Below are 72,089 nucleotides of genomic sequence, written 5' to 3' on the forward strand. Positions count from 1 at the left end.
TTCTTTTGCCAGGAGCACATTGTCACTGAGAAGTCGCCCTTTAACAAATCCACTTTGATTAGGCGCTGTTACCATTGGCATGAGCGGCGCCATTCTTGTTGCAATAAGCTTGGATATAATCTTGTTCGACACATTGCACAAGCTTATAGGTCTATATTCTGCCCATGACGTGGGATTTTTCTTCTTGGGGATCAGAGTAATCATCGTCGCAGCAATTCTTCTCGGCATTATGGTTCCTTCAAAGAAGTCATGCACTGCATCCAGCACATCCTTGCTGATAATCTTCCAACAACTTTGATAGAAAAGAGAGGAGTATCCGTCTGGTCCCGAGACACTCTCTGGGTTGATGTTAAAGACCACATCCCTAACCTCTTCTTCCAACGGCTTCCTCTCTAGCTCTTCCAATTAAGATCATTAGGCAGAGATTCCATGATATCCAGATCTGGTTCCTGTAGAGCATCTATATCAGATGTTAGCAACTTTTGAAAGAAGTTGACAACTGAGCATCTAATATCTTCATCATTTGACAAGGTTTGTTCCCCCTCTTCTATAGCGTGTATCCTTGACTTGGTTCTTTTGTGTCTCACCCAACCTTGAAAAAACTTAGTATTTCTCTCCCCTTCCACTGACCACCTTATAGCTGCCTTTTGCTTCCAATAGTCATCTTCCATTTTAAGTCTTAGAGCAAACTCTGCAGCTTTTTTGTTCATCTCAGCTCTAGTTGTTGGAGTTTGGTTCCTTTCATACCTCATAGCTGCTTCTTGAGCATCTTCTTCCGCCTGCTTTAACTTCTCAAAAATGTTACCAAACACGTTCTTATTCCATGCCCTCAGGCATTTCTTTAATCTGCTCAACTTGATTTGTAAATTCACCATTCCTCTCTCTCCTGTAGGAATCATCCAGTCTCTCTCTACCTCCTTTATGAATGATTCGTGCCTTACCCACATGTTTTGGAACCTGAAAGGTGGCCGGACTGGAGGTCCTGGACTATGGCATTGTATGAGTAAGGGGCTATGATCTGATAGCACTCTCGGTAGATTAGGGACTCTGGTTGCCGAAAATAATTCAAGCCAACCTTCACCTATTAAAGCCCTATCCAGTCTTTCAAACGTTTCCCCTCTAGCCCAGGTAAATTTTGCACCATCCGCTCCAAGATCCAGAAGCTGACAGTCATTAATTGCATCAACAAAGTCCAACATTTCCCCTGTTCTGTTCAATCTGGAGCCTTGCCTCTCCTCTTTCGAGACAAACGTATTAAAATCTCCCCCTACTAACCAAGGTAATCCCTCCATTTTGACAGAAATCTCCCTTAATTTATCCCATAAGGGGTAGTCTTCCAGCTCTAGAACATTTCCCATATACTATTGACAAATGAAAAGGTATTGGGTGCTCTGCAGTAGAAAACCTCCCATGTAGAACTTGCTCTGAGACATCCCATTCATCCACCTTTACTCCATTCTTCACAAAAAGCCATATCTGCTCATTTTCATTGCTGCCCTCGAACTGCAGCCCAAATCTCCTACTAAAAAACACAGGCTTCGGTTTTATCAGTGGCTCAATAATTGCCAAAATTGAGACTCTATGAGCTTTTATTAAATGTTTAATGATGCTCTGGGTGCCATCATTGGCCACACCTCGGGCATTCCATATCATCATATTGTAAGACATGTTAACACAAATATAAAACTTCTGAGGTTTCAAACCTCCCTTTTTTTCTGTTGTCCCTCATCTGGCTATATTTGATAGTTTTCCTCCCTTTCCTCCCTTTTTTCCAACAGAGGTCCTGAGCTTCCCTCTTCCTCATGCTCCTCATCTGGATCCCAATCATTTTCATCCTCATACTGCTCCACATCGAAATCTCCATTAGGTAGCATTTTAAACATGTTCAGCTTTGAACATGTACATTTCCCATCTTCCTTATCCTTTCATTCAACTGGGAATCAGATTTGTCACAAACCCTCTCCACATATCCTACCGAGACCTTCTCCAGTCCTCTCTGACTGAGACCTCTCCCTCCCCCTCTACCCCGCTCAAAGGAAAGAGATCTCCCTACTCCCCTTCCTCTGCTCCCTCCCTGTCGACCTTTCCTGTACCCAACCATCTGAAAACCATCCTCATCCATCCCACCAGCAGGATTACAATATAAAGGATTATAGACAGATAACTGCCTTGGGCTTACATCTCCCATCCTCTCCTCATTTTCCTTCACCCCTCCCTCATCCACCTACTTCACTACCCCTTCCCTCGGCATTACTTTTTCCCTCTCCCCCTCTATTCCCACTTTTTCCCCTTCTACTCCCACTTTTTCAAAAATAATCACCTCATTTTTCCCTATTTGTCTTGTTTGTTGCCATCTAGATTGGGGCTTATTGTAATCTCTCTTTGCCGGTTTTTCTCTCTTACCATTTGCATAACATGCCTCTGTGGAGTGACCCACGTGTCTACATTCATGGCAATATTTTGGTATTCTGTCCCATTTAACTTTTTGCCTCACTTCCCGTCCTTGGATGTCTATCACAATCTCTTCTGGTGGTGTTTTAGATATATCAATTTCAACACAGATTCTAGCAAATGACAATCTCTTTTGTGATATTGTCGCCTGATCAACCTGGATTGGGTTTCCCAAAAGGCCTCCTATGGCAAATAATGCTGACTTTTCATATAAGTGAATTGGGAGTCCCACTAGGTTGCACCATATTGCTGCAATCGGAGATTCAAAAAAGGGAGCAAAATCTGGCGTCCATTTGAAAACTCTCATTGGATGTCTGTCAATGAACCACACTGGCATTCCATTTGGTCCACTTAACATTCTCGCATAATCTGATATCACCTTGAACTGTATTAAGATGTGTTTTGCATTGATATAGCTCCAATTATACTCTCCCAGAAATCTCAACCCTTGCAAGGCCTTTTGAATATGTTGTGACGAAGGGATAGAATGTGAGAACTTTCCCACCACTGCATAACCAAGTTTCTCCGCAAGGAATGTTGTGTCAGATCCTGAGAAATAGATAGCTGGCAGTCCTGCTCTTTCTCCCACCGTCCCTATTCGTTTAATCTTGTTTGGCTAAAAAATAACCGGATCTTCTTCCCCTGCCCTCAACATTTCTGCCATTGATTGTTTCATTCCCTTGTTGCTGGTTGCTCCTCCTGCCTGAGTGGATTGGTGTTGCCTCATGAATGTAGTTCCCTGATTAGGGGTTAGAACATTTCCCTTTACTGCCTCAGCTCCATTCCTCCGACTGCTCTTGCCCTCCCCCATTTCACCCTGATATTCTACCTTACTTTTTCCCCTGCTGCTAACCCCTTCTCTCAGAGTAGGAAAATCTTTATCTGAGAATTTTCCTCCTAGAGGGAACTCAGTCTGCATTGCCTTCTTCTCTGCCCATTTCAATCCTTCAAGCTTCTTCTTAGTTTCATTTTCGTCCTTTGTTCCCCCTTCTTCCCCTTTCTTTAAGAATTCCATATTTTGAAGTGGCTGGGCTGTGTAGAGGTCCAAGGCAATATCATCTTCTTGCATCACTAATCCTACTCCATCCACCGCCATCATAGCATCCTTATCTTTTCCCACCTGCACCTGTTCTATCTCTTCCACCTCGCCTTCACCCATTCCTCCATTACTTCGCAAGCCAGACTCCATCTCCACATCCTCACCCCCCATCTCAGGCATAACAACAAACACCTTGTCTGTAGAATCCTTTGTTAGAGCCCCCTCGCATTCACTTGTAATTTCATCCTTCTCCGCCATCCTTGTTCGCCAAGTAAACCCAAATATACAAAGATAGAATCTGAAAGTAAACGTGAAGATGGAAACTCCACCTTCTCTCTAAGAGCCTTCCACCTATTGTCCCACGTTATTCCTTCTTCCGCCAACCCACCACTCGTCGGCGGCGGCCGACCTTCACCTTGCCCCACGCTAAGCACCATCACCCCCACCGGCTCCCGTCTCATCATTCCTCAACATCCGTTCTGAGCCCAAACTATCTCCCGAGCAACCTTCCGTCCTTCCGGACATGCCGGACAACCCGCCGAGTGAACCACCCCCTTGTGAGGGAGAACGAACCCCCTCGGATCATCAAATGAAGTTTACCTCGAAGGAATCAAACTCTCCGAAGGAGCCTTCTAAGAAAATGGTGTTGAAGGCTGCCAAAGCAAAAATCAAGGCTGGTAAGAGTACTCCGGCCCCGGCTACTAAAGGGAAAAGTCGGAAAAGATATGTTCTTTCTCCACTTCCCGAAGACAAGCAACTAAGGAAAAGAATCGACTTTGGGGAGGATGATGGCTCCCCGGTTGAGAGCCCTAAATGTAGAAACGCCATCTTTTCGGCGTTTGCGAGCCCCGACATGGAGGACACTTCTCAAGTGGAGGAGAATGAGCACGATGGAAAGGAAGAGGAGATTGAAATGGTAATCCCACTTGAGGTCCGAGATGGAACTTCCGACTTGGTGCCTTTCTCCAGCCAAGATTCTGTCCAAGATGCCAGAGAGGGGACGGCGGACCACGACATGAAGTCCTCTCAACCGAGCCATGAAAAAACCATTGTACTTGGTGCTGCAAAATTACAAGGAGCCTTGGGGGAGGAGAGAGTCAACTTGCCCGATATGGATATGGGAACAAAAATGCTTTTGGAAAGTAGTTTGATTCCTTGCCACAATGGAGAGTCACATGATGCACTAGCCGTTGGAGACTATTTGCAGCCGGTTTCTACCAATCTTCTCCAAGTTGCCTCCTTGGAATCGGCGGACATGCTAGACATCCTGGCGGTGCAACCACTCCTCAACGCCGGCACGGCGGAGTCCAGCCGGCCTGCGGCCGAGCCAAATTATGCACCTCAATCAGGTACGACCCGCTCCTTGCCATCTCCCTCGTCCGCCTTCAAGGCATATCAAATGGAGTTCCCACCCTTGGAGAAAGGTCGGACTCTAAAGATCTGTGATTCTTTCGAGAGCGGCTGGCCGAAAGGTGCGGGGATGGCGCCGAGTTCATGTTCGAGTCAGCACGCACTCCCTAACACCCATTTCAAGCCGGGTGCGGGAGAAGCCACCACGGCCTCGGCCAGCATGCCCGAGGTCCCGAAAAATGGGGTGAGTCCGTCGGCCCCTAAATTCGGGGTAATGGCCGACCTCTTTAAGGCCAATCCATCAGCCACAACGAATGGGCCACAACGAATGAGCCACAACGTAGTAGAGAAGTGGGAGTTAGGGCTGGGTCAAACGGTAATTTGTCGGCCAATGGTGCCGAGACTGGCTCGGAAACCACAAATCCGTGGCGTTCAATGGCGGACACGATCAAGGGGGCTCCCGACCCGAATGGACCGCAAGTGTTCGTGCCCGACAAGATCCAATCTATTGGATTTCCATCAGTCTCAAATGGAATACCATCAATCCACTTCTCGGGCCTGGAGATCCAGAAGCTTGTCGAAACCTTAGGGCACGCCATCGTAGGTAAATTCTCACACTCTATCCTGACAGCCGGACAAATTCAAAATGCTCTCAATAACATGAAATTTCAATGTGGTTTTACTTGGAAATACATTAACGCCAAACACATTCTCATTCAATGCGAGGAATTGACGGATTATGCTAGGCTCCTTAGTGGCCCGAAGGGCACGCCGGTGGGGCTCATTGATCGGCATCCAATGAAGGTTTTCAAATGGTCTCCGGAGTTCGATGCTTATTGTGAGTCCCCGATTGCAGCGATATGGTGTAACTTAGTTGGCCTCCCGATCCATTTATTTGATCACTCAGCCCTCTTCGCCATCGGCAAGCTCCTAGGGATGCCAATTCAAGTTGACCGAGCCACCGCGAACAAAACAAGACTTTCCTTTGCGCGCATTTGCGTCGAGATTGACATCACGAAACCACCCCCCGAAGAAATCATACTCGATATTTGTGGAAGAGAAACGATTCAACAAGTGCGGTGGGACAAAATCCCAGCCTATTGTCGGGAGTGTAAGCACGTCGGACACTCGAGTAATGTTTACTATGCTGTGGGGAAGACCGAAAGGCCACCAAAGAGAAATTACAACAATGTTACCCCTCAAAAAGCAAATCAAGACGGAAACGGCCCAACCGAAAAGCAAGTCAATTTTGAGGCCAAGCCAAACGACAACAATGAGTGGAGACGGCAAGGAAAAAACAAAGGAAAGGGAACACCCCCGAAAGCTAGGCCGAATGGGGAAAAAGGGGGGAACCGGTTTGGGAGGGCCCGGGCATCGTGGGGGACCTTCACGAAGATGACGGGCTTGGAAAAGGCCAACTTAGCACTAGTTCGGTTCGAGGTGAGGAAGCCGCCACTAATTTTTCAATGGGGCCGAGCCGATCCAGATCGAAAGATGAGGTATCAATGGATGTGCCATGGGAACATGGAGACACAACTCGTCGGCTGGCTTCAAGCTCCCGAGGAGGGTCCCACATCAAACCATGGAAGGAGTGGAGACGAGTGGATGGGCAATGTTATGAGCACAAACAAGTATTACTCGCTCATGGCCAATGGGGAATTTGATGTCGAAGGATGTGGCGAGATGGATGCGGTGGAAATGGATATTCAAACCGTTGGTGCACAACCCAAGGACACCCCGTTACAAATTGATGCCGGCACGCACACGAGGGAGGAAGACCATCAGATCGTCATATTCCAAGGAGGGCCTTCAAACCTTCCAGGTACGACCCTTCCTTGTTAATCATGTCTTACAACCTCATGTTTTGGAACGCTAGGGGAGTCGCTAATGCGTCGACCCAAAACGTCCTAAAAAGACTAATTAAGCGTTATAATGTCATGTTTCTTGCAATAATGGAGCCACTTACTAATCCCGACCCGGATCGGTACTCTAAGGCGCTGGGATTAAAATTCAAAGGATCAAATATATCCGGCAAGATATGGGTATTTGCCGAGGAGGGAGCCAACTTCATCATTGAGGAGGATTTGGACCAAGTCCTACATGGAAGGCTAACTTCGAACCGCATGGCGAACTATATTTTCATCTCGGCGGTATATACTAAATGCAATAGATTGGAGCGACATCCCTTGTGGGATAAAATGAGGGAGATATCAACTCGGATGGAAGGAACACCGTGGTTGATTGGAGGGGACTTTAATACGATCCTTGCACACGAAGACAGGGTTGGTAGTGAAACCAATCGCAAGCAGAGATGATTGATTTTGCCGAAGCCATTGAAGACTGTAGGCTTCTGGACCCGGGGTTTGATGGTGCGGAATTCACTTAGGCTAAAAATGGCCTGTTTGAAAGGTTGGACAGGCTGCTTATCAATGAGACATGGAAAAATGCGTTTGAGGCAACGAGGGTGACTAATCTCCCAAGGGTATCCTCGGATCATGGTCCGATACTTGCGAGGTGTACGATGCTGAGGCCGCCCTCGAGGGGTAGTGCCTTCCGGTTCCAAAATATGTGGGTCCTGCACGACGACTTTTTGCTGCTAGTTCAAGATATTTGGGCTCAACCAACAGGGGTGAGTGGGCTCTTAAATCTCCAAACTAAGCTTGCTAGGAGTAAAAAGGCCCTTAAGGCTTGGAATAAGGAGGTTTTTGGCAACATTCAAGCCAATCTCCAAGCAATGGAGGAAGGGATCGCGCAAGCTCAAGCCAATTTTGAGGCTGACCCAACGCCGCGGAACAGGACTGAGATCAATAAAAACATTGCCGAGTACATTCTCCTACTCCGGATGGAGGAGGACTTCTGGAGGCAAAAGGCGGCACTAAGGTGGCTTGCAGATGGAGATAAGAATACCACATTCTACCAAAGCTGGGTGAAACAGAAAAGAGTTAGACTCCGAATTCACTCTATCATTGTGGATGGCAGGGAGATTGCGGAAGAAACAGAGATACGACACTCGGCGGTTGAGTACTTTCAGAGCCTTCTTGCCCCGGACACCCCGGTGCTTGAGGATCCGGACCTTGACCTAATTCACCAACTCCCTCCCTCAACAGAGCTAGAGGAGTTACACTACCCACCGGACCCTGAGGAGGTGAAGAAAGCGGTTTTTGACATCTCCCGGGACAGTGCACCAGGTCCGAACGGCTTCTCAGCCGTCTTCTATCAAACATGTTGGGGGATCATTGGAACGGATGTGGTGGAAGCCATCAAACAAGTTTTTCTTGGGGCATAACTTCCTCGAAGTGTCACGGCCACAAATATTATCCTTATCCCGAAGAAGGCCTCGCCCGAGACATGGGCCGACTTTCGGCCCATAAGCTTATGCAATGTCCTTAACAAGGTTATAACAAAAGTACTAAACCGCACGCCTTGCGCCTTTTTTGCCCCAGGTTATCTCCCCTAACCAGAGTGGATTCGTGAAGGGTCGGCTCCTGCACGACAACGTCCTTCTCGCCCAAGAGATGTTTCATGAATTAGCAAGGCGTTCCCCTGCACCGAATGTGGCCATCAAGATCGACATGGCCAAGGCCTATGATAGGGTGCAATGGAGTTTTCAAATCAAAGTACTTCGGCGCATGGGCTTTCCGGCTGCTTGGATTGACCTCATTGAAAGATGCATTGGTTTTTGTTGGTTCTCGGTCCTTATTAATGGCGCCCCAGCTGGCTTTTTCAAATCTACTCGGGGGCTCAGACAGGGAGATCCCATCTCCCCCGCACTGTTTGTGATCGCCGCAGATTACCTTTCCAGGGCCCTCGACAAGCTTATTCTTGGCAAGAAAGAGATGACCTTCAAAGCGTCCAGGAGGTGCATGGAAATCAGCCATTTAGCATACACCGATGATATCATTATTTTCACTCAAGCAGCTGCAAACCCATTGCGTCGGCTTAGAGCGTGCCTTGACAGGTATGAGGGAGTCTCGGGGCACCAAATCAACCTCGCTAAAAGTAATTTCTATATTGCCGAAGCACACGAGCAATGGGCGCATACAATCCAAAGCGATGGAGGTTTTGCTCGTGGGTCGTTCCCCTTCCTATATTTGGGGGTCCCCATTTACCGTGGAGTCAAGAGGACGGAAATGTTCATGTTCATTCGAGAGAAAAATTGCTAGAAGGATCTCCGGATGGGCACATCGTCATCTATCTTTTGGAGGGAGACTAACTCTCATTAAGAGCACTCTTGAGGCGGTTCCTATCCACATCTTTCAAACCATTGAGCCCACAGCCGGTACCCTTAAGCTTCTTGACCAGCAACTGGCTCGCTTCTTTTGGGGCTCGACAACAGAAAGAAAACAGACTCATTGGATCAGCTGGGACCAAATGTGTCTTCCCACCAAGGAGGGAGGGCTCGGGATCCGAAAGTTCACTGAGGTCCTACGAGCCTTTAACATCAAACTCTGGTGGCGGTTCAGAGAACAGAACTCATTATGGGCTCGTTACATGATGAGAAAATATTGCGCCATATCCTCGCCACTTTCGTCAAGGATCATGGGAAGGAATAGTCCGACGTGGAAGAGGCTGGCCAAAGCTTGGGCCCATGCTCACCCGCACATCCGTTGGATTGTTGGACATGGTAAGATATACTTTTGGGATGATATATGGCTCGGCAATGTCCCTCTTAGGGGGCTCTGTTTCGACGAGAGAGGTAGCCCTACAACGACCGTCTCGGAATTCATCACGGATGGTGCATGGGACGTCCCCAAACTCTAAGTACTTCATGACCAGGCTGGACTCCCCCAACAGATTATTAATCAAATATGCACAACCCCGATCCTACTCGGGGAGCCGGACATACCGCGATGGACGCTATCACGGCGAGGAGATTTCTCGCTAGCCTCGACGTGGGAGACGATCCGGTCGCCTCGGCCCATCATCCAAGGTCTTGAGGAGATTTGAAACGCTGGCCTCACAACCTCCATTGCTATCTTCAATTGGAGGCTCATATCTAACCGCATCCCTGTTGACGCAAAGTTACAATGGCGCAAGATTGAACTTGCATCCAAATGTCAATGCTGCCCACATAGGCCAAGTACCGAGTCCCTCCAACACCTCTTCATACAAGGCGCAGGTGCGATTAGAGTATGGAGGGAATTCGACGGGTGGTTCGAAGGCTCAACCCCCCACTCTCGGGGCGAACGATACGATTCCAACAAGAATTGGAGTTTGGACGAGAAGATCGCAGCAGCCGGGAAGGAAGCACCTCAGCCGAGCCATGCCTTACCTTCTCTTTTGGTTCCTCTGGGCAGAGAGAAATAGAAGCCGCCACCACGATGTTCAATTCAAATCGAGCAATGTGATTTGGCAGGTCCTCACATTCGTCCGAAACAGCATGGACAATGGCAGGCTCAAGCCGAAGCATTGGAGAGGGGTGAAGCTCGGAGTTAGTATTCCAAGCCTTGCCAAACCTCAACGGCCACCACGTCTTGCTATGATGGTTAAGTGGGAACCACCGGATCAGCCCTGGATTAAACTCAACACGGACGGGTCCTTTATTGAAGCAACAGGAAAAGCCGGGGGAGGAGGTCTCATTCGAGATCACCTGGGTAAGTTGCTCGTCGCCTATGCGCTCCCCCTCGAAGCACAATCACCACTCGAAGCCGAGCTGCTCGCCATGCACCACAGTTTGAAGCTGGCCTCGGAGCTCGGGAAGCCAATATGGCTTGAATCGAACGCCGAGCAAGCACTTAATCTCATCAAAGGCCAAGCTGGGGGCCTGCTCACACTCGCCAAGTCATGGCGCACATGGCCTTACACAAGCATCTACTCACCCTTCGAACAACCTTCATCCACCGAGAAGGCAATAAGGTGGCTGACTTACTTGCGAAGATTGGCGTGGATATGAGCCGTCCACGATGGGGATTCCTAATGTCCGGGTCAAGACATACCGAGAGCCGTCCACGATGTCATTCGAATGGAACAAATGGGGATTCCTAATGTCCGGGTCCGTGCCGAGGAAGAAACATAGGAGGACACTGTAGAGTAGGCGGGTGTCGAGCTAATTTTGACACGACCCCTACTTACTCTTGTGGTGACTTCATTTTTGATAGTTTTTTATTTCTGGTTGTAATAGCTACTTGTATCCCTTAGTCTTGTGCTAGGGCAAATGTAACCGAGAACTATTTTTTTGATATATAGGGATGAGGGACCCAAGAACCCTCCACCGTGAAGGTGTTTGAGTTTAGAAACTGAATATAAATTAATTCTAAACAAGATTGTACCAATAAAACAAAATCTCTAACATCAAAACAAAACAATAAAGTGAGCATAAATAAATAGCTCCCAGTGCAACAACTGCCCAACTGGATGTAGATCTCTCCTTTAGAAGTTGCATTGTTATCTAAGCCATTGTCCTTCTATATAAGAGATCAATCCAACTTACAATGCATCTTCTCTTTGCCTTTTCACCAAATTTTTCTTGCCTTTCTTGCTTTCAGCAGGCATTGATGACAATTCAGCTCTTTCCTCTTTCCATTGCTAGTCTTATGTTCGATTAAACTAAGACATAGGAAAGATACAACCTTAATGAATACGTCAAGTATCATGTTATCTTCCTCCAATAGTAATAAAGTGAATATAATGCCAAAGGTTTCCAACTTTTCAGTAACAACCTTCATATAATCACTTCCTATTACATTTGGCGATGAACTGAGTATAGAAACTATTTGAGTAACTGAATCAGAAGATTCATCCAAACTTTCTTTCTCTTTTGGATGTTCCAATAGAATCTGGACAACGTCCTCATTGGATATTCCTTTATCATCGGTATAAACCAAGACTTGTCTCACTACTTAAAAGAAAGTAGTTTGACCTTCTTCCTCAAAGAACTTATCGAGTACATGCATAAAATGCATTCTCAAACTTTCTTTGTAGAATTTTGTCGAGGAAATGGAGAACATGAATTAGTGAGTACAAACTTTAAGTTTTCAGCAATGAGAATCTTATCCATTTAATATTTCCAGTCTACATAATTTTGGCCTTCGAGTTTGATTTCTTTAAGGTTCGCAGACATTATTAAGAATTTGGCTGAGAAGAAATAAAACTATTTATCACATACTATGCTTGATACATAATTGCAAACAACCACAAAACAATGTATGTATCTGGCAACTGTCAAAACTAAAATAAGTACGCCTCTAGGGAGGTCATACAGATTCGGATTCCAACAATTTCCTGGTCACAATACCGACGAATAGTCCAGAGACCACTAAGGTGGCATGGCCGCCAAATATTGCCTAAGCTTTAACCATAAATATTAGCATCTAGGAATTTCGTTCCTGTTTTGATACTCTTTCTAGGGAAGGTCGCACGCCACTAACAAAATTCCATAGCTATCTTATAAATATGTTTAAACACATGAACTTGCAATTTCATAGGATTATGGCTCCCACTAGGGTGGGTCGCGATAATATTAGAAACATGCTTCCAGTTTAAACAATTTATCTTTAAGAAGTCTAATCTTATGAACTTGCTATTTCGTAGGATTATTGCTCCCACTAAGGTGGGCCGCGATAATATTAGAAACTGCTTCATATATAGACCAATTTATGGAGACCTTATACAACGCACTGTTGTAATTATTGCTTAATCATTTTAAACATGGTTTTTGCATAATTATCACATAAGTAGATGAGGCAGACAATCCACTTAAAACAGATAATCACCAAATAAACAGATAAATCCATTTAATAATATGATAATTAATCTCACTGGATAATTATTGAAATTATTTAATAAATCTAGGGAGATTTAATTAAATAATTAATTCCTTATCTTATCCAAAATAGGAATTTCGGATTTGATACGATTTATTTGGATAATGACTATCCAAATTAATTTAGGATTTATCTAGATAGAATGGAATCTATCTAAATACTTTTAGGATTATTCTAGATTTCACATGGATAAAATCAAATCCTAAAATTCAAGATAAAACTGACCTTGGATTATCATTATCTAAATCTTACCAGGATATTTCAGGATAAAATTAAATTTCTCCAAATCCATAAGACAAAGATAAAATCCAATCATTCTAAGATTTAAACAATTTTAGATTATTTAGAATAAGAAACTAGAATTATCATATCTATTAGGATTCATACTAGATAAAATTAATTTTATCAAAATCCAATTAGATAAGGATCATCTTGTATTATCTTTATCCAAATTTATCTAGGATATTTTCTAAACAGAAATAAATCTATTTATATCCATAAAATTAGGATAAACTAGAATTAATATTAATTAATTCAACTAGGATTTAACTAGATAGAACTAAATCTATCTTAAATCCAAAAGATAATTACAATACTAGATTAACAATTATCTAAATTTTCTAAGATATATTCTAGATAGATATAAATCTATCAATATCTATAAGATAGAGATACATTTAATTATCTAAATCTACTAGGATATTTTCTAAATAGAATTAATTCTATAAATATCCACAAGATAAAGATAAACATGGATTTTAATTATCCAAATCTACTAAGATATATTCTAGATAGATATAGATCTATCAATATCTACAAGATATGGATAAACTTAATTAATATTTATCGTAGTCAATCAAGGATTCAACAAGATAGAATAAAATCTATCTAAATCCATATGACAGAAATAAATTTAATTATTCATTCAAATTTATCTAGGATTTCTCTAGATATAATTAAATATATCTAAATCCATAAAATAAGGATAAAATCCAATGTAATTAATTATTTATCTAGTCTAGCTAGGATTTATTCACATAGAATTAAATCTAAATAAATCCATAAGATAAAATAAAATAAGATTAATTATTATCCTAATTTATCTAGAATTTGTCTAGATAGAATTTAATATATCCAAATTCATAAAATAAAGATAAATATTCAATTAATCCATGATTTAATCAAAATTAAATTGTAGATAATCCAACTAAAGATAGATTCAAATTTTATTCAAAATTAATCTTGAATTTATCCAAAATTAGTCCTAGGGTTTAGGATAACCCTAACTAATCTTGGAAACAAGCATAACCAAGTCATGCTTGGTGACGCCGCACGAGTTCCGGAAGCCGCCGTCGGCAGACTCCCACTTGCACCATCAGCTTATCCGAACAGCAACTCGGACAGTGTCGCTGCAGCTGCCTCTCGGCAGCCACTGCTGCCCGGTACACCATCGTGAGCTGCTGCTGCGTCGTCCTTGTCACCGCTGCTGCGCTAGTTCTGCCTCCGATGCGGCGTTGTCTCCGTAGCCGCTGGGACTGTCTCTGCTCGCTGATCGCCTGCCTAGCAACATTGATTGCCGGCGTCACAGCTTGCCAGCCCTTCCACCGGCGCCGCTCCTCTTGCCGGCAGTCGCTGCTGTGGCAGCTGTTACACCCGCTGCCGTTGGAGCTGTTGCGAACAGATTCTCCGATATTGCCGTGATAGAGACGTCAATACATGCGGCGCCCAAGAATATCCCATAATGACTCCAAATTTGATTCGGTTAATTCAATTCATCAAGAATTGAATCAAATCAACATGAACAAGTAATAATTCCAACTCCAATTCACGTAACCATCAAATAATCAAAACGAGTCATGACATATTGAATAAAACTTTACACATCACATACACACAAAGGCATATGTATCCATGTAATCAATATATGGAAAAAGTGACAGCATAATTGAAAAACTATGTTCACGAAAGGCTGTACGCAAACACATCTACCGTTTTTCATTCTTCGTAATTGTGAATTCGTTGTTCGATTATTCAAATAAAGAAACAACAAATACAAACCAACAACAAATACAAACCAAACGAAGACAAAAAAATTGAATTCAAGCCATTAAATAACATGAAATTAATCCACATAATCAGAGCCAAAAATTGGCTCTGACACTAATTGCTGGGGTTTGGAGCCCCTTGCACAGCGGAAGACATGCATAAACAAATAAATAAGATCTATAGATATATTTGACCGATTATGGGATTAATTAACTACATGTTAAATACATAATTGCATCCAAGAACGCACATAATTCATGTAAAAGGAATTAAAACCTAAAACATGAATTCCTACGGTTTAGAATTACCGATCTGATTCTCCAAAGAATCGTCGATTGCTTGCGCCTTCTCCACGTGATGTTCATCGTACTCAACCACGAATCTTCTAATCTGTATCCCGAACTCAGAATCTAACCTTTGGGTGGGCAAAGCTTGTCAGAATCGAAAAGGACTTGATTAGGCAGAAGACTGAACTTCAGTTCCGTGAAACTGAAAACTTCGTCCACTCCCTGGAGAGAGGGAGCACGAATTTTATGAGTAAAATCAATTAATTTAGTCTTCTATCTAGTCTCCTTTATATAGAGTTATGATGGGCCAGATTAGGGATCCATGGAGGTTGGACTTGGGCCAAACCTGTTGGACTTTTACTAATTAAATTGAGCCCCAATTTAATACAAGTCCAATAGAATATTATTATCATCCACTATAGTATAATAATATTGACTACCCGTCCAATCCCAAATTACGAGTAATCCGGACTTTACCTCTTTAATTTATTATTTCCCGTGTTTAAGATATAAATATCCATTAATTAATTTAAGTCTGCTATTTGACTTTAATTAATATCTTTTTCCAAGAGTTGTCAAGTTCAAAATCTTTATTTATTATTTTGGAATAAATTCCAACTGGCCGGGTTTCTGAATAATAAAACCTTTTTCGAACACCTCTTGAGGATATTATCAAACTGGACTCACCCAGCACACGATTCATTGCAATAACAATACTAGCACCTCTAGACATTAATCACCACTACCCAAGATATCAGGATTCTTGGATTGCGAAAAATCCGCACCATTTGATAAATCAAAGTAGTGCATAATCAATATCGTATGCTCAATGTTATATCAACAATGATTAAGAAATAACAATCACCGAGACCTCGTCTTTCAGTAAATAGCAAGAAAGACTTATTTCAACTATTTGATCCTTCAATGTTATACCACACCAGTGTCGTTTATTTCCCAAGGTAAGGAAACATGCGGACTGACACTGCAACCTTTCACGATAGGTAGCCAAAGCCTATCTAGGTTGTGAAATTCTATTTCTCTTCTACAAAGGACCGACTGCGTCACCTTCTGTGAACGTCGTTCATGACCAGTCTACTATGCAGAAGAATTAGACTTATTTGCTTGTTATACATTTAAATGTTTGAGATACATCTTATAAATGCACAAGCAAACACCAATGCGACAAAATTACTTCTTCTCTCCTTGGGATAAAAGTGGATTGTAGAGTTCATTGTATACAAGCAATTCTATCCGTGCAACATGCTCGAAATATGTTTTTCAGTATACCAATTCTAACATAGGGTTCACGCCTGTACCTGGGTGGTGGCTGATCATAGGACAAGCGTTGATAACGGTGATAGCCGGCATAGTCGTATGACATGTTGACGGACTAAAGATAGGATGTTTTCTACGAAGGAAGGGGGAAGCTTCTATTTGATGGTTTTCTTCCTTTTTTTGGATGAATTGGACGAAGAGGGTCACTCTTTTCTTTTGGGTGGTGAGATATGGGTTATGGATAATGGTCTGACTTCAACGCGGCACGCCGGAATCCTTCCCGTCGGGCTTTGTAGAAGTAGGATTGTCCGGCTGCTAGAGCTCGGCGGACAGGCTGGACTCGGCAATCAAAGCAGGTGCTGTGCGCGGAATGTTTTCCGTCGGGCAGCAGTGGAGCTTTGATTTGAGATGGTGGGAGGGTCAGCTCTCAATGAAAGCACTAGTTGTTAAGGGTGTTTCCCTTAACAGGCACCGGTGGCGAGTTTCGCTCGGCGGTGGAGATAAATTTCCGGCGGCCAACCGGCTCGACGGACGATGGCGGAGTTTCTGTGCGCGGGAGTCGCTCCCGTCGGGCAGATAACTCGGCGGCTGATAGAATACTCCGGCGTCCAATTAGGATCGGTAGAGGGAATCCAAAATTAGGATTGGAAAACACACGTTATCTTTGGTGGAGAAAATATTTCATTAATTGATTGAATAAAATGATTACATCCTTCCCTATTTATAATACTAAACCCTAACTTACCGTACAAGAAAATAATATATGAAAAGATACTATGAATCAAAAGATAACTAAATAAAATATATGAAAAAGATTTGGGAAATAAAAGATGACTAAATAATTTAGATTTCCTAAGATATAGAGGATCGTATCATGCGTGCATATTTTATATAGTGTATATTTTTTTATAATGTATGTGTAACTTGCGTATTTTGTGTATAATGTGTACTGCATTGTGTAGTGTTTGTATACTGAGAATAGTGTGTGTATTTTCCTTTGTGTATTTTGAGCATAGTGTGTGTAGATGTTGGTATTTTTTTGCATAATAATGTGTACCATGTGTTACACATAGTGTGTGTAATTTGTATTTTCTGCATAATGTGTGTTGTGTAGTGCATGTATGTGTAATTGAAGGGACGTCGGATTACAATCAATCTAGTGATTTCTATAGGGACGTCGGATTACAATCAATCTAGTGATTTCTATAGGGACGTCGGATTACAATCAATCAAGTGCAGTTGCAACTAGAAATGTTACAGTTTAAACTTGTCTTTTATAATTTTGTTGGTCCAGGATATTCTATTTGAGGTTAAAACTGCTCTTTACTAAGTACTCTTGTTGACACCGAGTATGAAACATTCCTGTATGAGGTAAATTCTTTGGTGTAAAAATGTCATTTTTGCCATGATATGTGGGGTACATGTCAAAATATGCAACAATTTATTTCCCAAAACACCCCATGTAATTTTTATTAATAGAAAATGAATACTTAATTTAGTCATTAGATTAAGATAATAAGTGGCTGAGATTTGTTCTCCAGTTATACACTTAACATTAGTTAAACATTGATCACTTCTCTCATATATATGTATATAGACTACATAGGGGTGCGTTATAATGCTAACTTTTCGTAAATTGCTAACTGGCTAACTCATCAACGTAGTGTATTAAAAATGTCAACACATATTATTTGTGTTAACATTTTAATAAATTGTGTAGACATTTTAATATTAATGTTAACATAATGTATTAAAATATCAACTTAAATTTATGTTGACATTTCATTATCATCGTGTTGACATTTTTAATACACTACGTTGATGAGTTAGCAACTTAAGAAAAGTTAGCAACGGATCACACCCCTAGACTACATATGTATTTGTTCTTAAGTTTTCATTCTATTTTTTTCTCTTTTGGAATCCTTTACTTTTTTTCTTTTATATTTTGTTTATTCCTAAATATTTCTATTTTAAATTATCTTCAATTATTAATTACAAAAATCAGGCTTATTATTTATTTTGAACACATTCCGCACAATGAACATACTAAAACAAAAACTTTGATTCGAGGTTTGGAGATGACTATGGAGCTTTCTACTCACATTTGGATAGAGCTGGACTCAGCGGCTCTGGTTAGTTTGTTGTCATCAGGACATCTGGGCTCTGCAGATCTTAGACATCATATGACTTTGATCCGGAGTATGACATCTCAGCTGCAGGTTCGATTATCACACATCTACAAGGAAGGAAACCGGGCTGCTGACTTTCTGGCAGGTAGGGGGGTCCAGACCCCTGCCCTTACATACTTTGATCCAATCTCTGCGCCTCGGTACCTGAATGCGCTAGTTAGGATGGACCAGCTTGGATATCCTAACTTCCGTTTCCGACGTAGAGATGTGGGTTGGACTTGTTCTCATGATGCTTTGCTTTACTTTATATTCGTCTATTCCTCTTGTTTATTTAGCCTATCTTTTCCTCTTGATAGCATGGAGGATCCCGGCTTGTGGGACCTCTGGTTTACATTTTCATGTTCTTGTTTTGGGTCTTAGTCATTTTTGGGCTAAGATAAGGTTTTTGGAACATTATATTTTTATTTTATTTACGGGTTGAGGGTCTGCCTAAACCTCCCGCCCACAATGGGCATTTTTTATTAAAAAAAATACATACTAAAACAAAAAGATGATGAAGCGCAGCTGAAACTCGCTTCTTTTGCACATGTGTTTTATAGATATAAGATAAAGTGCAGACTGGTCAAGTAGACTCCCTCTATGTTGGTTCGGCAGCTCCACCATTGATATATATTGCTTGATTTTTCCAGAGCAGATAAGGGAAATGTATATGATTCATTGGTGAGTACCTTCTTAACAAGATTTTATTTCAATTGTATTGATTGAGCGGAATGCACCGTGGAATTTAATATAATTTGCAAGTGAACTTTTGTTGATATGCAAACTGCAGTTGCACTTTTGTTGAACAATTGATAATGCTTCAGTCGTAATGAATTTTGACCTTCTTACTCTTACCGAATAATACTCCATCTGTCTCTTTAGAAATGAAACATTTTCCTTTTTTTAATTGTCCTATTAAAAATGAAACATTTCCTAAAATGAAAACAACATTATCTCTACTTTTTCCTCTCTCTTACTTTACTCTTTCTTCATTATTAACTCACAAAACAATACTGCATAAAATCCCATGCCGGAAACTAAATATTTCATATTTATTGAGACGGAGAGAGTACTAATGATTGTTAATCATGGCCTAGGGCACAGAGTATTTTGATTTATAAGTTGACTGATGGCATTTCTCTCCACGTCAGAGTGTGTATGCTGAACGTAGTGATGCAATATTGCTGGTTGTCATACCAGTTGCACATGCCCCAGAAGTCGCACCAGCTAAAGCTATTAGAATTGCAAAGGAACTAGATGGAGAATTTCAGTTTGCTATCCAATTTTTTCGTATTCATGAAATTAAGAGGTGAAGAAAATAGAAACTTGGTTAACTACAATCTTTTATTGTTTTTGCTTACTTGCTTTTATTTACTGTTTTTCTTAGTTAAATCAAACCCCAAATTGTGTGTCCAAATAGTGATAGAAGCCTAGTATTTGGTTATTTGATCGTATTCCTTGTGCTTACCCTTTAGCTATATTATTTCTGCCTAGTATACTGCAAATAATTCTGTACTAAAAAAATAGTGCACCAAGTGGTTTTGGCGCTGTTGCTGAATAATACTTCCACGTTTAAGATTGATATTTTAAAAAGAACATATTGCTACTTTGGATTTTTATTGCTTTAATTTTTAAGTTTTGTTTTTATGAATTCTCCTGCAGGCATGGGGGATTCATTTTACTATGATGCAGAGTAGCAAGGATGAGTAGCAAGGAGGATATTACTATTATGATGACTGCTCTAATTACTAATGATGTGACTGTTGGATCTGTTGGATCTTGTGTAGGTATGGAAGATGAACCTGAAAAAGAATAACTTGGAATCATATTACATGGAACTTGAAAGACAAGGTGAAGAGAGACTTCAAGAAGAAAGAGAAAGAAGATTGGACGACGTGAAAAAGTTCTTGGAGAAGTCACGCGATGAGGAAAATGCTAGAGCTATGAAGAGGTCGTTTCAACAAGAAAGTGAGGGAAGACTAAACAACTCGATAAAGTCCTTGCAGAAGTCGCTCCAAGTTATAAGCAGAAATTTGAGTGAAATGATACTTCGAGATTCTAAAAAGGGGTCAATTGTTGAAGAAGAAAAAAAAAATGTTGCAGAAATCCATGAACCGAGTTCAATCAAGATGAAAAAATGAACTATCATGTTCAACCTCATCTAACACAATGACCATACTTCCCCATGAAGATGAAGAAGATGAATCAGACAAAATTGTGGTTAATTCTTTCCAGCCCTCTCTTCCTCTCTGTAATTTTAATTCCTTTTATTGCTGACAAAGAAGGTTTTGATAAAGACTTACAATTAAGTAAAAAATGGAGGAAAAGTAGGAGCAAACTGGAAAACTCAAGTTCAAGCCAAGAGGTTGTCTGGAAAACGCAAATGTGAAAAGGGACAGAAAAAATTCAAAATTGGAAGCTGGAGGAGAAGTTGCATAGAGAGGCCGCAGACAAATTTCCAGCGGTCGTTGGGACATTACACACTATATATGCATTGCACAAACACTGCACTCCTATACAAACACACCATTTAAACAAAAAATTTACACTTGAAAATATACACCGCACATATTACCCAAACTACACATATTATATACAAAATACACTCATTATACATACACTGCACAGACATGCACCAGAAACACACACTACATATGCAACACGCACTTCAAACTTGCAAACACACATAATAAAATATATGCTTTGTAAGCACTAAATACAGACAACTGCAAACACACAAAATACACACACTATACAGCAAATACACACATGTACATAAAACATACACTACACACACATATACAAAAAATACATGACTTCAATCACACATGCATGCACTACACAACACACACATTATACACAAAATACAAATTGCACACACACATTATACAAAGTGTTAACACACTGTACACATTATTATGCAAAAAATACCAACATCTACACACATTATGCTCAAAATACTCAGAGGAAAATACACACACTACTCAGTATACAACACTACACAATGCAATACACAATATACGCATGTTATACGTACATTATAAACAAAATATACACTATATATACAATATGCACGCACTAGACATATACATACAGAATATGTGCTGCACACACACATTATACACAAAATATACATGAATTGAAAATACACATATACACATACTGCACGTGTTATGCAAAAAATACAAGCACTTCAATCACACATACACGCACTACACAACACACATTATACACGAAATACACACAATACTCACATTATATACAAAGTGTAAACACAATGCACGTGTTATGCAAAATATTACAAAAAACTACATACACTATCGCACATATTATAAGTTACACACACTATATACAAAGTATGCATATTATACACACACTCTATAAACCAAATACACACTAGACATTATACAAAAGATACAGTCAACTACTACACACACTATACACCAAATATACATGTACCAAAATTTCAAGCAAAGCACACACTATACATAAAATACAAGAACTATATGCACACGTACACTATATACAAAAATACATGTACAACACAAACACTTACACAACTTATAAACAAAGTACATGCGCTATAAGCACAAAATATCATGTGCTACACACACGATACAAAAATTAAATAGTACACACACTATACCTAAAATACACTCTACACACATACATGAAATAAATGCACTGCAAATACACAGACGTACTACACAAAACACACGCCAAACACATAATACACAAAATAAACATGTACAAAAAATATATAGGCAGGACACACAAACACACTTCTGTATAAACACACACTATACACACACTGTACAAACATTCACAAAGCAAACAAACTAAAGACACTATACACAAAGTACACACACAATACACACAATATACACAATGCACAAAGTACACATTACACACTATACAAATACACACACTTTACACATACCTTACACAAAATACCTACGCTATAAACAAAATATACACTTCACACACTACACATACACAACATACAGTGCACAACTGCACTACACAAACATTATACACAAAACATATATACAATATATACACACCGCACTCACTATACAAATAGACACTTTAAAAAAAATATAAACACTGCATTACACAAACATTATACACAAAATATATATACAATATATACACACCGCACTCACTATACAAACACAACACTTAAAAAAATATACACATAGAAAATACACACTACACAATATACACAAAATACACTTATTACACATACACTGCACACACATTCAAAACATACATACATTGGAAACACACTTACATACGCAACCGCACTTCATACTAACAACACACAACAAAAAATATATACTATAGACAAAATATATGTACTCCAAACAAACAGGACAAGGTATATGCTTTGTAAACACAAAATACAAGAAAATACATACACCGCACACACATATATACAAAATACATGCACTTCATGTACATGCACTACACAAAACACACAACACACACATTATACACAAAATACACACTATGCACACACAATATACAAAGTGTAACACACTGCATACTGATACAGAAGATATGCATACTTAGTCAGTGTTAGTTAGGATTTGATTAGATATTATTTATTAATTTGTTTCTTTAATTAGTTAGTTAGTTAGCAGATTTGAATTTTGAATTAAGTTGTTGCAAATTTCTCTCATTTTGTAAGTCTATATATTGACGCTCTTAAGTGGTGAAAAGGATCTTTTGGAGAGATCAGAATTTAGACGGCGTAGCCGTGGCCTCCTTCGTGAGGATTGACCTCCTTCGCGAGGATTATTTCTTATTCCAGTTTGATTAGTTACATTGAGTTCCTTCCCTTTTTCGTTTATCTTCTTGTTCATTAGTTTCGAGCCTTTACTCCTAACACATACATTGCACATTATATACACGCTATACACATACAATAGACAAAATATATATACAAAATACACACAATACATTCCAATCAAATATACTAATTAAACTATACACAAATCACACACATTAGGAACAAAATACATAAACTTCACATACTACACACTAAACAAAAATTCACACATTACACACACATTATACACACAATACATATCAATTATACACAAACCTAATACACTAATCAAAGTATACCCAAAACACACCCACACTATGCACAACAAACAGACAAAATACACATACTTCACACAATACACACAAAATATATATAATATACACACCGCACACACTATACAAACACCTACACTAGACACAAAAAATGCACATGTAGGGAAATTGCACACTGTATTTGTATTACACAAAAAATACACACATATACATAAAATATATGTACTACAAATACACATAAACGCACTACACAGAACACACACCACACACATTATATACAAAATACACTCTAAAAAAATATACACACAAGACATACGACACACATAGTATAAACACACTCTATACAAAAGTATAAACACAAAATACACATTACACTTACTACACAATATACACATTGTATACTTGCTACACACTATATACAAAATACACACACTTTACACACATCTTCGACAAAAAAACCCACACTATACACATTTCACACACTACAAACACTATAGACACAATGTACATGTGTACTGCACACAATATACACTAAACCCAAACACACTAATCAAACTATACACAAAATACACACCACACATACTACACACTACACCCACTATACAAAAAATACACAGACACACAAAATATACACAATATAGACAAATATACATGTAAAAAAATAGACACATAACACATACTACAGAAAAAATACAAACGAACAATGATACATACATACGCACACTACAAACTGCATACATTGCACATAAAACACACTATACACAAAATATAATAAACACACACTTCACATATTATTATATACTAAACACAAAATACACATACATTGCAACCAAACATACTAACCAAACTATAAACAATATACACAAACTATGCAAAAAATACACAAATTTCAAACTATACAAAAAAATTACCCACTTTACACACCCTATAAACACACAATACCTAGCAACTATACACAAACCAAACATACTAATCAAACTATACACAAAAATCACACACTTTACATACACACACTATAAAAACACTACACACTACACATCACACACACTATATATAAAATACGTAAATTACACACACTATAAACCAAATATACGCTATATACACAAAATGCACGCACTAAACCTACACAAAAAAATACACACTACACACACAATATACAAAATAGAAAGTGTAACACACTTCACACATTATGCAAAAAACACACATAGCTACACACACTGTACATATTACAAAAAATACACACTATACACAAAATATACTTGAACTGAAATTATACACATAGCATACATTATAAACACACTATACACAAAATACATGCACTCGACACACACTATAAAAAATACACACTCTCTGCACATATTTTCTCGAATGGAGAGTAGTCTTAGGGCAACTCTAGCTTCTCCAGGCTTGCCTTCTTCTCCATCTCTCATGCATGATTCAAAAAAGCATAAGAACTATTTTAGTGGAAGAACTAGAAGAAATATTATCACCTACATAATTCGCAGAATTATCAACAAAGACGATGTTAAAAACAAAAGTAATAACTATGCATTCACTTGCCACAACAACTTCCTTTAACTTAATAAGACTTTGGATAATGCTTGAGATATCACAGACAGATAATTACCTTTTCAACCAAGCAAGGAAGAAAGATGGTTGCCTCACAGCCCTCATTTTTGAACAGATCTAGAAGCTCGGGAAGAAATTCAAGTACCTTAGCAAAATTACAGAAGGTCAAGTGTCAAGAAATGATCCAGATAGTTTAAATATGATAAATAAGAATTATCAACACATATATATTCACCGGCTGTAACATCCCTAGAGAGCTAGATATTGGAGAATCAATAACAATTTGTACGCAATTCCACGGGCTGTATTGTAATTTAGCAATTCTACAATCAATCTGAATGTGGTATCACTCCTTTCTTTTTCAAACAACAAGTGTCTTGAGAATACTCATCAAACATGGTATCACTCATTTCTTTTTCAAAAATACCATTAAATGAAAATTTCAAGTTACACAATCAAAACTAGAATTTATGTTGAAATAACCTTCTGCAAGATCTCAATGCCATCAACTTGCTTTTGAAGTCAGCACTTAAGAGCCTCCGATCAGATCCTCTCAAAGTATTTCATGACATCATTCTGTTTGAGGAAGTAAGCAAAGTCACATACTATAACATCTATAAGAATGAAACATATCATCAGATGTAAAAAAATTAATAAGCCACACAGATGCCAAAATAAGTCAACATTGATGGTCTGACACCATTTACCCAAACCCAAAAGTTGACAAAAGTTCTAAAAATTTGTATGAAGGCCTCCCACAAAATTAATAAAGGAATCTTAAAAGAGAACAGAAACCTCAAGATCTTGAATTTGAATCTGGAAACAATAATCCTTTCTCTATCAACCAGCAAGAGTAACACTAAGTTAATAATCTACTTTGTTTACTTAAAAGATACAGCATTGTTTGCAGCTTGCAGTTACCAAAATATTTGCACCTTGTTGCCCTAAAAATAAATTTGTACCAACCTTGGTTGAATCCTTCAGGTTAGTGTTGATGTCTTGAGCAGGCAAGATGTACTCTTGCCCGTATCCCTTGTTAGGTACAACTCTCTAAATAAACAGGACATCAATTAACAAATATATTATGGTTAAGAAGAAAGATATTAACAACAGAAAACAAACTGAGAGTGCATTTCTTCTTCCATGCCCAGACTTGCGGTCGCCATGACCATTTATTCTGTCTTTAGGCTGCTTTTAAACGCGATGCTTGACAAAACAGATCTACCTTGAAAAGCTTCATATGTCTTCAGTCGTTAGCAAATAATAGCTTAAGCAGAACCTTGTATATCTCTCAAATTTTTTGATACCTATTAGGGGAGAGAATAAGATAGGTCTAGCGCCATCTAGCAGGTAAAAGAGTTGGCAAACCTCAATGAAGATAAAAATTTTGGATATTCATACCGTTTCTTGTCCACAAACACTCAATATTTCATTAAAGCATGCAGCCGATTTACGAACATCTACTGATTTATCCTGGATAGGTAACCAAGATATTTCTTGAGACATAAAGTTGACACAAACACCTACCTACAAAATAACAACTTTGCATAATGAGATACCGCCATAGCAAATGCAGTGGGTTTGAGTAGTTGTATTACATCAGGAAACTCAGCCAACAAACTAGGAAGCTTTCTTGATAGCCAATCAAAAAAATCTTGCGCTCTTCTGCGCCTACTTTGGCGTATGTGAGAACAGCTGTAATATATGGTAGCTGAAGACAGCAACAAACGATGAGGTCAACGATACTCAAAGCTGTAATATATGGTAGCTGAAGAAAGCAACAAACGATGATGTCAACGATACTCAAAGCAGGAGTTCGAAAAACACTATTTTCCTAATCTGACTACAGACCATTTTATTGGGATGAGCAACACCAAGCTAAGTATCTAAGGTGCTCAATGTACTCTCATGCATATGCTTTTTGTTGTAGCCAAGGCATTTCAAGACATCTGAAAGAATGCCCTGCATGAGCCACATTCATGTAAATCAAGCCTTCACAAGAGCTATGTACATGACAGAAGAGTTTTCAGTATTGGGAATTAAAGGTACAATTATTGTCTTTGAGGAATTCGGGAGTTTCTAAATGATCCCAAGTATTTATAATATTATGATTGTAAATCAGTTAGTTGAAAAAAAACGACTCATAATAAACCTGTAACTAATAGTATAAGAATTCGGGAGTACCTTGCTTGACTTCTCAACTGGCCAGTCCACCCGGCAGAATACGTTTGTTCGCCTCTTCCAGAATTTTGGTTACACTTTCAATAGATTCCAAGCAGACTTTGACAGAAAAATAAATTCAGATTGACAGCATGCCCTCTTAAATCATTCACAGATTTGATGATTAACAAACATATCTTCACGTGGGGCTGATCCTTTCACTGATATCTTCACGTGGAAGACCATCCATGCCACCAGTCACCGCAGATGATGTAGACTTAGTTGGAGCTACAGATGCCTGCAAAGAGTGATATTTGTAAATTTGAATTGAAGAACAAACAGGGAAAAAATGACAGTTTTACACCAAAAGAATTTACCTCGTACAGGAACTTTTCATACTCGGTGTCAACAAGAGTACTTAGTAAAGAAGTTTTAACCTCGGATAGAATATCCCTGGACCAACAAAATTATGAAGGACAAGTTTAACTGTAGCATTTCTAGTTGCAGCTGCACTAGATTGATTGTAATCCGACGTCCCTGCAAAAGTCACTATATTGATTGTAATCCGACGTCCCTGCAAAAGTCAATTAAATCCTGGAATAAAATTATCACGCATGTTTAAACCTTGTCATAAACTAAGTCAGAAAGTAATGAGAGAATTCTTGAAGATAAGTTTTGAGCACCTTCAGCTTAATATGAGAAGTAACAAAGTCGTCCACTACAGATACCATCAGGATAGGCTTTTCTCTAAGAACCTTTGGATTCTTCCACTCCTTCATAATTTTATACAAACGTGTTTCCCAATATGACAAATTTACCTTCACAAAATTCAACCAAGTTCATCATTTGTTCCTCATTGACCAGTTCGAAAAATAGGTCAGTTCTGAAAAACTAACTGTCCTAACCAAATTGCTCCACAACATTGCGATGTTGGCACACCAATACAGATATCAGGGCCTGAATCCCCAATCTGAGATTTTAGATTATTTTTCAAATGACCCTCTCAAAAGTAAAATCAGGACCCACAGCTTCACTAAAGGTGGAAAGACACTTCATGGCTTGAGCACGAGTCTTTATGTCAGCTACTCTTCCTGTAATACCTATCAAGTAAAAACTATCATATGTACGAAGTAACCAAAAGATTGTTAATTTTAACTCAATGAACATCAGAGAAAAATATGAGCATTTGCGTTTCAGAACTACAGGTAAGAGTTACAACTGTGAGAAATGACTAAGCCAATCAAAGAAATGCTAATGAATTTTCAAGGTACTGATTGCACCAAACTATAGAAGTTTTTGACCTAAAGGCAAAGCACAACACACTTTTTAGGAAACTTGATACTGTCGCAGCAATGTGGGTGACAAATATCAATAACTTGTTGTTGGACCTGCTCAACAGACCATGCTTAGGTTAAGGTCAGTAGTCCAAGTTGGAGAAAGAATTACTAAGGCAGAACAATATACTAAAGTTGCTAAATCTATAAAATATTTAAGGTCAGTAGTCCAAGTTGGAGAAAGAATTACTAAGGCAGAACAATATACTAAAGTTTTTGACCTAAGGCAGAACAATATACTGAAACCACACATAGAAAAACTAACAATTTCTTCAACAGGAGCATATTAACTAACCAGAAAATATTTACTCAAGAAAAACAGAAGAATGATAAAATTATATTGAAAAATGATCATCAATGAAATGATCAAAAGAGTTATTTTTCTACGTAGACATTATCATCAGAGCTAGATAAAATTGTTTCCATTCGTAACAAATTTCTATGATGCAGGATATTGTGTCCAAAATGTCAGTTGAGAGACAAACATGCAATCATTTTTTTCAGTAATCTGCAATTCATATGTTTGAGGGAGAATTACACCCAAAAAAGTGGGATACAATGAACCCACGATGCAAAACCATAACTTAAGGGGAAAAACACAAACAAATACGACCTAAATAGGCAATTGCCGCAAATAAGGTCAAACAGTAATTTGAACCCTAACCTTCAAGCCGCTCTTTCAACGCAACACCTCTTAGAGTAATCGTCTCTACTGGAATAAGGGATCCTAATCTGCTCTAAATCTCTTCCAAACTCATTTCAGTTGGCTGTAAAGAAAACTGTTAGTTAGTAAAAAATATCTATCGTGGGTGTCCCTAATAATGTATTCAGCATACAACAGGTAAGAGGGAGAAAAAAACAGCAGCTGGCTAAAAAAGAGAAGTGCATACAACAAGAAAAACGGGAGAGTCAACAGTGGTTAACCATATTTTATGTGAAGTAGCTAGACGTCTAGAATACGTGCTCATAATGTGTCTCCTTAACCCTTGTGTTATAGTAACATTTTACATTTTACTTACCACTGCAATAGTAGGCTTCTTTCCACTAAGCATGAGCATGTTGATGATCATATTACGGCAAATGATGTATTCCAATTATTCCATAATCCTCGGCGAAAATAAGAGAAATTTGTCATAAAGAATACTAGTAATCAACTATGTTATTGATGGCGCATGACGGCCAACCCAAAAACCGCCACAGGGATATGGCAGTCGATAAAATATTATGAATATACATAATTATCAATTCAAAAAATTAGAAAATAATAAATAAAATATAAACTGAAATTTATCTGCTACTTAAACAATAGTGTCATAATGTAATATATATCCTATTAAAGAAATCATAATGTCATAAGCAATTATATAATATGTCTAATAACATATCTGCTATTAAAGAAGCATAATATCATAAGCAATTATATAATATGCCTAATACTTAAAGTCTTGGTTCAATAATCAAAATACAAAACCGTCATCATAATAATAACAATAATTATTATTATTTTCTGTTTTTATTATAATTTAGTAATAAGTAATTATGAAAATTTTAATGAAAATTTGAAATTATGAATTATATTATACTAAATTAAAATAATAATGACTATAATTATTATTATTAGTATTATTATATTATTTCTTATTATTACGTACTTGTACTAACTTCATATGAAAATTCAATCAAATTATTAAATTTATCCATTTTAATAATAAAAAATATTATAACAATTATTATTATGTTTTTAATAAATAATTCATTAAGGAAATCTTAAAATAATTTAATATTATTGATTATATTAAAATGATTATTTTATTTATTAATAAAATTTTAATTATCATTACATCATTCAGCTAAGGCGGGGGCGGCAGGGAAACTAGGGCATTGGGGTGGTGCCATTGACATAGGGTGTTTTTGAGGGACGAAACTGTTTGGGCTGAGGTTTTGGTTAATTGAGGCTGCCCAATCAAAATGGATGTATATAGGCCAAGGCACCGCCATGGCACCTCACTCATGACGGAAAATGGCGGTCGCCATAAAATAGTTCTGTAGCCAATCAAAAAAACCCTTGTGCCCTACTGCACCTACTTTAGTGTTTGTGAGAACAACTGTAATATATGGTAGCTGAAGACAACAACGAACGATGAGGTCACTCAAAGCAGGAGTTCGAAAAACACTATTTTCCAAATAGACTACAGACCATTTTATCGGAATGAGCAACACCAAGCCAATTATCTAAGGTGCACAATGCACACTCACGCATATGCCTTCTGAAAGAATGCCCTGCATGAGCCACATTCATGTAAATGATCAATCAAGCCTTGTGGTCAAGAAAAACCTGGATTGAGTTGTGGACTTTTGGTCAAGGAAACCATAACATACGTTCTTTAATATTCGACAAACTTCTGAAAAATCTCCATGAGCAATCTTTTTTGTTGATGTAAGTTCGGTTAGTTCAGCAACAGCCTCTTTCCTCTCACACCATTTTGAAACTTTTTGAAAATAAAATACAAAAAAGTATGAATAAAAGGCTACATTAAATAATTTTTTTGAATATTTGTTATAAGTAAATGACAAAGATAGGCCACTTACCACCCCTTCCCAAAATCCAGACTTCTCCAAAGGCTTCAATATATCAACTGGATCGACAAGGTCATCATACTCGGATATCTCCTAAGGTTCTGATAGGAAATATATCTTAGACTCGTAAAAGACAGCCATAAATTAAAGTCACGAAGGTAAAACCACGCGAAGGTATAATAGCAATATCAACAGCAAGACAATATCAATTTATTATAGCTTAAGATAGTTTGGACTTGGGTCAGACACAGTGTTGCACATAAAATTGCAGTTCACAGAAAACCTATAACTGGGCTAGGCTAAGGGGTGGACAGATTCTGCAAACGTAAGAGACGGCATTGAATTGCCTCGTTCCTAGGCTACGTGGTGACTTGATAACATTGTCCAGAAACATTGTTCAAATGCCAAACAAGTACTTCAGAATACACATCCCACAGCCTTAGAAACAACTTCTAGTTCGAGCTCCTTGTTCTAGACCTGACGAATGAAAATGCAACATATAATGATCTCGATCATAAGAAAATTTATTTTATACAAGTTGCTGAGTACGTCAAATAACAAGTATAGCAGAGAAGATCAGCATATACACCAGTTGCATAAGCATAAATTATTGAAACACTAGACCAGAAGAACATAGTTGTCAATAACATTCTTACCAGAAGAACACTATGCAAATACTCTCAAACACTGCCGTCAGAGTGATCATCAAACTATGCAACATAACATTCTTACAAAAGGAAGATTCACAACATCAATATAATAAGAACACTATATTATTAAAAGAAAAAAAACAAGATAAAATAGATCAAGATATAATATCTTTGTAATCTTGATCAAACATTTAACAACCAAATCAGAGAACTTCTGGTTTCTGATTGCAAGAGACTCATTTGAAGCTGGAGATGGCCATCTTGATGGATCCAGAAGTCTTAACAAATTTATAAGCACAGCAAATGATGTACGTTCTGCGTTATAATGCACGTGCAATCCGGCCACACATCGGCAATTATATTCACAAGGAGAGGAGAAAAACTAGCCATGCTTGCCTCATAAGTTTATAGTGATAGTTACCAGAATCATTAACATCAGAACATTCAAAGCTCACAAAAGTTGACTTCCATCATCCATCTGCGGATCTCTATTATCCAAAAGCCATAGCAACAGTTCCGTGATGAGACTACAAGAGTACTCTCCTTAACTGCATAATCAAGCCTCTTGTTCTGAAAAGCCTGCAACAAAAGCAATAACAACTCCAAACCTCAATTTACACCCAAACAATTAAAATCATGACATGACCTTCAATTTTAGGCGTCATTAGTTAAAAGGTCAGACTACTTACCTACATCATAGTATTCCGGACATATTTACAAGATCTTGAAGCCAAAATTCTTCACAACCTGCTAGGAATGATAACAATTGTGAGGGAAACAATGCCGAAGAGGTATGTCAAAAATAGCAGAACAATTGTCTCTATTCCAATTCCAAATACAAAAGGAAGTAATTGCAATGCATAAAGATGACACTTGTACAATTTATACATCAACGATCAGCCCCTGGACTGAAAATTTATACATCAGAACAATTGTCTCTATTCATGATCTCTTCTCTGTTTCAGATTATAGTCAAATCATAGTAGTACTTCGCAATGAGCTCATTCCACAATAATGAGGACAAATTAGCTACGTAGAAAATTTACCTCGTTGTCATAACTCCTCGAGAAGATTGAACCACACCTGAGAGTATAATGACAAAGGTTAAAACATATTCCTATAAAAAAACATCAAATATACCTATAATTCAGTTACCAATTTTATAACAAAATCAGAAGCCAAACCTGAGTTTGGAAGAGCATAAGGTTCCCCTGTCGACCCCCAATCATTTCAGATACTTCTTTTGTCTGACATCATCCAGATTTTTCTGGAGACTTTTCCAAAGGTCTCATGCCAACCATCTAAAAACATAGATGTCAAAACAGCTAAATTTGGAAATTTAAAAATAATGAGACGTAGATGGAAAATCTTGAAATAATTACCTTGGAAATAGCCGCCAAAGCTGAGAAAGCTGCATTCCTCACATCAGGTGTTCCATCATTAAGGGCCTAATAATCCATGCAGATCAATCTAGAGAATACAAAGAGTTGCTGATGACCCATCATAATAAAACGATAAATTACACAATTTGAATGGTAGCTCAACACAAAAAGTAGTTCATGCTTTTTGCAACAATGTACATATAGCTAAGCCAAATCTAGAAGTGAGATATAAAGTTATTTACAACGGAGCTACTGAATTCAAACAATATGATTCTGAGATATATTATAGATTCAACAATCAATATCAAGTGCGAACGAAATAATTGGTTAAAAAAATCCAAAAATAAATATGCATGGTTGAGAGAACACATTAAGCTACTAACTAACCTCCATGCATATGGGAACATATTCCTCGCGAACCTTAAGTATGGTCGCTCTGTTACTGTTTCAATACAGAATGTAACACAGCTCAACGTCATCGATCTTACAAGACGAACTTTGTTTTTCACTTCCACCTTCATAGCTGCAAGAAAACTAATAATCAGTAAACCTGGAGAAAGAATTCTCTCATTACGAACCATAATAAATACCACATCTTCTTTCGTTCCTCGAGTAACCATGCATTTAATCTATTGGTTCAAACAATAGGTCAGCCGAATTAGGTGATTTTGTGGTAATTTCAGAACATATTTCCAACTATGTAACTGAAACTACTAGAAAATACATTCATATCTTATGCAACTTATGACCGGTAATTCCAGTGCCCGAGAATACTTCATTTAGATAGCATGTGATCAATAATGCAGCACAAGGAGGCGTGTACATCTTGATGTCAATGATTGAGGCAAATAAATGAAAATTTGTGAATATGCAATTACTTAAAATGTCCAAGGAGTGTGTTTATTGGTGTGGTTAGGTGTTGCACTTTGAAATATGTTATGGTGTGTTTTTCCCTCTTGTGTTGAACATTGGGTTGGGTAAATTGAGAAAAACGATGAGAGAGGAACGATAGGACATGCATAGGAAAAAAAATGAGTTTATGGAAGGCTGACTTATGTTGTGATGTTGGCAAGGATTATTGTGTGTACGTGAGCTCGAGGAACGAGGGTTGCCTTAAATGGATATTGAATGGTTTAAGTAAACGAGGTGAGCTTTCTTATACTAAAAAAATACGAATCGTATTTTATGAAAACTTGAACACATGTTCGTGATTTTTAAAGATGTTGTCTTGCCATAAATATTTTTGTGTATGATGCCTATCTGTTTGGCTAAGGCCAAGTGAATTATGAATGATGATATAAGTCGAATTCGAGTCCCAGTGAGGGTGGTGTCCCCGCTCGGACTAGTGTACACAAGCTACCTCTGTCATGATGGGCAGAGCAGGTGACCGAGGAAGGTGGCCACCTTCCCGGCACAAGGATACCTCTGACATGTTGGGCAGAGAAGGTGACCGTGGAAGGTGGCCACCTTCCCGGCACATGTATGTAAGGTGACCGTGTGAGAACACCATCTCAACGGCACAATGTGATCAGATATGGCTAAGTACAGGAAAAAGGGACTGCAGTCCAATGTGATATTTTTAGTAAGCTCGGGTCTTTTCAACAACACCCCGAGTGTTACTATGATGATGGCTTGACAATATGTTCAAATGTATATGTGTAATTTTCGGCAATGTGTTCACTGAGTACTTTTTGTACTCAGCCCTGCATATATTTCTAAATGTGCAGGTTGAGCAGCGAAGTGGTGGAGGAAGTGCTATGGAGACAAGACATTTTATTCAGTCAGATTTTGACTCTCGGGGGTTCATGTCTTCATACATGGAACCGCGTTCATTTGCTTCCGTTGTGCATCTTAAAAGACTCAAGTCTATTTTGTTCAAAACTCTGATTTATTTCGAGCTATTCCCATTTGTTTCGGGTTGTGGTTGAGTTGTGTTGATTTTCCCCTTTCTTCCCCGCTTCTTTAATCCTCCCCTAGTCGCGATCAACCGTGTTTTCTATCCTTAGAAAATGCGGTCGTGACAGAGTGGTATCAGAGCCTTCTTTCTCGCTCTGAACCCGAGAGTCTTCTTTGAAAATCTTTGGTCTAGCCTTGTTCCACTAGACTGTATAATTGATGAAAATGCTCTTAGCACCCCCACCAATCGCGCTCAACGAGGAAAAAGGTAACTTGTTCTTTTTCAAAAGAAAGTCAAGATGTTTAAAAGTTTGAAATGGAGAAATAACTCATGCAGTTAATTTGAGTGAACAAATGAAAATACCAAGTTTAAAGAAAGAGTTGATGTTTCTTGATTTGGTAGCGTGCTTAAAGAAAGAGTTAGTATGTCTTTTCTTGGCTAAAGACTGTGAATGTATGAATAAAAGAAGTAACTTTCCTAAATGGAAAAAAGGTAATGAAATATGGAAGTATAAAGTATCCGAGTCTGGTACCAATTGGTGAAATGACATCTCTTTTTGAGTTAGTCATTGAATCATGTTGCTAGAATGAGGAAATCAAAATTTCCAAGAACTTAGAATACTTAGTTATGCGTTCCTTCTAGAACACAATATGAACTCGAACTTAGAAGTACAGTATGAACATTTCTCGTTTTCCCGAGCGACGATAAGAAAGTACACGATAAGAAAGAAGTTTCGTCACGAGAAAAGTAATCCAACATAGAACAAAATGATGTTTTTACGTCCCAATGACATGAATAATCTGGGTTAGCCATTGTCTTTCTTGACAATCCAATCACTCCAAAGGATCATACCTTTGATCCAACTAAGCGATGAACACATACATGGCAAGAGAATATGATTACAATGTAAACAAAGAATCTAGCTTTACAATAATAAGTAAACAGAAACGGCGTGTTACGAGGATGACAGTTCTGACGAACCGAGAGTACCAAAGAGTCGTAATCCCCACATATGGTCATCTGACGTGATCATAAGGTGCAAGTAGCTTGTGACCAAAGTTTCACATAACCCATTTACCATTCTCTATAAAGAGTTAAAAAGGGAGTATCACCATTGTAGTTAATCAAAAAGATTCAGCAGCAACGCTTACTTGAATTCTCATGAATTCCATTTTCTCGCATCCCCCTTGATCAAAATAATTTTGTTGGATTAAGAACTTAAATGACTTCTTTTGCGAGGTAATGTGTCATTATTTTTCCCTCTTCTATGTCAAGGCTGTGAATCACTTTCAGTTTTGAGCTTACTCCCTCATGTTTTCTGATAACCTCAAGTGACTACGGTCATTGTCTACTCATTCTGTATAAAAGCAATACTTTGACTCTCTGAATTCTGGTCAGCAAACTCTTATACTCGGAGCTGCTTTATTTATAGCCTTCAGAATAAACATGTTTCCCTAAACTATTGTCTCTTCAATGATAATATTCTTCAAAGATCATTAGTGGACTTTTTTTTGTTTTCAAAAGTGCTTCTTGACAAGCTCTTTATTTTATATGAGTAGTTCCCTCTTCTTAATTCCACTAAAAATTATTCCATCATGCTTTGAGCTCTTTAGCAACTCCAAGTCTAAAGTAATTTGCTCTCTTCCTGAACTAGTTTGCTCTGATTGTCTTCTCTACTAGTTAATTTCCGTGACTTGGTTATAAACTTTGTAAATTCGTTAACGTGATATAGTATCACGATGTTGTTGACCCAAAAGGGTAGTTCCTTGTTATTCTTCTTTCTCAAATCCACTTGAGCCCAATCATTTTCAGTCTTACTATATTGGAGTAGCCATCTGGTAAGACCTTAAACCATTTAATTTGACCCTTTGTGATTTCAGACATACTTATTGACAAGCTATTTGTTTTACATAAGTACTCTCATTTTCTGAATTCAAATATGACTGTTGTCTCTTGATTTGAGCTTTTCTGCAAGCTCTATGTTAAAGCTGGCACATTGCTTCTCCCTTGACTAATTTCCTCTTGTTGCCCTCTTTATTAGTTAGTTTCCCTGAACTGCTTATAAACTCTAAAAATTTCGTTGATATGATCTTCTATCTAGTGTTGTTGAGCAAATTTCAATTGTTTGTTTTTCCCATTCTTTTCAAATCCATTTGTAACCAACCATCTCAGGTCTTCTTGTTATCATCTGGGGATACTTGAAACTTTTCTACTTGACTGTTCATTTTGATTATATCATTGGCAACATATTATTGACATCTACATTCTATTCATCATACTCTCACTTTCGCAATTTATTCCTTCTGGCAAGCTCTTCCCACAATAAAATTTTCAAGCTCTATGGGTAAAGCTCAAGCCCTTTGAAGTTGTATCTTTTCTTTTCTGGGGGTGAGCATAATGAGCCCAATTGAGCCTAGTCTTCGCATTTCGTGAAAAAAAAAACCTTTGTTGCAAGCAACTGGTGAGAGTTTGTGGTGAACCAAATACTCACGTAATTGAAATAATTATAATCGTTCTGTTTTCATGGTTACCTTGGAGCCTACACAAAGCAAGAACGATTCGAATATTTCTTTTGGAATCCCAAATTCAGTTCCTATCAAAGTTACAACGGCTAGATCAACTCTATTTTTTTTTCCTCGCGTGAGACCCTATGAAATTCTGAGGGAAGTTGGCCCAGTAGCATATCGCTTGGCATTACCACCCAACTTTGGGAACGTACACAACGTATTACACGTCTCTCAACTTCGAAGGTACGTGTTCGACCATAAACATGTGATTCGCCACGAAGAAGTCGCTTTAGAGCCTGACCTGAGTTACGAAGAAAAGCCGGTAGAAATACTAGACCGAAAGGTGCAACAGCTTCGGAACAAGTCGATTACTACAGTGAAGGTTTTGTGGAAAAACCACGGACAGGAAGAAGCAACATGGGAGCTAGAAGAGAAAATGAAGGAGAAATATCCCGAGCTTTTTGTTTAAATACATCCTAAATTTCGGGACGAAATTTCTGTTAAGAGGGGAAGGATGTAACATCCCAGAATTTTGTGACTTTTATTTAATAAGTTGATTTGAAATTTCAATTATGAAATTTCTTTGTTTCTATGTGATTAAGTGAATTATGTGAAATAATTCTCGTGGGTGATGTGGAATGAAGTATTTGATATTTTTATATTTATATTTTAATTCGGGGAAAATCAATTTAAATAAGATCATGCATCTTGTTCTAGCCAAATAAAGTAGCTATTGTCGGCCCCTCCAATTATTGGAAGGTTTATTCTTTCTTGGATTTAATTAATTGTTTTGGGATATTCATCCAAATTAAATCCAAATCAAATTATCCCTAAATTGTGCTACATGAGATTCGAACTCTAACCTATTATTTTTTTTTTTGTAAGTTTCGAATATTCTCTATTTTAATTAGGAGGATGAATTAGTTTCTTTGATTTAATTGGTACCTTGTTGATTTCCTTTAGCTATTTTTTTTTTAAATCCAATTAAATCTTGCCACATTTTATTCCCCCACCCAATTAAATTAAGAGTTGAATTATTTCCTTGCGGCGAGTTAAGCAAATTTTCGCCCCCTCCCTCAGTATTTCATACTTGGAGATTTAATTTATTTTGTTCCCTTGTTTATGGAATGTTCATTGTTTATTTCCTAAATTGTGAATCTATTCCTCTCCAAGTAAATACCAAATAAATTCCTTATTGAAATTCTAGCCATAATTTTCGAAACCTTGCCTTCTTTTTATTTGTGGGTTTTTATTTATAGGTGTTGATTTGTAGAAGTATATGAGAGAAGGGAGACTTTCTTGTTTGATAGGAAAATATGGCTCCTCTTATTCCACACACCATGAAACTACATGTTACATACATATATATAGTGGTTAATGGATAAGGTAATCCTTATCTCTAATACCAAGCTTATCTATAATTAAATTCATCCCTATCTCTAAATTCATCCCTATCTCTAATATAAACCCTAGCCCCCATTCTCCCTCACTCCACACGTTTTTTTTCCCCTCCCCCTCTACAATCTCTCCAAAAATCCTCCACTCAATTCTTGTTTCTTGCATCAATTGGAGTGGATTTTCAAGAGTTCCCGACGAATCGTGCCAACGCTTGTTTCTACCGTTCATTTTTCCTGATTCAAAAAGGTATAACTAAGATTTTCTTCTCATCTCCTTCATTGAACCATGTTCTTGATTCCTACATGCATATAGTAGTGTAGGAATCATAGATCGCAAAATTAATCGGTGGGAAAGTGAGTTTGCGTGAGAACTTTGATAGTTATGCGATTTTTGAATGAGTTTATGTAGAGATTGTTTTGAATCCTTGGTGAATGATGTAAGTTTATGTGCAAACATGTTTATAAGAGTCTTATCAAGCATGATTGTGTGTTATAAGCATGAGAATTTGTGGTGGATGATTGGGAAAGAAACTCTAATTTCGAAATTTTGAGTCTGAAATTTGTGACGTTCGAACAGTATTTCCTGATGTGTGATTGTCCTATCAAACGGTCGAATTTTGATATAAAAATTTTACTGAGTAAATTTCAAGGTGATTTCTGTGTCTCGTATAAATTTCAGCCCTTTTTGTTGAAAAATGAATTTTTGAAAAATGTTTGAAGTCGACTGCGCAATTCTGCCAGTAACGTGTGTTCTCGACCAGAAGGTTTCGAAATCTTTTTGACCGACCAAATGATCTCCGTTTGATGTGATTCTTGAACTAGATGAAAATTTGAAGTGTCTTCTGAGTCTTGTAAAATTTTCAGCCTTATTGGACATTGTATGAATTTATGGTGAATTTTTCAAACGAACTGCGCAATGCTGCCCGAATCTTTATGTTCCAACCAGAGTGTTGTATTAATGTTTTGACTGACCAAATGATATTATTTCGGTGTGAAATTTTAACTGGTTGAACTTGAATGTGTCTACTGTGTTGTGACCAAATTTTAGCTTCATATGAGGTCGGATGGATTTTTAGTGATATTTACAAAACGGTCGCGCAGTTCTGCCAGTTTTATGCCTTAATAAAATAGTGCTTATTTTCAAGATTTATGGTGTTATATGATGCATGTATGTCCAAGGAGTGTGTTTATTGGTGTGGTTAGGTGTTGCACTTTGAAATATGTTATGGTGTGTTTTTCCCTCTTGTGTTGAACATTGGGTTGGGTAAATTGAGAAAAACGATGAGAGAGGAACGATAGGACATGCATAGGAAAAAAAAATGAGTTTATGGAAGGCTGACTTATGTTGTGATGTTGGCAAGGATTATTGTGTGTACGTGAGCTCGAGGAACGAGGGTTGCCTTAAATGGATATTGAATGGTTTAAGTAAACGAGGTGAGCTTTCTTATACTAAAAAAATACGAATCGTATTTTATGAAAACTTGAACACATGTTCGTGATTTTTAAAGATGTTGTCTTGCCATAAATGTTTTTGTGTATGATGCCTATCTGTTTGGCTAAGGCCAAGTGAATTATGAATGATGATATAAGTCGAATTCGGGTCCCAGTGAGGGTGGTGTCCCCGCTCGGACTAGTGTACACAAGCTACCTCTGTCATGATGGGCAGAGCAGGTGACCGAGGAAGGTGGCCACCTTCCCGGCACAAGGATACCTCTGACATGTTGGGCAGAGAAGGTGACCGTGGAAGGTGGCCACCTTCCCGGCACATGTATGTAAGGTGACCGTGTGAGAACACCATCTCAACGGCACAATGTGATCAGATATGGCTAAGTACAGGAAAAAGGGACTGCAGTCCAATGTGATATTTTTAGTAAGCTCGGGTCTTTTCAACAACACCCCGAGTGTTACTATGATGATGGCTTGACAATATGTTCAAATGTATATGTGTAATTTTCGGCAATGTGTTCACTGAGTACTTTTTGTACTCAGCCCTGCATATATTTCTAAATGTGCAGGTTGAGCAGCGAAGTGGTGGAGGAAGTGCTATGGAGACAAGACATTTTATTCAGTCAGATTTTGACTCTCGGGGGTTCATGTCTTCATACATGGAACCGCGTTCATTTGCTTCCGTTGTGCATCTTAAAAGACTCAAGTCTATTTTGTTCAAAACTCTGATTTATTTCGAGCTATTCCCATTTGTTTCGGGTTGTGGTTGAGTTGTGTTGATTTTCCCCTTTCTTCCCCGCTTCTTTAATCCTCCCCTAGTCGCGATCAACCGTGTTTTCTATCCTTAGAAAATGCGGTCGTGACAAAAATAATAAAAGTCAACCTAGAACACACTGCAATTATAGAAGACAATAAAAAATTAAAAAAACGGGAAAGTGCTGGAGAAAAGGCTAGAAAGCAAACAAGATACTACTTCTAAGCACAAGGAAATGATATTATGCAGAGGTTAAACAACAGTTCAGAAATGAAATAAAGGAAAATCATGCCTTCAACAGTGTCATTTACACTCAAGTATCTGGACTTAGGCATTGCCTGAAGAGTTTGGGTAAGGGCCTCAGTTGAAGTAGGTTTCTTCTCCTACAATTTCTCCTGCACATCGTCAGCAAAAATCAAGCTCATGTTAAGCAATAATCAAAGCTCACAGATGCATTTACAAGTTCAAGAGTGACTGGACTGAGATTATATCTTATTAACTCTAAGGGCTTTTGGATGTCGGCTCTATTCCAATTACCACTAGAAAAGGAAATAATCGCAAAACCTAAATATGTCGCAAAACCTAAATATTACAGTTGTACAATTTACACATCAACGATAATCCCCTGGAATGAAAAAGTCAAATAACTACTCAAAACACATCTACTATTATTTTATGGGGCATTGTAATTTGCAAATTAATATAACACAATACTGGACTAACCAATAGTAGAGGCAATAAGAAGCGACATCTTGCCAAAAAATGGGTTCTCAGATCCATAGCAAAGTTGCCCAATGCTTGAATAGCTTCAACTGCAACAGCAATGTTTTTTTTTCTTTTTTTTTTCTTCCTGTATTTCCTTTTTTTTATGAAGGGTTCTCGGATCCCTACCAAGGATGCCCTTTTTTCCTTTTTTATTTCTTTTTTTTTCCTCTTTTTCTTTTTTTTTTCCTTTTTTTTCTTTATTTTCCCACAGTAATGTTAACATCGGTGATAACCTGCAAAATTAAAAAATGTTGTGCAGGCAACATCAATTACTTGGTCATTATATTTACACCAACAATATATATTCTGCTTAAAATCAAGAAAAACCTGGATTAAGTTGTGGACTTGTGTTCAAGGAAACCATAGCATACCTTCTTTAATGTTCGACAAAGTTCTGAAAAATCACCAGGAGCAAGGACAGAACAAAGATCGTGAACTGTGCTGACAAGTCAATAAACTTGTGCAGCCTGTCAACTTAAAAAACCAAGAAAGACCTGCCAAGAACAGTTCACTGTTTAGACTTTAAAGAGATAGTCCGAAAGCTTTTAACAAACTCAGCATGAAAAAAAGTAGTCACCTTTTCCTTTTGAAGATCTTGAAGCTGGGCATTAAACTCTATCTAATTTTTTCATGGATAGATTGGCCTCATCAACTGTGATATTCTCAACCTGGACACTAGTTCCAGCAATCTCGGCAGATATGTTCTGTATTTGAGATTGAACATCAGAATACACTTTTATCTTCCCATCCTTTTGTTTCCATAGTTTATCCAGTGCAGGAGCTATACCTTGAAGCTGTTCCTTGTTCGTTCCTGACGTCTTGTCAGGCTGCAACAATGTACAGAAACCAAACATTATAAAATTTACTAATTGAGATACTCTTTAGCAAGAACAATTTTACACTTATGCCACTAGCTTGAAATGATTACCGCATTGCTATAACTTCTAGAGCTTTAAGAAAATGTCATTATCGAACACCATGAGGTCCGTCACTTACATTTCCGACATAATTCTTTTCTCCAAAAGCTGATAATAGATTGGTGAGTTCAACTCTAGCATCTGCCAGTGTCTGAAGAAGGTGGGCTCTAGATTTCAATGTCAGGTCAACTTTTCTCTTGTACACATCCAAGCACTCCTGATCCAATTGAAGAAGAATTTTGTCCCGCTCTTCGTAATTTTCACCAAATTTATCCAAAATTTGCTGCAGGAAAAAAGATTCATTTCTGCGACAGAATGCAACAACTCGAGGGAAACTGAAACACTAAGCAAAGATCCCAAATTAGCCTTTAATGAGGAATTACCTGCAGTTGCTGCAGCAAAGATCCGCAAGTGGTTTGCTTCATATCCATTCTACTAGTTCAGAGGAAACTGTAAAAAAAGATGAATCATGAATTCCACATCATACCCCATAGACAGTGCTATCTGGCATGACTTACATCAGCAATAATTTCAGGAGAAGGAGAAGAGTGCATATGGAATCACGGACAAAAACTCATAAAAGGACTAAGCTCTCCATATAATCAAAGATTTCATACATAACTATAACGAAGGCTACTGAACAGCCTAAAGAAATCATGAACATTTAAGATCATAGAATGTAGTTTCAAAGTTACCCGTTAGGCCCCAAGCTACCAATCAATTTCGTCCCATTTGTATGTCAGAAGATAAAAGAAAATGATTATAAATTTCATGATCTCTTCTCTGTTTCAGATTATAGTCAAATCATAGTAGTACTTCGCAATGAGCTCATTCCACAATAATGAGGACAAATTAGCTATGTAGAAAATTTACCTCGTTGTCATAACTCCTCGAGAAGATTGAATCACACCTGAGAGTATAATGACAAAGGTTAAAACATATTCCTATAAAAAAACATCAAATATACCTATAATTCAGTTACCCATTATATAACAAAATCAGAAGCCAAACCTGAGTTTGGAAGAGCATAAGGATCCCCCATCGACCCCCAATCATTTCAGATACTTCTTTTGTCTGACATCATCCGGATTTTTCTGGAGACTTTTCCAAAGGTCTCATGCCAACCATCTAAAAACATAGATGTCAAAACAGATAAACTGGAAATTTAAAAATAATGAAACGTAGATGGAAAATCTTGAAATAATTACCTTGGAAATAGCCGCCAAAGCTGAGAAAGCTGCATTCCTCACATCAGGAGTTCCATCATTAAGGGACTGATAATCCATGCAGATCAATCTAGAGAATACAAAGAGTTGCTGATGACCCATCATAATAAAAAGATAAATTATACAATTTGAATGGTAGCTCAACACAAAAAGCAGTTCATGCTTTTTGCAACAATGTACGTATAGCTAAGCCAAATCTAGAAGTGAGATATAAAGTTATTTACAACGGAGCTACTGAATTCAAACAATATGATTCTGAGATATATTATAGATTCAACAATCAATATCAAGTGCGAACGAAATAATTGGTTAAAAAATCCAAAAATAAATATGCATGGTTGAGAGAACACCTTAAGCTACTAACTAACCTCCATGCATATGGGAACATATTCCTCGCGAACCTTAAGTATGGTCGCTCTGTTACTGTTTCAATACAGAATGTAACACAGCTCAACGTCATCGATCTTACAAGACGAACTTTGTTTTTCACTTCCACCTTCATAGCTGCAAGAAAACTAACAATCAGTAAACCTGGAGAAAGAATTCTCTCATTACGAACCATAATAAATACCACGTCTTCTTTCTTTCCTCGAGTAACCATGCATTTAATCTATTGGTTCAAACAATAGGTCAGCCGAATTAGGTGATTTTGTGGTAATTTCAGAACATATTTCCAACTATGTAACTGAAACTACTAGAAAATACATTCATATCTTATGCAACTTATGACCGGTAATTCCAGTGCCCAAGAACACTTCATTTAGATAGCATGTGATCAATAATGCAGCACAAGGAGGCGTGTACATCTTGATGTCAATGATTGAGGCAAATAAATGAAAATTTGTGAATATGCAATTACTTAAAATGTCCAAAATAATAAAAGTCAACCTAGAACACACTGCAATTATAGAAGACAATAAAAAATTAAAAAAAAGGGAAAGTGCTGGAGAAAAGGCTAGAAAGCAAACAAGATACTACTTCTAAGCACAAGGAAATGATATTATGCAGAGGTTAAACAACAGTTCAGAAATGAAATAAAGGAAAATCATGCCTTCAACAGTGTCATTTACACTCAAGCATCTGGACTTAGGCATTGCCTGAAGAGTTTGGGTAAGGGCCTCAGTTGAAGTAGGTTTCTTCTCCTACAATTTCTCCTGCACATTGTCAGCAAAAATCAAGCTCATGTTAAGCAATAATCAAAGCTCACAGATGCATTTACAAGTTCAAGAGTGACTGGACTGAGATTATATCTTATTAACTCTAAGGGCTTTTGGATGTCGGCTCTATTCCAATTACCACTAGAAAAGGAAATAATCGCAAAACCTAAATATGTCGCAAAACCTAAATATTACAGTTGTACAATTTACACATCAACGATAATCCCCTGGAATGAAAAAGTCAAATAACTACTCAAAACACATCTACTATTATTTTATGGGGCATTGTGATTTGCAAATTAATATAATACAATACTGGACTAACCAATAGTAGAGGCAATAAGAAGCGACATCTTGCCAAAAAATGGGTTCTCAGATCCATAGCAAAGTTGCCCAATGCTTGAATAGCTTTAACTGCAACAGCAATGTTTTTTTTTCTTTTTTTTTTCTTCCTGTATTTCCTTTTTTTTATGAAGGGTTCTCGGATCCCTACCAAGGATGCCCTTTTTTCCTTTTTTATTTCTTTTTTTTTCCTTTTTTTTCTTTATTTTCCCACAGTAATGTTAACATCGGTGATAACCTGCAAAATTAAAAAATGTTGTGCAGGCAACATCAATTACTTGGTCATTATATTTACACCAACAATATATATTCTGCTTAAAATCAAGAAAAACCTGGATTAAGTTGTGGACTTGTGTTCAAGGAAACCATAGCATACCTTCTTTAATGTTCGACAAAGTTCTGAAAAATCACCAGGAGCAAGGACAGAACAAAGATCGTGAACTGTGCTGACAAGTCAATAAACTTGTGCAGCCTGTCAACTTAAAAAACCAAGAAAGACCTGCCAAGAACAGTTCACTGTTTAGACTTTAAAGAGATAGTCCGAAAGCTTTTAACAAACTCAGCATGAAAAAAAGTAGTCACCTTTTCCTTTTGAAGATCTTGAAGCTGGGCATTAAACTCTATCTAATTTTTTCATGGATAGATTGGCCTCATCAACTGTGATATTCTTAACCTGGACACTAGTTCCAGCAATCTCGGCAGATATGTTCTGTATTTGAGATTGAACATCAGAATACACTTTTATCTTCCCATCCTTTTGTTTCCATAGTTTATCCAGTGCAGGAGCTATACCTTGAAGCTGTTCCTTGTTCGTTCCTGACGTCTTGTCAGGCTGCAACAATGTACAGAAACCAAACATTATAAAATTTACTAATTGAGATACTCTTTAGCAAGAACAATTTTACACTTATGCCACTAGCTTGAAATGATTACCGCATTGCTATAACTTCTAGAGCTTTAAGAAAATGTCATTATCGAACACCATGAGGTCCGTCACTTACATTTCCGACATAATTCTTTTCTCCAAAAGCTGATAATAGATTGGTGAGTTCAACTCTAGCATCTGCCAGTGTCTGAAGAAGGTGGGCTCTAGATTTCAATGTCAGGTCAACTTTTCTCTTGTACACATCCAAGCACTCCTGATCCAATTGAAGAAGAATTTTGTCCCGCTCTTCGTAATTTTCACCAAATTTATCCAAAATTTGCTGCAGGAAAAAAGATTCATTTCTGCGACAGAATGCAACAACTCGAGGGAAACTGAAACACTAAGCAAAGATCCCAAATTAGCCTTTAATGAGGAATTACCTGCAGTTGCTGCAGCAAAGATCCGCAAGTGGTTTGCTTCATATCCATTCTACTAGTTCAGAGGAAACTGTAAAAAAAGATGAATCATGAATTCCACATCATACCCCATAGACAGTGCTATCTGGCATGACTTACATCAGCAATAATTTCAGGAGAAGGAGAAGAGTGCATATGGAATCACGGACAAAAACTCATAAAAGGACTAAGCTCTCCATATAATCAAAGATTTCATACATGACTATAACGAAGGCTACTGAACAGCCTAAAGAAATCATGAACATTTAAGATCATAGAATGTAGTTTCAAAGTTACCCGTTAGGCCCCAAGCTACCAATCAATTTCGTCCCATTTGTATGTCAGAAGATAAAAGAAAATGATTATAAATTTCATGATCTCTTCTCTGTTTCAGATTATAGTCAAATCATAGTAGTACTTCGCAATGAGCTCATTCCACAATAATGAGGACAAATTAGCTATATAGAAAATTTACCTCGTTGTCATAACTCCTCGAGAAGATTGAATCACACCTGAGAGTATAATGACAAAGGTTAAAACATATTCCTATAAAAAAACATCAAATATACCTATAATTCAGTTACCCATTATATAACAAAATCAGAAGCCAAACCTGAGTTTGGAAGAGCATAAGGATCCCCCATCGACCCCCAATCATTTCAGATACTTCTTTTGTCTGACATCATCCGGATTTTTCTGGAGACTTTTCCAAAGGTCTCATGCCAACCATCTAAAAACATAGATGTCAAAACAGATAAACTGGAAATTTAAAAATAATGAAACGTAGATGGAAAATCTTGAAATAATTACCTTGGAAATAGCCGCCAAAGCTGAGAAAGCTGCATTCCTCACATCAGGAGTTCCATCATTAAGGGACTGATAATCCATGCAGATCAATCTAGAGAATACAAAGAGTTGCTGATGACCCATCATAATAAAAAGATAAATTATACAATTTGAATGGTAGCTCAACACAAAAAGCAGTTCATGCTTTTTGCAACAATGTACGTATAGCTAAGCCAAATCTAGAAGTGAGATATAAAGTTATTTACAACGGAGCTACTGAATTCAAACAATATGATTCTGAGATATATTATAGATTCAACAATCAATATCAAGTGCGAACGAAATAATTGGTTAAAAAATCCAAAAATAAATATGCATGGTTGAGAGAACACCTTAAGCTACTAACTAACCTCCATGCATATGGGAACATATTCCTCGCGAACCTTAAGTATGGTCGCTCTGTTACTGTTTCAATACAGAATGTAACACAGCTCAACGTCATCGATCTTACAAGACGAACTTTGTTTTTCACTTCCACCTTCATAGCTGCAAGAAAACTAATAATCAGTAAACCTGGAGAAAGAATTCTCTCATTACGAACCATAATAAATACCACGTCTTCTTTCTTTCCTCGAGTAACCATGCATTTAATCTATTGGTTCAAACAATAGGTCAGCCGAATTAGGTGATTTTGTGGTAATTTCAGAACATATTTCCAACTATGTAACTGAAACTACTAGAAATTACAATCATATCTTACGCAACTTATGACCGGTAATTCCAGTGCCCGAGAACACTTCATTTAGATAGCATGTGATCAATAATGCAGCACAAGGAGGCGTGTACATCTTGATGTCAATGATTGAGGCAAATAAATGAAAATTTGTGAATATGCAATTTGTTAAAATGTCCTAAATAATAAAAGTCAACCTAGAACACACTGCAATGATAGAAGACAATAAAAAATTAAAAAAAAAGGGAAAGTGCTGGAGAAAAGGCTAGAAAGCAAACAAGATACTACTTCTAAGCACAAGGAAATGATATTATGCAGAGGTTAAATAACAGTTCAGAAATGAAATAAAGGAAAATCATGCCTTCAACAGTGTCATATACACTCAAGCATCTGGACTTAGGCATTGCCTGAAGAGTTTGGGTAAGGGCCTCCGTTGAAGTAGGTTTCTTCTCCTACAATTTCTCCTGCACATCGTCAGCAAAAATCAAGCTCATGTTAAGCAATAATCAAAACTCACAGATACATTTACAAGTTCAAGAGTGACTGGACTGAGATTATATCTTATTAACTCTAAGGGCTTTTGGGTGTCGGCTCTACTCCAATTACCACTAGAAAAGGAAATAATCGCAAAACCTAAATATTACAGTTGTACAATTTACACATCAACGATAATCCCCTGGAATGAAAAAGTCAAATAACTACTCAAAACACATCTACTATTATTTTATGGGGCATTGTAATTTGCAAATTAATATTACACAATACTGGACTAACCAATAGTAGAGGCAATAAGAAGCGACATCTTGCCGAAAAATGGGTTCTCAGATCCATAGCAAAGTTGCCCAATGCTTGAATAGCTTCAACTGCAACAGCAATGTTTTTTTTTCTTTTTTTTTTCCTTTTTTTTCCTTGCTTTTATGAAGGGTTCTCGGATCCCTACCAAGGATGCCCCTTTTTTTTCCTTTTTAATTTCTTTTTTTTTCCTTTTTTTCTTTTTTTTCCTTTTTTTTCTTCATTTTCCCACAGTAATGTTTACATCGGTGATAACCTGCAAAATTCAAAAATGTTGTGCAGGCAACATCAATTACTTGGTCACTATATTTACACCAACAATATATATTCTGCATAAAATCAAGAAAAACCTGGATTAAGTTGTGAACTTGTGTTCAAGGAAACCATATCATACCTTCTTTAATGTTCGACAAAGTTCTGAAAAATCACTAGGAGCAAGGACAGCAAAAAGATGCTTTTTGAGTGAACACCAGTGGCGTCATTCAGGCTTAGTTGCACTTCTGTGACAGTAGTAAAGAAGTCCGTGGCGAGGACAGCACAAAGATCGTGAACTGTGCTGACAAGTCAATAACCTTGTGCAGCCTGTCAATTTAAAAAACCAAGAAAGGCCTGCCAAGAACAGTTCACTGTTTAGACTTTAGAGAGATAGTCCGAAAGCGTTTAACAAACTCAGCATGAAAAAAAGTAGACACCTTTTCCTTTTGAAGATCTTGAAGCTGGGCATTAAACTCTATCTAATTTTTTCATGGATAGATTGGCCTCATCAACTGTGATATTCTCAACCTGGACACTAGTTCCAGCAATCTCCGCATATATGTTCTGTATTTGAGATTGAACATCAGAATACTCTTTTATCTTCCCATCCTTTTGTTTCCATAGTTTATCCAAAGCAGGAGCTATACCTTGAAGCTGTTCCTTGTTCGTTCCTGACGTCTTGTCAGGCTGCAAAAAAGTACAGAAACCAAACATTATAAAATTTACTAATTGAGATACTCTTTAGCAAGAACAATTTTACACTTATGCCACTAGCTTGAAATGATTACCGCATTACTATAACATCTAGAGCTTTAAGAAAATGTCATTATCGAACACCATGAGGCCCATCACTTACAATTCCGACATAATTCTTTTCTCCAAAAGCTGATAATAGATTGGTGAGTTCAACTCTAGCATCTGCCAGTGTCTGAAGAAGGTGGGCTCTAGATTTCAATGTCAGGTCAACTTTTCTCTTGTACACATCCAAGCACTCCTGATCCAATTGAAGAAGAATTTTGTCCCGCTCTTCGTAATTTTCACAAACTTTATCCCAAATTTGCTGCAGGAAAAAAGATTCATTTCTGTGACAGAATGCAACAACTCGAGGGAAACTGAAACACTCAGCAAAGATCCCAAATTAGCCTTTAATGAGGAATTACCTGCAGTTGCTGCAGCAAAGATCCGCAAGTGGTTTGCTTCATATCCATTCTACTAGTTCAGAGGAAACTGTAAAAAAAGATGAATCATGAATTCCACATCATACCCCATAGACAGTGCTATCTGGCATGACTTAGATCAGCAATGATTTCAGGAGAAGGAGAAGAAGCATATGGAATCACAGACAAAAACTCATAAAAGGACTAAGCTCTCCATATAATCAAAGATTTCATACATAACTATATCGAAGGCTACTGAACAGCCTAAAGAAATCATGAACATTTAAGATCATAGAATGTAGTTTCAAAGTTACCCGTTAGGCCCCAAGATACCAATCAATTTCGTCCCATTTGTATGTCAGAAGATAAAAGAAAATGATTATAAATTTCATGATCTCTTCTCTGTTTCAGATTATAGTCAAATCATAGTAGTACTTCGCAACGAGCTCATTCCACAATAAAGAGGACAAATTAGCTACGTAGAAAATTTACCTCGTAGTCAAAACTGCTCTAGAAGGTTGAACAACACCTGAGAGTATAATGACAAAGGTTAAAACTTATTCCTATAAAAAAACATCAAATATACCTATAATTCAGTTACCCATTATATAACAAAATCAGAAGCCAAACCTGAGTTTGGAAGAGCATAAGGATCCCCCGTCGACCCCCAATCATTTCAGATACTTCTTTTGTCTGACATCATCCAGATTTTTCTGGAGACTTTTCCAAAGGTCTCATGCCAACCATCTAAAAACATAAATGTCAAAACAGATAAATTGGAAATTTAAAAATAATGAGACGTAGATGGAAAATCTTGAAATAATTACCTTGGAAATAGCCGCCAAAGCTGAGAAAGCTGCATTCCTCACATCAGGTGTTCCATCATTAAGGGACTGATAATCCATGCAGATCAATCTAGAGAATACAAAGAGTTGCTGATGACCCATCATAATAAAAAGATAAATTATACAATTTGAATGGTAGCTCAACACAAAAAGCAGTTCATGCTTTTTGCAACAATGTACATATAGCTAAGCCAAATCTAGAAGTGAGATATAAAGTTATTTGCAACGGAGCTACTGAATTCAAACAATATGATTCTGATATATATTATAGATTCAACAATCAATATCAAGTGCGAACGAAATAATTGGTTAAAAAATCCAAAAATAAATATGCATGGTTGAGAGAACACATTAAGCTACTAACTAACCTCCATGCATATGGGAACATATTCCTCGTGAACCTTAAGTATGGTCGCTCTGTTACTGTTTCAATACAGAATGTAACACAGCTCAACGTCATCGATCTTACAAGACGAACTTTGTTTTTCACTTCCACCTTCATAGCTGCAAGAAGACTAATAATCAGTAAACCTGGAGAAAGAATTCTCTCATTACGAACCATAATAAATACCACATCTTCTTTCGTTCCTCGAGTAACCATGCATTTAATCTATTGGTTCAAACAATAGGTCAGCCGAATTAGGTGATTTTGTGGTAATTTCAGAACATATTTCCAACTATGTAACTGAAACTACTAGAAAATACATTCATATCTTATGCAACTTATGACCGGTAATTCCAGTGCCCGAGAACACTTCATTTAGATAGCATGTGATCAATAATGCAGCACAAGGAGGCGTGTACATCTTGATGTCAATGATTGAGGCAAATAAATGAAAATTTGTGAATATGCAATTACTTAAAATGTCCAAAATAATAAAAGTCAACCTAGAACACACTGCAATGATAGAAGACAATAAAAAATTAAAAAACGGGAAAGTGCTGGAGAAAAGGCTAGAAAGCAAACAAGATACGACTTCTAAGCACAAGGAAATGATATTATGCTGAGGTTAAATAACAGTTCAGAAATGAAATAAAGGAAAATCATGCCTTCAACAGTGTCATTTACACTCAAGCATCTGGACTTAGGCATTGCCTGAAGAGTTTGGGTAAGGGCCTCCGTTGAAGCAGGTTTCTTCTCCTACAATTTCTCCTGCACATTGTCAGCAAAAATCAAGCTCATGTTAAGCAATAATCAAAACTCACAGATGCATTTACAAGTTCAAGAGTGACTGGACTGAGATTATATCTTATTAACTCTAAGGGCTTTTGGGTGTCGGCTCTATTCCAATTACCACTAGAAAAGGAAATAATCGCAAAACCTAAATATGTCGCAAAACCTAAATATTACAGTTGAACAATTTACACATCAACGATAATCCCCTGGAATGAAAAAGTCAAATAACTACTCAAAACACATCTACTATTATTTTAAGGGGCATTGTAATTTGCAAATTAATATAACACAATACTGGACTAACCAATAGTAGAGGCAATAAGAAGCGACATCTTGCCGAAAAATGGGTTCTCAGATCCATAGCAAAGTTGCCCAATGCTTGAATAGCTTCAACTGCAACAGCAATGTTTTTTTTTCTTTTTTTTTTCCTTTTTTTTCCTTGTTTTTATGAAGGGTTCTCAAATCCCTACCAAGGATGCCCTTTTTATTCCTTTTTTATTTTTTTTTTTTCCTTTTTTTCTTTTTTTTTTCCATTTTTTTTCTTTATTTTCCCACAGTAATGTTTACATCGGTGATAACCTGCAAAATTCAAAAATGTTGTGCAGGCAACATCAATTACTTGGTCACTATATTTACACCAACAATATATATTCTGCATAAAATCAAGAAAAACCTGGATTAAGTTGTGGACTTGTGTTCAAGGAAACCATAGCATACCTTCTTTAATGTTCGACAAAGTTCTGAAAAATCACTAGGAGCAAGGACAGCACAAAGATGCTTTTTGAGTGAACGCCAGTGGCGTCATTCAGGCTTAGTTGCACTTCTGTGACAGTAGTAAAGAAGTCCGTGGCGAGGACAGCACAAAGATCGTGAACTGTGCTGACAAGTCAATAACCTTGTGCAGCCTGTCAATTTAAAAAACCAAGAAAGACCTGCCAAGAACAGTTCACTGTTTAGACTTTAGAGAGATAGTCCGAAAGCTTTTAACAAACTCAGCATGAAAAAAAGTAGACACCTTTTCCTTTTGAAGATCTTGAAGCTGGGCATTAAACTCTATCTAATTTTTTCATGGATAGATTGGCCTCCATCAACTGTGATATTCTCAACCTGGACACTAGTTCCAGCAATCTCCGCAGATATGTTCTGTATTTGAGATTGAACATCAGAATACTCTTTTATCTTCCCATCCTTTTGTTTCCATAGTTTATCCAGTGCAGGAGCTATACCTTTAAGCTGTTCCTTGTTCATTCCTGACGTCTTGTCAGGCTGCAAAAAAGTACAGAAACCAAACATTATAAAATTTACTAATTGAGATACTCTTTAGCAAGAACAATTTTACACTTATGCCACTAGCTTGAAATGATTACCGCATTACTATAACATCTAGAGCTTTAAGAAAATGTCATTATCGAACACCATGAGGCCCATCACTTACAATTCCGACATAATTCTTTTCTCCAAAAGCTGATAATAGATTGGTGAGTTCAACTCTAGCATCTGCCAGTGTCTGAAGAAGGTGGGCTCTAGATTTCAATGTCAGGTCAACTTTTCTCTTGTACACATCCAAGCACTCCTGATCCAATTGAAGAAGAATTTTGTCCCGCTCTTCGTAATTTTCACAAACTTTATCCCAAATTTGCTGCAGGAAAAAAGATTCATTTCTGTGACAGAATGCAACAACTCGAGGGAAACTGAAACACTCAGCAAAGATCCCAAATTAGCCTTTAATGAGGAATTACCTGCAGTTGCTGCAGCAAAGATCCGCAAGTGGTTTGCTTCATATCCATTCTACTAGTTCAGAGGAAACTGTAAAAAAAGATGAATCATGAATTCCACATCATACCCCATAGACAGTGCTATCTGGCATGACTTACATAAGCAATAATTTCAGGAGAAGGAGAAGAAGCATATGGAATCACGGACAAAAACTCATAAAAGGACTAAGCTCTCCATATAATCAAAGATTTCATACATAACTATATCGAAGGCTACTGAACAGCCTAAAGAAATCATGAACATTTAAGATCATAGAATGTAGTTTCAAAGTTACCCGTTAGGCCCCAAGATACCAATCAATTTCGTCCCATTTGTATGTCAGAAGATAAAAGAAAATGATTATAAATTTCATGATCTCTTCTCTGTTTCAGATTATAGTCAAATCATAGTAGTACTTCGCAATGAGCTCATTCCAAAATAATGAGGACAAATTTGCTACGTAGAAAATTTACCTCGTAGTCAAAACTGCTCAAGAAGGTTGAACAACACCTGAGAGTATAATGACAAAGGTTAAAACATATTCCTATAAAAAAACATCAAATATACCTATAATTCAGTTACCCATTATATAACAAAATCAGAAGCCAAACCTGACTTTGGAAGAGCATAAGGATCCCCCGTCGACCCCCAATCATTTCAGATACTTCTTTTGTCTGACATCATCCAGATTTTTCTGGAGACTTTTCCAAAGGTCTCATGCCAACCATCTAAAAACATAGATGTCAAAACAGATAAATTGGAAATTTAAAAATAATGAGACGTAGATGGAAAATCTTGAAATAATTACCTTGGAAATAGCCGCCAAAGCTGAGAAAGCTGCATTCCTCACATCAGGTGTTCCATCATTAAGGGCCTGATAATCCATGCAGATCAATTTAGAGAACACAAAGAGTTGCTGATGACCCATCATAATAAAACGATAAATTACAAAATTTGAATGGTAGCTCAACACAAAAAGTAGTTCATGCGTTTTGCAACAATGTACATATAGCTAAGCAAAATCTAGAAGTGAGATATAAAGTTATTTACAACGAAGCTACTGAATTCAAACAATATGATTCTGAGATAGATTAAATAATCAATATCAAGTGCGAAAGAAATAATTGATTGAAAAAAATCCAAAAATAAATATGGACGGTTGAGAGAACACATTATGCTACTAACTAACCTCCAAGCATATGGGAACATATTCCTCGTGAACCTTAAGTATGGTTTCTCTGTTACTGTTTCAATACAGAATGTAACACAGCTCAACCTCATCGATCTTACAAAACGAACTTTGTTTTTCACTTCCACCTTCATGTCTGCAAGAAAACTAATAATCAGTAAACCTGTAGAAAGAACTCTCTCATTACGAACCATAATAAATACCACATCTTCTTTCGTTCCTCGAGTAACCATGTATTTAATCTATTGGATCAAACAATAGGTCAGCCGAATTAGGTGATTTTGGATTTTGTGGTAATTTCAGAACATATTTCCATGTAGGTAACTGAAACTACCAGAAAATATATTCATATCTTTTGCAATTATGACCGGTAATTCCAGTGCCCGAGAATGCAGCACAAGGAGGCGTGTACATCTTGATGTCAATGATTGAGGCAAATAAATGAAAATTTGTGAATATGCAATTACTTAAAATGTCCAAAATAATAAAAGTTAACCTAGAACACACTGCAATGATAGAAGACAATAAAAAATTAAAAAACGGGAAAGTGTTGGAGAAAAGGCTAGAAAGCAAACAAGATACGATTTCTAAGTACAAGGAAATGATATTATGCAGAGGTTAAATAACAGTTCAGAAATGAAATAAAGGAAAATCATGCCTTCAACAGTGTCATTTACACTCAAGCATCTGGACTTAGGCATTGCCTGAAGAGTTTGGGTAAGGGCCTCCGTTGAAGTAGGTTTCTTCTCCTACAATTTCTCCTGCACATCGTCAGCAAAAATCAAGCTCATGTTAATCAAAACTCACAGATGCATTTACAAGTTCAAGAGTGACTGGACTGAGATTATATCTTATTAACTCTAAGGGCTTTTGGGTGTCGGCTCTATTCCAATTACCACTAGAAAAGGAAATAATCGCAAAACCTAAATATTATAGTTGTACAATTTACACATCAATGATAATCCCCTGGAATGAAAAAGTCAAATAACTACTCAAAGCACATCTATTATCATTTTTATGGGGCATTGTAATTTAAAATTTTAAAATTTAATACAACACAATACTGGACTAACCAATAGTAGAGGCAATAAGAAGCAACATCTGACCGGAAAATGGGTTCTCAGATCCATACCAAAGTTGTCCAGTGGTTGAATAGCTTCAATTGCAACAGCAATGTTTTTTTTTCTTTTTTTTCCTTCCTTTTTTTTATGAAGGGTTCTCGGATCCCTACCAAGGTTGCCGTTTTTTTTTTCTTTTTTATTCCTTTTTTTCCTTTTTTCCTTTTTTTTCTTTTTTTCCCACAGTAATGTTTACATCGGTGATAACCTGCAAAATTCAAAAATGTTGTGCAGGCAACATCAATTACTTGGTCACTATATTAACACCAACAATATATTCTGCATAAAATCAAGAAAAACCTGGATTAAGTTGTGGACTCTTGTTCAAGGAAACCATAGCATACCTTCTTTAATGATTGTTCTGAAAAATCACCAGGAGAAGGACAGCACAGAGATGCTTTTTGGGTGAACACCAGTGGCGTTATTCAGGCTTAGATGATTTCTGTGACAGTAGTAAAGAAGTCCGTGGCAAGGACAGTACAAAGATCGTGGACTGTGCTGACATGTCTATAACCTTGTGCAGCCTGTCAATTTAGAAAACCAAGAAAGACATGCCAAGAACAGTTCACTGTTTAGACTGTAGAGAGATAGTCCAAAAGCTTTTAACAAACTCAGAATGAAAAAAAGTAGTCACCTTTTCCTTTTGAAGATCTTGAAGCTGGGCATTAAACTCTATCTAATTTTTTCATGGATAGATTGGCCTCATCAACTGTGATATTCTCAACCTGGACACTAGTTCCAGCAACCTCCGCTGATATGTTCTGTATTTGAGATTGAACATCAGAATACTCTTTTATCTTCTCATCCTTTTGTTTCCATAGTTTATCCAGTGCAGGAGCTATACCTTGAAGCTGTTCCTTGTTCGTTCCTGACGTCTTGTCAGGCTGCAAAAAAGTACAGAAACCAAACATTATAAAATTTACTAATTGAGATACTCTTTAGCGAGAATAATTTTACACATGCCACTAGCTTGAAATGATTACCGCATTACTATTACATCTAGAGCTTTAAGACTCAGCAAAGATCCCAAATTAGTCTTTAATGAGGAATTACCTGCAGTTGCTGCAGCAAAGATCCGCAAGTGGTTTGCTTCATATCCATTCTACTAGTTCAATGGAAACCTGTAAAAAAATATGAATCATGAATTTCACCATAATCTAGTAGACCACTACCTAATGTGAGTTAAACCTCACATGGATCACTTTAAATCAGCTCGACCTAATTCGTAAAAGATCAAGAACTGCAACTTTGAATATCAATGTATAGGTAGAATTTATTCTCATAGCAGCATCGATAAAAAAAATATGCAATAATCAGAAACTCAATTGCCGCACTGCACACTCACATTCAACACACATAATCGGTAAAGTCAACTTCGGAGTAAGTGGATCTCTTTAAAAAACCATTGTCAATTGAATTGAGATACAACTCCACAACAGTTAAAGACTCAAGCATTACACAAGCATTCTCAACATTTGGAAAAAAATACAGAGAGGAGGAGTTGACAATGAAGATGGAAGTTACCGGATCGTAGTAGGCGGGTCGGGCTGTGGGATATGTAGGCTCAGATCTTATGTACTTTGATGGTAGCTTGAGTGATGGTTGAGTGAGAGAGAGTGAGATGCAAAGGAATAAATTGAGAAGAGGACGGATGGAATAGTTTGGTGGGGTCTAGACACCATATACAACACTCCCTCCCTCTCCAAGCATCCAAAAATTTCCCCAAAAATAATCCGGATCGGTCTTCAAAACAACAAGAGAAACTGTTTAATAATTGATGTGAATCCTCTTTGCCAATTATAATATGCTGCATGCTTTTTCACTGCATCAAAGACAGCCTTCACATTCTGTTGTGTCTTAGCACTACATTAAATGTAAGCAGCAGCTCCAATGGATTCCTTCAAGTCATCTCCCTGTGCTGTTGTGATGGGCACTGCTCTAAGGTGGTCCACGGAGAACTGCTTATCCTCTCGAAGATCGAGTTTTGTCCTCACAACGATTATTGGAACTCCGTGAGCATAATACCTTTATTCAGATATCCACTTCATGGAGACATTCCCGTAACTGGCCTTGCTATTAAGAGAGAAGGCGAGTATAACGACATCAGTCCCACGGTAGCTCAATGGTCTAAATCTATTGTAATCCTCTTGACCCGTAGTTTCCCACAATCCCAGATTAACAGTGCTACCATCCACTACGACATTGGCACTAAAATTATCGAAAACAGTAGGGACATAATCCGTTAGAAAATTGTTGCTAGTGCAAGAAAGGAGCAGACATGTTTTACCTACAGCCCCATCGCTCACGGTCACTGTCACGCACTTAATAAATCTAGACGCACTCATCTCGCCGCCGGCAAATCCCCATCCAACCGGAGAGCAATTATCTCAACTCGAATTTCTTCAATCCCCCAACTACGCAACTCCAACTAGCAACCAACGAACTGCTTAATTACCATAGCAGGGGAGAAAGAGGGGTGGATATTTTCGAGCAGATAGAGATATGCCAATAAAAGCAGTTGAAAATGGAGTAAAATTCAGGGGAACCGTTGATAATTTGCAGAACACTGGATGCTTGATCTTCTTCTTAGGCCTCAACTGGTACTGTGCCCACACTTCTTTCTGCAGTTAACAGCACGAGGATGCAGGCGGGCATAACATTTGCCTCAGATCATCAAGGAAGGCTCGATTATTCCTCCACAAAGCCTCAAAACCAAATGCAACTTCGATTCTTTCTGGGTATTGTAATCGGCGAGCGGCCGGCCATCAAAGATCAGACGCTGCTGATCCGGAGGAATTCCTTCCCTTTCTTGGATTTTGGAGCGACCTCGAGCGTAATAGTTTTCTCCCAATTGTGCAGTCGTCTCTCTCTCTCGGTTTGGGGGATGAATTAGGTTTCAAAATTGAATTAGATTTTCAAATTTGAATTAGATTTCCAACCGTTGAAAACTTGAAGATTGGCGTATTGTATGTGGAGAAAACGCAAAAATGTAGACATGAAACGCAGCTCCATTCGTTTCTCTTTTTCATAATAATTTTCATTCTTATTTAACATTATTAGTATAATTATGAATAAAAAAAAAAATATTGTAGTAACATATAGTAACTATTAAAATATTAGTTATGATTATCAATTTTGTAATAAATGAATATCTCAAATATATGTTATCCTTATTTTAAATTTTTATAGTTAATTATATTTAAGTAGGGATAATATTTATCATTCAATATGCAAATATTCAATAATATAGCACGAAAAGTGATTCTAAAATGGTGACGAATGCTACCCCGTCAGGTGTAGGAACACTTACCAAAAAAAAAGTGTGTTTTTATGGGTAGACATCCCAAAACGGAAAAATGTACTATCTCCTTCCACCATTATTTGTCACAAGTTTCCTTTTTGATCCATCTGACAGCACTTGTCATATTTACTTTTTACTCCCTCCGTCCCATTATAAGTGATGGATTTCTTTTGGACACGGGAATTAACAAAATAATATGTATTGAGTTAAAGTAGAGTGTATAAAGTATGTGAGAGAATAAAGTAAGAGAGAGAAAGAGAGAATAAAGTAAGAGATGGTTGATGTTTTGTTTTTAGCTAAAAAAAGAAATTGATCACTTGTGGAGGGACAACTCAAAATGTAAAGTTGATCACTTGTGGTGAGACCGAGAGAGTACTAATTTTGGGAATGAACATCATTTTCCACTCACTCATCATTCTCAATTTTGTTATAAACTAATACTATAAAATGTAGAACTCACCTCCCACTAACTTTTTCCACCTATTTTTTTTAAAATTAGAGCCAGTCAACTTATGCCATCCTACTAACTTTTTCCACCTATTTTTTTTAAAATTCGAGCAGGTCAACTTATGCCAAGTAATGGTAAAACAGGCCAAGTAATGGCAACAGATAGAGTACTTATTATTTGTGGACTGAGCCAGTAAAATTTCAAAACTAAATAGCGAGAACTCATACATTTACGCCTCAATTCTTTGAAACTTTGTTTTAAAGGAAATAATGGAAATCAAATCATGATCCTCGTAAATTCAAAGGTTAAAATCTTTTATATTTATGTATTTAGAACAACTTATAAAAGCTCTTATATTTATGTATTTAGAACAATTTATAAAAGAGTGATGGATGTAATAGAATAAGTATATTAAAAGTTTAATATAATGTAGTTCTTCAAGAATTTCAACTTTTATTTTTTGCATAGTCTTTTATTTTCAGTGTCTAATATCTATCATGGCATTAATGCAGCTATGATTCATGAATAATCGTCATTGTTATTTACAATACTAAGTTATGATCCAATATATTTTAAATATTGAAGTGGATGTCGGGCTTGATTAAGACTGTCTAGATTAGCTCTTTGACCCGAGTTAAACTATCAATAATGAAAACTGAAGTGCTCTTTGGCACAAGTCAAAATTGTCAACAGAAAACTGAAGAGCTCATTGGTACGAGCCTAAACTATCAATGAAATTGCAAAAGCTCCTTGAAATGAGCCTAAACTTTCAATAGAAAAGAAAGAAGCTCCATATTATGAGGATAAATTACTAATGAAAATTGTAGAATTCTTGGATATGAATATAAACTATTTATTAAATTGAAGATCATTGTAAGATAAGTATCAAAAAAATCGATATCCAACTTGAGGAGAGTGTTGGAATGAAAATATATGAGATCAAGAAATCAAGCAATGATTGTGGTCGAAATCGAGGAGAATCAAATTAAGATCCTTAAAAAATACAAACTAAAATCTTTTATACATGTACTTAGAGACAATGAAGCACAACTTAGTTGGTATGACGCTTCACCTCTAACGATAGGTCGGGATCACCATGGGGGTAGATAGAGAATCATTATTGATCCTCTCTGAATATAAAAATAAAAATAAAAAACTTAGAGCATCCTATAAAAGGGTGATGACTTAATCGAATAAGTATATTAAAAGTTTAATACAATGTAGTCATTTCATAAATTTGTTTTCTACTACTCCCTCCCTCCGTCCCATAAAAATATATGCACTTTCCATTTTCGTGTTAGGGTTTGTATACTAGAAATCACCTTTCGAGTGATTGAATACTGTAAAACTCTAATAATTATTTTCCAATGAATGCAACAGATTATTTTTGTCGTAATGTTGTTATGTTTTACATTTAATGGATGTTTAATGCATATTTAAATGTATAAGTCAACATAACAAAGTCCAAGTCTTTGTTTTAGTAGACCGGTTGTGGACTGCGCTCAATTTAAGGTACGCGGTCAGTTCTGAAAAAAGAAAAATAAGATTTTCACAACCTAGATAGGCCTAGACTACCTATTGTGAAAGGTTGCAATGTCAGTCCGATTATTTCTAAGCCTTATTGAAATATGATGACATTGGTGTGGTATAGCACTGAATGGATCTAACAGCAAGATGAGTCTTTATGCTATCTACTGAAAGACGAGGTCTTGATAACTAATTTCTTAATCAATGTACGTTAGCATTGAGCATACGATATTGAGTATCTACTACTTTGACTTTCCAAAGGTGCGGGTTTTTCGTCACCCAACGATCCAGGTATATTGGGTAGTGGTGATCATTATCTGGAGGTGCTAGGATTGCTATTATATTGAATCGCGCGCGAGGAGAGTCTCGTTTGATAACATCCACAAGAGGAGCTCGAAACAAAGTTTTATTATTCGGAACCTAGCTAGTTGGAGTTTGATTACTCTATGAATAATAAATAAGAGTTTCTTGCTAAATCCACTCTTAGAGATTAAAATATGTTAATTAATTAAGTCCGTAGTTGGCATTAATTAATTAATGGATGTTTCTACCTTAAGCGCGAGAAATGAATTAAACAAATTAAAGGAAACCCGGAACACTTGTAATTTCGGATTTGGAAAGGCAATGCAATATTACTTCTGTAGTGGCTGCTTGTAATATTCCAATATAAGCTTGTATTAAATTATGGGTTCAATTTAATTAGTAAAAAGCTAATTGGGTGAGGCCATGTCCAAATTCTTCCTTAGATCCCTGATTGGGCTCAATATGTGACTTAATATAAATAGGAGAATAAAGAAGACAGAAAAGTGAATAATTATTCTCATTAAAAATTTTTGTCCCCTCCTTTTTGAGAGAGAGAGTTCGAAAATTACTTCTTCCATGAGTAGAGTTCTGTCTTCGTTATTCGAGTCATAATATTCTGGTGAGATTTGCCCACACAAATATCAGTATACAGTCCGGGACACCAGTCAGAAGATCCGAGGTTGAGTTCTGAAGATCTTCACTTGGAGAAGACGCAAGCCATCTTCGATTCATTGGAGAATCAACAAGGTAAATTGGCTGACTTCGTAGTATGCATGTTTTAGGATTTATTTGTTCTAAAGCATGATTTAAATTCAAGTTACGAGCATGATACATGTGATAATTGCGCGAATAGAATTTGTCTAAGTAATCTGCTAAATAGATCAAATTCATGTGATCGGTTTTGTTATGCACGCTTCCGCTGCCAACCCCTTCAATTGGTATCAGAGCCAGTCTTTGGCTCTGATTATTTGGATTTAAATTTCGCGAAATTCATGTATGCATGTGTTATTTGATTTCGAAGCATGTTCTTGTTGTTTTTTTGTTTAATTTTACGCATGATGAACTCAAGAACAATCGAATCAAAGAACTTGAATTTATCGATCGTACGAGACGTGCGATCCGTCGGCGTTTGCATCGAGACGGATTGCGCCACGAACGATCGGGATAGGGTTGTCGATTGAGTGGGAGCCGAGAGATCGTGATCACGGGGTGACGCGCAGACGAGCGTGGGATCGTGCGCACCGCCGACCGAGATCGCATGCCCAGGCGGAGCCCGCGACAGCCTCGACAAGGCGGTGGCCTGCTAGGAGTGGTGGTTCGTCCGAAAACCACAGAGACACCACGAGTCACCAGGCCAAACCCTAGGCGGAAGGTCCAGCGCAACCCGACGAGACGCCTGGCCGAGAGTGTCGCGCCTGTGTGCATGACGCTGGCTCGGGCAGTGGGAGGAACTGGAACGAGGTAGATCGAGACGGGCGGTCGGAGCTGGCCGAGAGCAGGCGCGCCACCGTGCGCACTGCTGGCCGACAGCTCGAGCAGCCCGACAGAACACGAGGCGGTGACGGGCGCTCGCCGCTGGGCCGAGAGGAGCCGTGCCTCCGCGCACGCTCCTGGCTGAGACGCTGGCAACACCCGACGAGCCGCTGGCCGAGACGCTGGCGCGCCACCTGCGCGCTGGTCGTTGTGACGCTGCGTGCGTCGTGGTCCGACGAAGAACTCGTCGGATTTTCGTCGTTCATCGTTTGTGCGAACCTCATACGATGAGATAACGATGAAAGATTATTTTATTGATTATTTAATTTTTTAATTAAAAGATATCATTAAAATATTATTATTTAATGGAAATAAAATCTTTTTGGATGATTTACCTAGATTTTAGGAATATTTTTATTATTATCTATATCTATGGAAATAAATAATATTATTTTATTCCTAGTTGATATGGATGAGAATAATTTAATAGTTTCCTAATATTTATCTAAATTTTAGGAATATTTTTATTATTATCTATATCTATGGAAGTAAATAATATTTTTTTTCTAGATGATATGGATGAGAATAATTTAATAATTTCCTAATATTTATATATCTAGAATCCTAATTATGATAGATATGTATGAATACATTAAATAATTAATCTTCTCTTCCTAATCATTGAACATGGAAATAATTTGAATTTAATTTTTCATGTCTTATTAAAAATTAAATAATTTAATTATTTTAGATATATCTTATAGTAGACATGAATAAGAATTAAATACTAGAACATTATTTTCTTAATGGAAGACGTCAACTATGTATAAAAGATTTAATTATCCAGCATATTAAATACCAACAAAATTTAATTAAGCCTTAATCTGCCTCAAGGCTAAGGATAATTGAATAAAAACCATAACCCAAAATATCTAAGCTGTAATTACGAACTCAACGTTTGTATATGGTCTCCACCAATTGGTTTGTAATTTATGAAGTTGTTTCCAATATTAACACCACCTGCACTGTGGGGACAATAATCCTAAGAAATAGCGAGTTCATAAGGCGGACTTCTCAAATATAAATAGTATGAACTAGAATGTGGTTTCCAATATTATCGCCACCTGCACTGTGGGGATAATAATCCTAAGAAACTACGAGATTCAGAAATTCACACAGAATTTATGGGATAGCTTGATCTTGTTAGCAGTGCATGAGCATTGTTATGTGAGTGTGTTGTAGAAATGAGATTCTGTAATGCTAAATTCGGTGGTCTTGCTTAGGCAACATTAGGCGGCCATGCCACACTTGTGGTCTCTAGACTATTCGTCGATGATTGTGACCAGTAAAATTGTAAGATTTTAATGCGTATTGACCTCCTCTGGAGGATACAAAATTTTAATTCTACTGTTGTAAGATTTTGAAAAGTTTTATAGTTAATCTAATCAAACTTCTTACATAAGTTTATGACAAATGGTAAATATTCTTCTTTGCAGTGCAAATCAAATCGTCAATATGTCGTTCAATCCTCTTTCTGCAATACTTAAAGAAAACAAACTCGAGGGCCAAAATTACATAGAATGGAAGCAAAATTTGGACAACGTTCTTACAGCAGAAGAGTACAACTTTGTGCTCACAACCCCGCGACCTCCAGTGCCGCCAGCCAACGCAGCGGCATGAGTCAGAGATGCACATAGACAGTGGCATAAGGCGAATGAGATGGCTAAGTGCTATATGTTGGTATCTATGTCATCAGTACTCAAGCATTAGCATTCAGCCATGGAAACTGCCGCCGAGATCATGCAGAATCTCAAGAATCTTTTTGGTACTCAGAATCGAAAGGCTACGTCTCAAGCCTTTCGGAGTATCATGTCGAAGACTATGAAGGAAGACTCGTCTGTGAGGGACCATGTCCTCGAGATGATGGGCCACCTCAACCAGATTGAGGTCTTTGGAGGGACGATCGATCCCGAGTCCCAAGTGACCATTATCCTTCAGAGTCTTCCCCTAGCTTCCAGCAGTTCAAACTCAACTTCGAGATGAACAAAAGGAACTACACCTTGGCGGAGCTGTTGATTGAACTCCAGTCGGCAGAGGATCTTATGATTCAGGCTAAGGCGGCCATGATGACTTCGGCGCCTCGTTCCTTTGGCTCCAAGCCTAGCGCGGGAAAAAGGCAGGCACCGAACTCAGGACCGGCCAAGAAAGCTAAGGGAAAGAAGAAGAAGAGGGCAAACAAGAAGCCCACGGGAAAGTGTTTCACGTGTGGAGAAAAAGGGTATTGGAAGCCAGACTGTCCTAAAAAGGGCAAGGCTACAGGTATGCACCAAGCTTTAGTAGTCGAGTCATGTTTGGCTTCGAAGTCTACTTGCACTTGGGTTATTGACACATGAGCTACTGATCATATTTGTTTTGATCCTGACTTAATGCAAGTGACAAGACGACTACGTGATCGTGAGATCGAAGTCCACCTGGGCGACGCTACAAAAGTGGTGGCCGTTGCAGTGGGAGACGTTTATTTTCGTTTTAGTAGTGATAGTTTTTTTATTTTGAAGAATGTTTTGTTGATACCTTCTTTTAGAAGAAATTTAATTTCAGTTTCTAAATTAGTTTTTTATGGATATTTGATTTCTTTTAATGACAACTGCGTTATTAAGAAAGATGGCTCTTAGTGTATATGTGTATACCGTGTAATAAGTGTCGTGTGTAAATTGTGGGTATACTTTTTGTATAGTGCATTGGGTTTTTTTATATTGTATTTAGTCCATTTTTTTTTGAGTATAATATATCTAATCCGTTTTTTATAGTATATTTAGTCCGTTTGTTTTGTGTGTAGTATGTGCAGTGTGTTTTTATATTTTACGTGTATTATGTGATGTGTGTGTATGTACAGTGTGTATATGTGGATGCAATGTTTGTATTTTGTGTATAGTGCTTGTATTTTGTTTGTAATGTGTTTATTGAGTGTGCTATGTGTGTATTTTCTCTACGTATATATTTTTTGTATAGTGTGAGTGCAGAGTAGTGTGCTATGTGTGTATTTTCTGTACATATAAATTTTGTGTATAGTGTGAGTGCAGAGTAGTGGTGCTAGTATTGTTATTGCAATGAATCATGTGCTGGGAGAGGCCAGTATAATAATATCCTCAAGAGGTGTTTAGAAAAAGGTTTTATTATTCAGAAAACGAGCCAATTGGAATTTATTTCATGAATAATAAATAATGTTTCTAAACTAGACCACTCTTAGAAAAAGAAATTAATTAATAAAAGTCAGATAGCAGACTTGATATCAATTAATGGATATTTAGATCTTATACACGGGAAATGATTTAATTAAAGAGGATGATAATAATATTTAAGTTTGGACTTGAATTAAATTACTTTTAATTTAATTAGTGAAAGCCTGAACCGTGGCTCAATCCAATCCTCCACAGATCCTTGGTCTGGCCCAAAATAATTAACTTAATATAAAAAAGAGAAGAATAGAAGGCAAAATTAATTCTACGGGTAATTTTTGTCCTCTGCCATTTGTGAGAGAGTGACATTTCGAGATTTAGGGTTCTTCTTTCTGTCTTCAATTCTTCTCCAGCTTTTGAGGATTTGACGAGCTTTGCCCACACAAAGGTCAAATTCAAGTTAAAGGGAACAGATCAGAAGATCCATGGTAGAGTTTGAATTGAAGAAGGTGACAAAATTCAACTCTTGAATTCCTATGGTATGTTGTAATTAATTGCATATATTCAGTACGATTTATGATTATATGCTTGTTTGAACATGATTCTAAGTTTACAATCTGAAAAAGCATGTTTAGATGTAAATCAATCAATCAAACTAAATAGATTCTTATTTATTCCGCTGCGAAAACCAACATAGTGTGTGTGTGAAAAATGTATGTGTTTTTTGCACAGTGTGTGTATTTTGTGTATAGTGTGTAAAGTGTCTGGTATTGTATCGTGTGGATATTTTGTGTAAAGTTTGCTGAAGAGAGACCTGAGTAGTCTATTCCGCAAAACAGATTAAAAACATGCAAAGTTCGCGCAACTGATAAGTCAGATGATAAACGGATCAAGTAGGCAACTATCGGGTCGTTGGTTAAGCAAACTGAGAGACTTAGGGCCTTCAATACCTTAACCCACAATACTATAGACTAGTAAAGGGAAGTAAGGGTCGAATCCCACAGGTACAGAGGCGGGCTGAGTTGTGTACGAGACATATTGGGTTGGCTAATGCCACGCTTCACTAAGGTGGGTTGACTACAATTAGAACCTGGACTACTCAGGTCACAATGTTACTTGATCAACTAAACTATCATGACGAAAAATAACATATCACAACGGATCAACTCAAACAGGAACAACACGACAGCATAAAGCGGGTTGGGACCGCTGTCACTACCACGCACTACTAAAAGTTGTTTACAACAAAAAGGTGACAAAGACTGTGACTCTAACGAACTATGACCATCTTCTTCGCTAAGCAACCAAGAAAGACCACGACAAATAAAACAGAACAGATGACATTAAAGCAGGAAACAGACAGATTAAAGAACGAATTCATATAATTCAGACGGAAGGAGAACAGATCTAAGCAACTACCTTAATTTCATGAATGTTGACGAACTAGAACTGAAATCTAACTACGAGAAATCGAAAACAGAACAACGAGCAATTATCAAAACAAAATCTAACACAGAGATCAACAAATTCAAACCATCATGCATCGCATACTCTATCAAAACATCATATCTAAACATGAACGACTGAATTATGCAGAACTACTTCCAAATCAGAACATAACTAAGCTAGACAAGAGAAACGAAAGCAGAAAACACTAGATCTAAAACAACTCGCATTAAAAACTCCATTTCATAAATGATCTTCAACAAGCAAAATGAAACAGAATTCCCAACTCCAGATTTGAAGATCGATCAACAACAGAAAGTAACCAGATTGGAAGATCGATCAAAAACATAAGAACTACTAGAATTCGGAAAAGCATGAACTGAAAACAGAATAACGATTGTTTTGACCCCTCGGGGTTTAAGGAAAAACAAACTACGAAGGCTTCTGGGCAGATATGAGTCTCTTCTTCCTTGTCGAGAAAGAAGAGAGGAAAGTTGACGTATAACAGTGACTCTGGTGGCTCCTAGATTCCTTGCTCCATGCTACGAAGTGTAAATGTGGAATGTGAAGTAACTATGATGATTCCGAACCCGGTAGAAATGAAGAACTCCTTGTGTGTGTATCATCTCCACTATTTATAGGTTGGCATTGGGCTTAAACCCCTAGGTTAAACTCATCCTGTCTTGACATTAATGCCCTTGAGATAGCATCTTCTTTTCTCTCTCCTATGACTGATTACCTCATGTGGTGAACTCCACTTGATCAACTTGCTGGTCGGGCAGGCTCCATTTCTTGTCCGGAACTGATCAGCTTATCTTCAAATTTGGTTATTTTTTGCTTCTTTTCCTAGTTTATCAAGTTGTTCTTGCACTCTGCTGCTTCAGCACTTTTTAGGCCCCTGCACACTCAAATTCACACTTTTTCACACATTATCACCCCTGTTAGTGTAATAAACTCCTATAAAACCATGCTTGTAACGAGCCCTATGAAACTGCTCACACTTAAACCATGCTTGTCCTCAAGTATAAAAGAACAACAAGAAAAAGGGCAAGTTACATGCATGGATCCCTGACCGACTCCTAAAACTAAACAGACTCAACAGACATTAACACAGACTGACACATATACAACACTTAAGCTCATATTTACATCTCCCCTTTTGTTCAGTCTGATAAGATTATCAATTCATCAAGATGACCCCTGTTCTAACTAACTGTTGGGTTCATTTGGTCACTCATTCCTCACCAGAGATGTTAGGACCATTCACTCATTCATTTTGCCATACCACTGATGTTTGAGTTTCATAGGCAAAGACTAGTTCCTTAAGGTCTTCCTAAGGGTTGTAATGGGGCCAGAGGTTATGATGTAAATAGGTAACGATCCTATGAGTTCTAGGTTCATAGGATTCTTCATAGCAACGAAGGACATGTGAACTTGGGAATAAAACTGGAGCAGCTTCCCTATTACATCTTCAATCTCCCCCCACATAAACACTATCCTTTGGCCATTGTGGCCTTGCCTTATTCATCTAACTTTTTCACAGGGTCAGGTTACATTCTTTTCCTGCCCTATCTAAACTGAATTTTTTTTAGGGCTAAGTTACATTCTCTCCTGCCCTTTATTTAACTATATACTTTTTTTCTAGGTCAGGTTATAAATTCCTGCCCTTTTCTTCTTCTTTTTTTCTTTTCCTCTCTCTCTCTCTCTTTCTACCCGCTTGGTCGTAACTCTTTCTTTTCTATCCCTTCTAACCCCAGTCGGTTAGCTGCTCTGTTCTATCCCCTTACTAACATGGCGTAGAGGCTCATGGTTTCAAAGGAGGATGAATTTGAAACGTTGGCTTAAAATGGGGTGACTAAGGGGTGCCCATACAATGAGGCAGATTCATCTGGTTCGAATGGAAAAAGGTCCAACTGGTTATTCCTATTGCCTTTAGTCCTTACTAGCCTGTGTCATTTCCCTCTCAGCATCAAGTGGCAGCCTCTCAATTTTTTTGTATCAGTAGAAAGTGTCTACTCTGGTTTATAACTCACATTTGGAGGGCTTCACAGTTAGCTAAAAATCTGGGCTCTTCCATCGTTCTTACTTCCTCTAGACTAACTTCAACTTACTTTCAGAAAGAGGAGTCTCACAAATCAACATGCACTTTCTTCATCATTCACTCTTACTAAGGGTTTTATGCCTTCTGTTTTGCCAACTCATTCATGTTTTCCTAGCACAACTTGGGCATACACATATATTGATTCGACATGCTTCATTCAAATGACTCACTATCCTACCAACTGACCTGTCAACTAATGAAGTTATGATTCGACATGCTGCGCTTAGTTGATTAACAGGTTCAAACGGTAAATATAGATAAGTCAAGTCATGCTTATCTCCAAATACTCCACACTACTCCCCCCCTCACTTTATCAAAGCTTTCCCTCAAGCTAGCCTGATAAAGTGAAACAGAGGAGTGAGTGTTGCCTAAACACAAGATTAACAAACTATATTAACAAAAACAAAACTTCTCACACTTAGACCGAGTATTGGGCTAAGTGGGAGAAGACACCAACTAATCACAAAAGAAGACACTCAAGGTAAACACAAACTTCTCACACTTAGACTGGCCACCAGGCTAAGTGTGGAGATGATAGACAAGAAGAACAGACACGCATATACATTCAGGAATTTAAAATACTTGGTCATTGAGGGGGTGGTCATCTCCTAGGCTGATCCCTCTTGGAGTCAGCAGGTCTGGGGTGGGAGTCAGCTCGTCCTTGTGGTCGTCTGCTACTCGCGCCTGGGTCTGTAGGTTGGTCTCTTCCAGCTGGTCTTTTGCTGCCTGCGCCTAAAGCTTTAGGTTGTGGAACCTTTTGCCCCTGTGGCACTATCTCTCTGGCCATCAGGGACACAGTCTCTCGCACTGCGTAGACTGAAATCCTAACATCCTCATTGTGTTTCATTTGGGTCTCCGTCTTGGCTATTAGTGACTGTATCTGGGCCTCGGAGCTCAGAGCTATTCTTTCAGTATTCAGGGATATCCTCTCAAGCAGCCCTTCCATTCGTGCTCTCCAATCGTCCAGGTGGCCCACGAGTTCCACGAGGCGTGGTAGATGTAGTAGGTATAGCAGCTTCGTTCTGTGGCACTGTCTCCTTTTCCTCCTCAACTACAACCACCTCCATCTGCTTCCTCTTAGTCTTCTTCTTAATAACTCCCTCCGGCTGCGAATCTGGTTTAATCACCTGATAAAAATACATTCTGCCTCCTCTCTGTACCAAACAACTCCGGATCAGGGCAGTAGGACAACCTGGGTATCCTCCCAACTATAGTCATATCCACACAATTTGCAAAAATAGCCCCTAGAACATGGCAGCAATTTAAGTTACGGGAAGTGCGGCTGGAGATTGACTGGAAAATCCTAGCGATCCAATACCCCAAATGTACCTTCCTCTTCTTTAGCATACACCACATAAAGTACAATTCTGCCTCTGTGACGGAGGTGACTGTGTTGGTTTGGGCCAATAGATTTGCACCTACAAAGACTTGTGTTAATCTGAGGATGGCATATTTGATGCAGTTAGCTCTGGATTTTGTTGGTTGATAAGCTTCAGTGCCCCTTGGAACCATCTCCTCCCAAGTAGCTTGTTCGTTGAAGTCTGGGACCTCCTTTGGAGCACCGATGTCTCTCTCAAACCATTCAGCTTCTTGGTCCGCAGTGTACGTGAAGGTCAAGTCTC

At 37.8% G+C, this 72,089-nt stretch overlaps 1 protein-coding gene, 5 long non-coding RNA genes and 1 pseudogene across 20 annotated transcripts; all 7 read right to left on the reverse strand.

Moving 5' to 3' along the window:
- Positions 1-392: 392 nt before the first annotated feature.
- Positions 393-1,358, reverse strand: LOC121800870. The gene has a single exon (XM_042200363.1). It carries the CDS (start codon positions 1,356-1,358, stop codon positions 393-395), a length of 966 nt encoding a protein of 321 aa, XP_042056297.1.
- Positions 1,359-24,788: 23,430 nt separating this feature from the next.
- Positions 24,789-29,983, reverse strand: LOC121799224. 5 transcript variants are annotated; one of them, XR_006050210.1, is made up of 13 exons: positions 29,568-29,983; positions 29,213-29,315; positions 28,120-28,314; positions 27,898-28,032; positions 27,592-27,788; positions 27,239-27,512; positions 26,614-26,765; positions 26,456-26,527; positions 26,280-26,361; positions 26,021-26,104; positions 25,538-25,630; positions 25,113-25,199; positions 24,789-24,910 (listed from the first exon to the last, which is right to left on the reverse strand). It is a non-coding gene; the product is annotated as an uncharacterized LOC121799224 (long non-coding RNA). The 5 variants fall into 5 exon arrangements; XR_006050209.1 differs by having other exon boundaries at positions 26,456-26,581; positions 26,653-26,765; positions 27,592-27,808; XR_006050207.1 differs by having other exon boundaries at positions 26,456-26,581; positions 26,653-26,765; positions 28,120-28,305; positions 29,568-29,982.
- A 791-nt stretch (positions 29,984-30,774) lies between these two features.
- Positions 30,775-33,886, reverse strand: LOC121799223. 2 transcript variants are annotated; one of them, XR_006050205.1, is made up of 10 exons: positions 33,748-33,886; positions 33,545-33,680; positions 33,158-33,223; positions 32,960-33,076; positions 32,822-32,858; positions 32,465-32,522; positions 31,782-32,354; positions 31,138-31,226; positions 30,928-31,037; positions 30,775-30,828 (listed from the first exon to the last, which is right to left on the reverse strand). It is a non-coding gene; the product is annotated as an uncharacterized LOC121799223 (long non-coding RNA). The 2 variants fall into 2 exon arrangements; XR_006050204.1 differs by having other exon boundaries at positions 31,138-32,354; positions 33,158-33,245.
- Positions 33,887-41,303: 7,417 nt separating this feature from the next.
- Positions 41,304-44,570, reverse strand: LOC121799221. 3 transcript variants are annotated; one of them, XR_006050197.1, is made up of 11 exons: positions 44,435-44,570; positions 44,049-44,136; positions 43,852-43,968; positions 43,714-43,750; positions 43,224-43,290; positions 42,920-43,123; positions 42,711-42,750; positions 42,501-42,627; positions 42,295-42,417; positions 41,882-42,156; positions 41,304-41,553 (listed from the first exon to the last, which is right to left on the reverse strand). It is a non-coding gene; the product is annotated as an uncharacterized LOC121799221 (long non-coding RNA). The 3 variants fall into 3 exon arrangements; XR_006050196.1 differs by having other exon boundaries at positions 42,501-42,750; XR_006050198.1 differs by having other exon boundaries at positions 42,501-42,750; positions 42,920-43,145.
- Positions 44,571-45,117: 547 nt separating this feature from the next.
- Positions 45,118-48,217, reverse strand: LOC121799222. Of its 5 annotated transcripts, none has more exons than XR_006050200.1 (11): positions 48,082-48,217; positions 47,696-47,783; positions 47,499-47,615; positions 47,361-47,397; positions 46,871-46,937; positions 46,567-46,770; positions 46,358-46,397; positions 46,148-46,274; positions 45,942-46,064; positions 45,549-45,803; positions 45,118-45,220 (listed from the first exon to the last, which is right to left on the reverse strand). It is a non-coding gene; the product is annotated as an uncharacterized LOC121799222 (long non-coding RNA). The 5 variants fall into 5 exon arrangements; XR_006050203.1 differs by having other exon boundaries at positions 46,499-46,770; XR_006050199.1 differs by having other exon boundaries at positions 46,148-46,397.
- A 542-nt stretch (positions 48,218-48,759) lies between these two features.
- LOC121799219 lies at positions 48,760-51,957 on the reverse strand. 4 transcript variants are annotated; one of them, XR_006050194.1, is made up of 11 exons: positions 51,822-51,957; positions 51,436-51,523; positions 51,239-51,355; positions 51,101-51,137; positions 50,612-50,678; positions 50,308-50,511; positions 50,099-50,138; positions 49,889-50,015; positions 49,591-49,805; positions 49,179-49,452; positions 48,766-48,868 (listed from the first exon to the last, which is right to left on the reverse strand). It is a non-coding gene; the product is annotated as an uncharacterized LOC121799219 (long non-coding RNA). The 4 variants fall into 4 exon arrangements; XR_006050192.1 differs by having other exon boundaries at positions 48,760-48,868; positions 49,889-50,138; XR_006050193.1 differs by having other exon boundaries at positions 49,591-49,822; positions 49,889-50,138.
- Positions 51,958-52,497: 540 nt separating this feature from the next.
- Positions 52,498-59,612, reverse strand: LOC121799218 (annotated as a pseudogene).
- Between the last annotated feature and the right edge of the window lie 12,477 nt (positions 59,613-72,089).

The sequence above is a fragment of the Salvia splendens genome, chromosome 4, assembly GCF_004379255.2.
Source record: "Salvia splendens isolate huo1 chromosome 4, SspV2, whole genome shotgun sequence".
In the NCBI taxonomy this organism is placed as follows: domain Eukaryota; kingdom Viridiplantae; phylum Streptophyta; class Magnoliopsida; order Lamiales; family Lamiaceae; genus Salvia; species Salvia splendens.

Excerpts from the sequence above, each read along its gene's own strand:
- LOC121800870 (XM_042200363.1), bottom strand. The coding sequence starts at position 1,358 with ATGGGAAATGTTCTAGAGCTGGAAGACTACCCCTTATGGGATAAATTA.